Here is a 60948-nt window from a genome sequence, read left to right as displayed (position 1 = left end):
GTTTCGCTCTCCTGACGTTGCGCCTCGCCCGCTGATACTCACAGTGGGTTTGATACAGACATTCGTCTAATGGAGATATGAACACAGCACCGTTTATACTTCGTCTCATTTTGTAATTTTTTTTGTTTTGTAATTTTTGAAAGGAAATCAAATTTTGAAATAAATGGGATACTGTGTTTTTTTCCCTCAAACTGTTTATATTTTGGTTATTCAGCAAAATAAGAAAACAGATTCAACGTGTAAATTTTGTTTTTCCTTCCCATTTTGTATTTTCTATTTCTTCCCTTCCTCTATCTTTTTAATATTTCCATAAATCTTTCTTTCCACCTTTTTTCGATCTCTTTCTCTACATCCCCTCTCTTTTATTTTCACAATTGCTATATTTTACTGTTTCTATTTCTTCTTGTTTGTCTGAATGTATTTCTCTCTATTCTCAACTCTGCAACAATTTCAGTGGGACAAGGATTAGAATCATGAAAGATAATTGCACAGTAATAAATTACCGTATTTTTATTATTAATCTTACTGAATGCCTGTTTATTCAGTAAACCATGTCAGCAATGATATGGTTAAAAGTGTGGCTAGCATGGATAGTTTAGGTGCACGCTATATGAGTGAATAACAAGTCGCAAGCCCGTTTAGGGGTGAATCCGAATGCGATGCGAGTTATTTTTACTACTCTCACTCTGATAATGTTAGTTTATTCGTTAATGCACGAGTGATTATCCTCAGGATTTGGGCACCAGCCCGAAATAAGGTATTATGACCCTCTCTTCTCTGTCTCTTCTTTTCTTTTCACTTCTCTTCTTTTCTTTTCTCTTCTCTTCGCTTCACTTTTCTTCTCTTCTTTTCTCTTCTCTTCTCGTTCTCTTCTTTTATTTTCTCTTCTTTTCTTTTCTCTTTCTCGTCTTTTCTCTTCTCGTTAGCTTCTTTTTTCTTCTCTTCTCTTCTCTTCTCTTCGCTTCTCTTCTTTTCTCTTCTCTTCTCTTCTTTTCTCTTTTCTTCGCTTCTCTTCTCTTCTTTTCTCTTCTTTTCTTTTATTTTCTCTTTTCTTCGCTTCTCTTCTATTCTCTTCTCTTCTTTTATATTTTCTTCTCTTTGCTTATCTTATCCTCTCTTTTCTTCTCTTTCTTGCCTTACATTGTTTTCTCTTCTCGTTCTCGTCTTTTCTCTTCTCCTGTCTTCTTTTATCTTGCATCCTCTTATCTTCTCTCCTCTTCCCCTCTAATGTTTACTCACCCTTTCTGCATAACTTTTTACCCCTCTCCATCTCGTATCCGACCCTCTCCTCATTTTGATTTCAGTGTGGCAATTTGCAATATTTCATTATCACTCTCATTTATTATCATTTATTTCACTCTGTATTATTGTCTTCCCCTTCTCTACATCTTTTTCCTCTTCCACTCACCCCCTCTGTCTCTCTTTCCTCCCCCTTTATTATTTAGTAACACCTCTCCCCTCCGTTCTTACTTATTATTCGGCTTTTCCTTCCTCATCTATACTTTACACTGTCATTTATTAAAAATATTTTAAATGTGTTTCTACCTCCCCCTTTCCAGTTTCTCTTTGCCCCTCATCATGGATGGTGATACCCCCCATCCCTCTCTCTCTCTCTTTTTGGAGGAGGGGGTAGGGGCTTGTTATTTTATGTTGAAAAAGTGCCTTTCTGTTAAATCCTATATTCGCCCCCGCTTTGAGCCCCACCTCTTACCCTTTATCTCCCCTTTCTCTATATAATGAATTATCCCTTTCTTTCCTTTCTCCTTCCATCCCCTCTCCTCCTCCTCCTCATATCTCCATTTGTCTCTCGCCCCCCCCCCCTCTCTCTCTCTCCCTCTTTATAATTATTCATTGTTTACTCATGAATATCGAATGCCAAGGCCGACATTCATGTACATTGTATCCGGCTTGGTTGAATCCATATTACGCCTCTAACATTCTCGTAATCAATAATGCTGTGTTCTAGGTGAAGGCCAACCCTGTATGACGTCATAACGGACTCGAGGGGGAAACTTATGACGTAATCTTCACATTGAGCAGTCCGCCCAGTCTCCGGCAAAAATCGATAGTATGGATATCAGCTCGTATTCTTCAAGGCGTTTTTGTGTGATCATCTTCGTTTAAAGGAATTGTCCAAATTTCAGGAAACTGTCGCATCCGTATTAAGCCCGGAGCATACTATCCATTTATCTGTAATTCGTTATCAATCATAATAAAAGTGAATGAAAGCCAATTCAATTATTGTAGAGATGTCTTACGAATCTTGCATTCGGCAGCCAATCGATAATGTTTTTTTTTATACTTTTCTTATCAAAAGGCTAGGAGTAAATCATTTTTTTCCATTTCATATTCCAAGCATTACTCCGAAAATCAATTGGGATGAATTTCAATGCAAAATGCGATTTGTTATTTTTATTGTTCACATAGAGCCGAGTTTGGTGTACGCGTCCCTGTGAGCTTCGCGAGTTCCAACTCGCGGAAACTCGGGGGGGGGGGGATCGTACATTTTCAGGATTTTTTTCAGAGAAAGCGTATCGCATCGGATCAAAATAATCTGCAGCAGGCTTTACATGAAATACTTTCGGACGGGGCGGGGATGGGGTAATGCTTCCTCAAATATCTATTTACTATGGACCTACCTTCTGTGATTATTCTCTTTATTTGCCTTAACGTTATGTCTTGTGGTCGATTATTTTTTTTTAAATGAATGTATTATTATATCTAATCACTATAGATCCAGATTTAAATATTATTTTGGATACATTTTGTTCTTACCTAACATGATCAATAATACATGATTTTGAGTTTGTTCTAAATCTAAAGCAATCAAAATTAGTCAACCCAAAAAGAAGGAATTTGTTTATTTTTAAACTACCCCTTCACAATAAAACTCCGTCACAAACACAACACAAACAAATTAAATGAAGGTAAACTTAATACAGCTTTCCCTAAATAAGCTGGTGTTTGCCGTGTTTACAAGAAGGCAAACTCCCATCAAGAAACACTATTAAATGTCAACAACAGCTAGAGTGGGAAGGGCGGGGGCGGGGGTCACCACCCCTAGCCAGTGTCCCTCACTAAAATTTATTTGTTTTAAAGCCGATGTATAGTTCCCCGGTGTACGGGACAATCCAACAGTTCATGACGTCATAATGCATTAGTGATTTGAGTAAAGTATCAACAAACACGCTATTTATGAACCGTATTGGTTTTGTTTGGAGATATTCTCTATAGATATAAAAGATGAATCAACGTGCAGTCAGACTTTGATCGCGTTTTATATTGCTACTATTGTCACCTTTGGTGTCAATATTTCATAAAGCTTATCTCCATCAGTCCCCTTTCTCTATTTCCCGTTCTTGCTATATAACTCATAACTCAAACGGACTTTTACTTTAACCTCTCCCTTTTTAAAACCAACATTCGAAAAGAATGTTTTAATCCCCAACCTATTTTCTTTTTTGCTCTTATTTAAATAGTTAAACACATTTCGTTTTGTCTTTATGTTATTAAGCTAGTCAATGCTATAAACGTCGCATATCATTTGCCAGTACAAAATTCACTTGTCAAAAATAAATAGCTCTTAAACATACAAACGCAATCTTATTCGATGAGCAATTGGATATACGAAATAAAATTTACATTTTTAAAAATATTTATGCAGGTGTTTCCAATCTATTCCACAGTTAAAAACCAATCTTCTGCAATCTCAAGTCTGCACTTTTCACACCCCCTCCCTCTACCCTATTCTCTTTCTCACTCACATCTCGTCTACGTCCTCATTTACGCCCCCCTCTCTCTCTCTCCCTCTCCCCTATCTTCTATCAGTATCTCACTCTCTCTTTCCGCATGCTACACCCTATACGTTTATCCCTAATATTTTACAGAACTGAAACTATGTACCCCCAAAGCACTCGGTTATTCGAAATGTTCTTCCGTAGTCAAATCAGTTTTATTTTTGGTACAGTAAAAAGGATGTTTTCTTTACAAAATGTACAGAGACACAAAACAATCAACAATATCACACAAAAACATCATACTGAATCAAAACATATACATTAACAAATTTACTCTATTTTAAAAGACAAACACATAAACATTATTGAGTCACAAGATAACCAATCTCAGACTTCACGTTAAATTTGAATTCAGCTAAAATGGAAAACTATTCAGCTTAACATAACTTTCTCTGAAATTCTCAATTCGTTTGACAATCAAATTTTGATTGAATTGTTTCATTTCCAAGAAGGCTGTATTCAGCCTTTAACTTTATATCCTCTACTGATTATTACACACCTTAAAATGTTGGGCAAAATACTGTCCACTATGTTGGGTAATGTATGTTTGTTAAAAAATATATATTCTGAGTAGTCATTATCCAATTGAGCAAATTTATTTCCAATTATTTAGGTTTTATTGCCCAATTTGGGAAGATTTTAATCAATAATTGTGCAGACAGTTTGTTGCTCAGGGTTGGTTGAAAGTTAGGCATTTTGCCCAACTATGTTAAGAGTGTACATTTTGATTTAATTTCAATGTTATTTTTTTAGATTCGAATTTGGAATTTAAGGAATACCATATCAAGCAAATTAAGAATGAATTCCTTTAATTATAAGTAGAAAAGAAAAAAAACCAGAGATACTATCTTGAGTTATGGATCTGTATCAAAACTCCACCTTGCCCTTAGCATGCATAGATTTTAGAGTGGAAAAATAGCGTTCGAAACAAGAATGACTGAAGGCACTTTGTGTTCCCCGATTATTTGATGAATAGCCCCCTCTACGCTAAGTGTAAGGAAAGGCGAAGTGGACGGTGTTTTCATATTTGGATACGTCATAACCATGATAACCATTGAAGATCAGCGGCCATAGCCAGTCTCAAGTACTATAATATGGCCAGTATTTTTGAAGAGTGAATATAGTGGCTCCGTATTAAATGCATATAGTAAGCAACCATCGCCATTCACGCAGGGCGACTAACTTTAGTCAATTATAAAAGTGACGTCATCAGCTAACTTTTCAATTCCTTATCCACAGAACCTAATGCAGATCTTCGACGTGCTCGAGAGTCCTTACGGCAAAGGATGACTATCGAGGCAATTACTGGTACAACCTTTGTAAAAACGTCATTCAATTAGCTACCCTGATATTGAACTTAGTAGCATCACTTATTAGGTAATGTTTCACTGTAATAATTATTGTGTATCCTAAACATAGTACATTTGACTTGTATTCTCATACATTAACCCAGGGAAATGTACCAAAGTCAATACCATTGACAAATGTTATGTAACAAGTAATTCAGTAGAACTTATGGTATACTCCTTTCATTTTTAAAGTCGTTTAAAAATGGTTTTCTGACACTTTCACGATCAAGCCAATCCGGGGCTTCATAAGCAAAGCTTTGGGAATACTATCCCACATGTTTCGAACTTAATATATTTGATGATTATGCAGCATCGTACTTTGAGCATTTTTAATGCTTTAACGTTGTTTAAAACAAGCCACTTCGGTTAAAGCATGAAAGACATTTTCTATCACTGAAAAATACAAATTTTGAATACATGTTCGCTCAATGCCATTGTATTAAAAACAATATGTACAATATAATAAATATTACATAAATACAAAACCTATCAGTCAAGCAGGTCGATAAGAGTTCAAATATCCAACAGAAATTAAATATAAATGATTCCCTTGATCAAAATGGGGTTAATTTGAGCTAGGAAATTTAGGCACTTGACGACGTTGCTGGTATTTATAGTTCATTGTCATAAAATCTCGTTGTAGGCCTAACTGCGATAAAGATAGCAAATTAATGCACCATGCAGGCCGAAACGCTTCCAATATAAACATTTATTTCATCTGATAATTTGACGATAATTGATCATCTGTGCAAAATAATGACCATCTTTTCAAACTTTCCAACGCTACGCGTAGTGTAGTACTATGAGTTTTGACTCATTTGGAAGCCGTATGAATATAATGATCGTCGATGGAGTCAGAGGAGAAGCATATTCTGATTTATTAATAATCAGTCGATAGATGGCGCTATTCAATGCCGCGAAAAATAAACTTTAACGATCATGACTTGTGACAAGGTAGTCCACTAATGACAGGCCTATACAAGAAGGAATCAGGACGTTTTGGAATTAAAATTAGCATATTTCTTTTAGAAAAAAGAAGAAGACTGACCTAACGTAGGAGAGATTGTTTTGATATACAGGTATGTATAAACACATGGGAAACGTAAGATATAAGGATTAAGTGAGAATGAATAATGCTTGGTCCATCAAACGATTCCTAAACAACTTTAACCCAATTTTATATCCACTGCCAACCATGATGTAAGACGTCAGCATATTTTTTTTTACCAGTGGAAGATCTCCGATGTTACCCTCTTTGAATAACCTTCATAATCATAAGTAAAGATCTTGAGATAACAGTTAAGTTTGGAAACTCGAACCAAACAGAACCGTCTAATTGAGCTTCAAGATATCACGTGACCAGATTGATGATCACCTGACTTCACGCCTATTATGTCATGCGCACATATCAGCACACAGTCTTATGGATTAGTCGCCAAGCATAAGTTTTGCTCCCGCTATCAGCAGTCAGGCGTCTGTCTACACGATCAGGCGCTGCTCGCAAGTCGGCGAACTCACAAAACGACTGGCTCGAATCCTATTTGATCTTTGGTATAAGGAAGTTGAGCGAGATGAATGTTGTTCTATCGCTAGCTCAGAGGCTGAGTAGTATGCTGACATGACTTTCCATGGAATCCTACGGGAAATACACAAAAATATAATAATAATAATAGTTTTGGTATTAAATATGAACAGGTCAGACATTATTTCATTGCATTGCCTAATATCTAATATCCTTTAAAAATCCCTATTTGAAAAAAAAACTCTCATAGAAAATAAAGCCCCTTAATTAGGAGATGAAAAATAAAGAAAAGCATCTTTTAAAATTCATCATACTTTATTATTTTTTGTGCATTAAAAACCTCTCCAATTTCCAATTTTTCTAATTTAGAACCTGATAAAAAACTACCATAGTAAGAAAAAAATGTACGCTTAGAAAAAACGGTTCTTTGAGAACTTTATACACGTCCCGTTTGGAACTTAGGTTCCTTGAAAAATGGTCTAAATTACCTTAAACAGCTACTTTGGAACATTTTTAGGTTCTATAATGTTTCTTGAGCGCGTAAAGAAGCTTACTGGGAACCCTTTATCTCGAGGGTTCGAAAAACGGGACCAGATGGCTTAAATTCACACCTTTTTCTAAGAGTGTACAATATCACGGTATTACGGTGAAATCCTCGATACAATTATAACTACGAATATTAATCATGCTCCTAAAAGATTTGATTGAATGTTTTTAAACAATTACCTTGTTTGCACACGCAGGTAAAGCCATTGAATTCTCGGAGGCACGTCCCACCATGCAAGCAGGGTTCGCTCTCACAATGATCGATAGCGGTCTCGCAGTACTCTCCAGTAAACCCACTGCCGCAGTCACAACTGAACCCATCGACGTGGTTGATACATCGCCCACAGTTCAGACACGGTTCAGAGGAGCAGAAGTCCGCCTCCTGTTCGCAAAGCTTTCCTGGAGATATAGAAGCATAAGAACACATGCACGATTAAGTAGAAGCTATTATTATTACTTATTATTATTACTTATCATTTGTACTGCGCTTTTCCCATTAGGCCCAAAGCGCTTACAATGTAATATTTCAAAAACTACAAAGTATTAAACAGATAAGTTTTTAATGACTTTTTGAAGATTGCTAATGATGGAGACTGTCTAATTATTAGTGGCAGGTTGTTCCAGGATTTTGAAGCCGACACTGTAAAAGTTCTGTCACCAGCTAATGTACGAGTTATTGAATATGTGAGGCGAAGGTGATCACTGGCCTATCTAAGAGCTCTAGTTGGTGTATACAGATTCAAGCAGTTACTTAAATACTGTGGAGCCTGTTTATTCAGTGTTTTGTAGACAATCACGAGTAATTTGAACGTAATTCTCTGTTTGAAAGGAAGCCAGTGAAGAGAGTTAAAGAGTGGTTGGGAAGGATGATCCCGGGAAACCTGTAAAATTAATCGTGCTGCCCAATTTTGTAGTCGTTGAACACGGGCTAATTGATTAGAGGGAATTGTAGAAAGGAGCGACTAGAGAGAGCTAGAGAGAACAAATCTTTTCATTGAAAGTATAGTTGCAGTAAACTCCGATTTCATGAGAAAGTCTGTAAAACCAAGGTTCATTGTCACTTGGATCTTGATCTGCCATCTGGTACAGTTACATAAACTGAACTTTGTTAAATAATGAAATGTATACTGCAAAATAATCACACTGTAGATTGTCAACAAAGATAAGCACATCCTGGGCAGCATATTATTACTGTTTGGGAAAATAACTGACATTTGACTGAACCCTAGACAAAATTAATTCCATAATCATTTGGCGCAGATTTCTTTTTATTCATGGTAACATGCATTTCGATGGTCATTTTATAAGAATCTGAACAAACTCATTTTGACAGAATTACCACAGAGATATAGGTAATCTACCTGGTCTAGAGAGATAGGTCGCTTTGTTTATGGAATATTCTAAGGATACAAGAAAACAGATAAAGAAGCGATAGAGACACACAGACAGGGAAATAGAAAAAAGTGAAAGACGAAGAAGAAAAGATTGGAACCCCGTTTCTTACCTGTCCAACCGATCGGACAGTGGCAGTAGAAGTTGTGATCCACGATCAGATCCGATGCGATGCAGGTACCCCCATGCTGACACGGATCCGAGACACAAGGGTGCTTGGTGTCCCTGCATCCGGGTCCTGTATACCCAAGTGGACATACGCAGACATACCCCATGACCTGATCAACGCACGTCCCTCCATTGAGGCAAGGGCTGTTCGCACAGTCATTTACATTGAGTTCACAATAAGATCCAGTGAAACCCATTCCACAATGACACTTGAATGAGTCCACGCCATCGATACAGTCCCCATAGTAGCAAGGGTTCGATGCGCATTCGTCGATGTTCTGATAACAAGTTCTTCCAGTGAATCCCCGGGGACAGTCACAGAAGAAGGTTCCCTCGTACGATAGGCAAGTAGAACCATGGCTGCAGGGGTTTGATGAGCAGGCGTCAATCCACTGATCGCAGTTTTCCCCCATACGCATCTCTGGACACAAGCACATATACGTGTTCAACAAATCAAGGCAAGTTCCTCCCTCGCCACAAGGTGAGCTTGCGCACTCGTTCGTATTGACATTGCATTGGTCTCCTTGAAACCCTGCAGCACATTCGCATAGGAATCCCCCCACAAGATCAATGCAAGTTGCACCATTGCGACAAGGATCTGATACACATTCATCAATGTCTTCCTGGCACAAGACGCCTGCATGCCCGATATCACAGATGCATATGAACAAGTTCACATCATCTATACACGTTCCACCATTCAAGCATGGTGAGCTGCTGCATTCGTCCACATTTTCCTCACAAAGGTATCCCGAGAACCCGTTTCTGCATTCGCAAAAGAAACCATCAATGAAATCTGCGCATGAGGCACCGTTTTGACAGGGTGCACTGAGACATTCGTTGATATCGACATCGCAAATATCACCGGTGAAGCCGGAAGGACAAGTACAACGGAAATAATCTATTTCGTCGAGGCAAGTTCCATTGTTTGCACAGGGGCTTGAAAGGCACTCATCAATGTCGTACTCGCAAAGCCGCCCTTGAAATCCCCGTGGGCATATGCAGAAGAAATCGTTAACCAAATCTTGACAAACTGCTGAAGGGTGACTGCAAGGATTTTGAGCACATTCATCTGTGTTTGTTTCACAGTTCGCTCCAACGTGTCCCGGTGGGCAAACACAATGGTACATTCCTATGGCATCTACACATCTTCCCCCGTGAAGACAAGGTGTGCTGAGACACTCGTTAATTTCTGTCTCACATCGGGGACCTTCGTAGCCTATCGGACAAGCACACATGAAATCGGGGCCATTCCCCAAACTGCTACATGCGCCGTCGTGTTGACAAGGATCGGAGAGACAAGAATTTACTAGTTGTTCGCAAACAGCACCCTCTGTACCGGTCGGACACTGGCACAAGAAGCCGTCAATCAGATCATGACATTTTCCTCCGTGAAGACAAGGAATGCTGGCACATTCATCGATGTCAAACTCGCATCTTTCTCCAGTGAAACCTGGAAGAAGGAAAAAGGAAGTATGATTTCATTGAATAATAATAATTAATAAATAATAATTTGTATAGCGCTTCTCACAAAACATGTCTCTAACCGCTAGGGAAAAGATTAGAAAGAGAGAAGGAATTTCAGCAAAAAACTAAAGTAATTGCATTGTTCACAGTAGACTGTAGACAGTTGAGGGGCCTCACATGCGAAGAGAAAGACTAACAAAAACGTAGGTTTTTAACATGGATTTGAATTTCTCTGTTGAATCTGCATGTTTTATACTTTGGGGTAGATTGTTCCAGAGATGAAGGGATGCGGAATAAAAAGATCGTGAACCATAAGACTGGGTATTGGTGGCAGGAACTTGGAAGAGTGGATTGTTTCTTGAGCGCAAGTTGTGGGAGGGTGAATATTTTGATATAAACTCTTGAAGATAGACTGGAGCTGATTTCTTCAAACATTAGAATGTCAGCAAGAGGAATGCTAAAAGGAATATTTTTTTAGCTTTTAAAACTATGCGAACTAATAAAGTGAAGGATTAAAAAATTTTGCTTTTCATATTACACTTAAAATATGGTATCTTCTACATTCTATTACGATAATTATACAAAGACTATACTAACATAGTTTTCACGGAATTTTCACCAGCGACAGTTGTTCCTCTCCTGAAATATGAAATACATACACTAAGAAGCTCTGATATTTTATTTTCAGAATCTTAGGTGAATGCCGTTTTCTCGCGGACACAATTACAAAATTCGTTTATTTCTTGATATGTATGATGATTGTTTGAAATTTACCAACCTGGTTTACAGGTGCAGTTATAATCACTGATCCCATCCAGACAGGTTCCGTTGTTTCCGCACGGGTTCGGATTGCAGTCATCGATGTTGACCTCACAATTCGTCCCAGTGTAACCTGCCTCACAAAGGCATCGGTAACCGTTGACCATATCCATGCAAAACCCATCATGCAGACAGGGATTTCCGGCACATTCATCCGTCTCACTTCCACAGGTCGCTCCAACAAATCCCGGCATGCACTCGCACCGGTAAGAATTGACACCGTCAATGCATTTCCCGCCATTTTGGCAATGTACGTCGATGCAATCGTTGATTTCATTCTCGCAGTTGTATCCTGTGAAACCATCACGGCAGAAGCACTGATAGGTGTTGACGTTGTCAACGCAGGTAGCACCGTTCAAGCAAGGCCTGCTCTCACATTCGTTGACGTTCACTTCGCAATTGACGCCGACGTAACCCGGAAGACATTCGCAGATATAGTTGGAAATGTTATCAATGCATAAACCTCCGTGTTGGCAAGGTTCAGATACACATTCATTGATGTTCAAGTGACATGTCTTACCCATGTATCCCGGAGCACAGGCACACCGGAAGTCGTCGATGAGGTCAGTACAGATGCCATTATTTTGACAAGGTCCTGCCCAGCACTCATCGATGTTATGCTCGCAGATGATTCCATGATACCCTGAGGTACAGGCACAATAGAATGTTCCAATCCCGTCGATGCACACACCGTCGTTCAAGCAAGGATTCGTTTCACATTCGTCTACCGTTATCTCGCACTGCATGCCCGTATAACCTACAGGGCAATTACAGGTGTATGCCCCTATCAGGTCAACGCATTCTCCACCATTCTTACAGGGCCCTGAGAGGCACTCACGCACTTCCAGGTTGCAAGTTTTCCCAGTGAAGCCCTTGGGACAGTGGCAAACAAAATCCAGACCAGTGTTTAAGCATATGGCGCCATTATGACAGGGGTCAGGTGTGCAGAAGTTCATGGTGTTCTCACAGTGCCTTCCGGTGAATCCAAGGGGGCATGAACAGAAGAAGCCTTCCATTGTGCTCAAGCATCTTGCATTATTCATGCAAGGTTGGCTGTCGCAGTGATCGACACGAAGCTCACAATTCCTACCTGAAAAACCAGGAAAGCAATCACAAACGTAACTCTCCCCGTTGGTGTCCTCTTGGCAAGTTCCAAACTGACATGGAGCAGATTGGCAAGGTTTCAGTTTCTTGTGACAACGTTTCCCCGAATACCCTGGCAAACAAACACATTCGAAGTCATCTATCAGATCTATACATGTACCACCATTCTTGCACTTCTGTTTCTTGGAACCTTTAAGGCATTCATTGATTTCTGTCTCACAGAATGTCCCTTCGTAGCCACCTTTGCACTTACAAGTAAAATTGTTATGACCATGATCTATGCACTTTCCTTTGTTATAACACGGAGAACTATTGCAAGGATAAACATCCAACCTATCGCAGTTAGCTCCGGTGTAACCCTGAGGACAGACACATTCATATCCCCTAGGTCTATCAAGGCACAGTCCGCCGATCCCACATGGATTGCTTCTGCAGTCATCAACGTCGTGCTCACAAGATTTTCCGAAGAACCCGTCTGCGCAAATGCAGGCGTAATCCGCCACAAGGTCGACGCAAGTCCCGCCGTTGTTACACTTCGGCGGATACATTGCGCATTCGTCAACGTTGATCTGGCATCGCGTCCCTCGAAACCCGATCGGACATATACAGGTGTAGCCATTCAAACCGTCGATGCACATGGCGCTGTTCAGGCAAGGTTCACTGTCACACCATCGATGACCCCTCTCGCAGTTGATCCCACTGTAGCCAGATCTGCAGAGACACCTGTATCCGTAATTGGTAGACACACAGGAACCACCATGTCTGCAAGGGTTGCTTTCACAGTTGCTGACTCTGTCAGAACAGGTACGCCCTGTCCAATCGTCCGTGCACAAACAACTGTAACCAGCGAGCCGAGGTAGATTCTGAGGAAGGAAATGAAAAGAAAACGAGTGTGAAATTCTCGGCTCTCAGTTGTACCAAATCCAACGTTCCAATTACCTACATGAAATAGCACGCTTTCTTTCAAATTACATGTATAATTATGATTTATTGGAGGGTTTCTACTGACCAGTGATTTCAGAAAGTGTGTTTTCTGTGGTTAATGTCCAAAATATATTGTCTGTTGAATCTGCAGTTTCAGGAGACGTCCCTATCTAAATAATAGTAATCGATGAGTAAATTAATAAATGAAGAAGAAGATGCATAGTCAGTCATGGACTTTACATAATACACCTTGCATAAAGATTGAACATGATATGATTACTGTATAAATATTGACAAGTTCAAACTATAAACTTTTGGTTATGATTACAGTGCTAATACTAGGAGATGTAAAGATGAAGCATGTCGTGATTTTCCTTTTTTTTTGGGGGGGGTGAGGGGCCCCAAAGCGATCAGCTTTGAGAAAAATCACGCTTCAGGTTTAACCGGTGTCCCGTAACACAAAGGTTTGTGATTGAATGTACGCTTAATTTTCTTGATTGGTTGTACATTGTAGTCTGTGCAATATATCGTAAAGAATTTCTTCTACGATGATTGCTAAGCTTTGTGTTACGGGCCCCTGGAAAGGCTAAGAAGTGATATTAATTACCAGACAGGTTCCTCCATTTCGACACGGTTGGCTTCCACAGGGTCCGCCATAGGGCATCGATAGTCTGTCTGCTTCCTCCAAATCGTCATGATTCGACTGTAAAAAAAGAAAAAAACACACTTTAAGAACAGGGAACTGTTTCATAAAGGCTTGTTATAATAACAAATGCAAAATTTCTATAACAAATTTACTATCAGCCAATCAGACAGAACGATTTCCGTAGCTTTTAAGTGTTATTGCAAATTTGTTATTATAACAAGTTTAATGAAACGGGTCCCAGGACAATTCACAGTTATTGCAAGGGTGCATCAGGGTATTCTTAGAGGATCAAGTCCCCATAGCGTAGATATTTTGTTTCTTGTAGACTTGGTGACATTCTTTACGTTATATTACTTTCTCTCTTCTAATTATCGTTCTTTGTTCCCTATTCATTAAGAAAGGTCATCATCCCTGCCCTTCGTCTGCTGTGCAAACCTTTTTGACAGATGAAAAGCGGTCTGAATGTGCAACCTAAATATCCTGCCTGAGATTTGTCATGTTTGTGATCAATATTAAAAGTATAACTATTAGCCAAAAAGTGTTTCATTTAGTTAAAATTGGAATAAAATTCTCGATATATCTTTCGGGCCCAAGGCTTATTCTAATCTGTCTTATTTCTCTCAAAAATATCATTTACGTCGGCGCAATCATGCTAAGTTTTATCTAATTCTACCAAAAGTTGACTGCTGTTATTTTTTAAAACTTTGTACATTTAAAACTAATTCTGACATATAACTTTTTAATACAACTATCAACCGAATATTAGAGGAAAGATATGCAAAAACCCTAATATCATTTTTTTACAGGAGCCTATACTCAAATTGTGAGGAAATAAAGAATACGCATATTCAGAGAACACATCACAATTTCATTTTACGCGGCATCTGTTTACCAATCAAATGGAATCACTCGTCAGGGCTATTCCCTCGGGCATCTCCACTCCCTCCTAACTTGACCCTCGCTCTAATCAATTACCAGGTATATCGTGACGGAAAATAAGAGGGAGGGCGTTACGTTTATTAAAGGGGCGGAATATCTCAAAGTCATGCATCTAAATCAAAATAAAATGAAACAAAATATTGATCGGGTTCTTGTTCTGATTATTTACCATTCGACCGATTCAAGATTTAAAGCGGTTCGCGCTTGCTCAAAGGAAATGAAGAAATTAGAGCAGAACTGTAATGTATGGGTCACTAAGCTCATTAATGTCCTTTTTGTTTAACATGTTTAGCTAGATAAAAAAAGACCTCATTTTTATGTCGTCTTGCCCACCCTATCAACATCATGCTTACGTCACACCTATGTATGGATTTCAGTCCATAGTCACTTTTCAAATCATCCACACGCAATGTTTGACTTGTGATGGTTTTTACCATGGAGAAACCATGGACCTAGAGTTGCATGTCCATGGTTTTACCCTTCCATAGATTACTTTTTTTTCTGTAAGGTATTCCATGTCAACACGTTTTATGTATCAAAATGTTGGTCTTGCATATTGTCCTAAATCGATTAACACGATTATACCTACCCTGATGAGATTACGACCATCGGTTTCGGTCGGGAGAGGTCCGGCCAGGGGATAAGGTCTCTCTTCGCTGGTTAGATGATTCTTCTCTCTGCACTCCCTTCCCGGTGGACAGGGCGCGGTGCCATGAGCAGACGATGGAACAGGCGGCCAATTTCTTCCCCCTCTCCTTCCCGCCAATTTTGCCGACTTCTCTGACGGTGAAGAAGTGGGCGGCGTTGTCTCGATGTACTGGGACGTTGGCACATAATCTGGCTCTGTATGAATGTCAATACAAAAATAGATATTGTCTTAATGAGCTGATCGTTAATTATATGTGATATTCAGTACTATTATTTAATTGATCTTGGTACGAACGTAAAACTTTGATAAAGCATGTGTACTGTGTGTTTTCCCTATAAAGGCTACATTGCTCCACTTTTAAATACTGTAACACCAAATTCATTGTAGGACCTAGTTATATTTATGAATAAAATAATGTAATGGAAACTGTCCCTTTTATAACCTATGTTTACCTTAAGCCTAATGAAAATGAAATCGATCAAAACCATGAGACCCTTCAAACTGATAGCCTGTTTATTCATTTTACAAATCTGCAATCCTATTATCACAATGGATGAAAATATGACAATGTCCAGCGGTTAAATCATCTTTTACCATTATTACATTCTGATTTCGTTCTGTCTCTTTATCAAAATGAACATTCTGCAGTGCTGATGCAAAGTGTTTGCTATTTTCCGCATCTTTCCCAGTATAAAAGAAGCTGCAAACGAAATCTAGACTGAATCAATATTTACTAGATTTAAAGCAATGATTACACCACGGTGTCTCTTCTTCATTTCAAAGTTTGACTGATGGTTTAATAATGCTTGTTCCAAATAATGACACAATCATGCTTGATCGTCGGTCTCTTCAAAGTAGCTATTTCGGTCGTAAACAAAGATCTGACGTGACATTATGATCCATTTCACTGAAAAATTAATGGGGTACGAAAATGGAAGCGTTCGGCTCACTAAAAAGGAAAACGAAATTGGGTTTTTCGATTTCCTATAATTCACACTAGAGATAAACGGTATAAGAAACTTATAGCAACAAAATATGAATGAGGCGATAAGTTTACAGTCTGGCTACCTGGTGGTGAAGTGTTAGTGACCTCTATTAATGCATTCATTCAGTCCGACGGAGAGAGCGTAAAGCCGTCGACCCAGTGATCATGGTGATTGGTAAGTTTCTATACAGCTATAATGGGTTTTTCGACTTTCGGGCAAGTGCAACTGTTTTTTGTTGTTGTTGCTAGCAACCAGAATGATCGACGACTTTTGATAAAGTACCTTGAGTTATTTTTAATAAATGGGGTCAAGTCTAAATAGTGACATAGATATCATGGGCACTGATTATCTATTGACCAATGACAGTATTGGTCGGCAGAGGTTGTCTTCGATTCTTAAGGGTCTCTTAGGTAATGTTAGGGGTAGGTCAGTATAATACATGTCCATTGTATTGATATTTTTGGCACACAAAAATCCCCTTTTCATCGGAAAGAGAGAAGCGGAAAGGGATGGCATTATTACACATGTTACATGGGCATAGATGCCCATCCCTTTGATATATTTTTTAAAGAATCGAAATTGAAAATAAAAGCAAGTGGATGAGATGAAATGAGGGGCATGAAAGAGAGAAGAACAGAAATATTGACAAAAATGGTTGAGTTGTTTCGCTAGGTCCTCAATGTATATCATACACCAATCTATTTTATTTAGGAAAAGTCATGTTTAGTGACTTTGTGATTTTGATTGAAGTTCAATCCCCAACACACCCCTATTCCTCTTATATCTATTACCATCACCCCACACCTATAACCTTATAATGGGTGGTTCCAGGATATCCCAAGGGGGGGGGGTTTCTTCCAGCAAAGTTTTGAGCAGCCTACAAAATTCTACACTTCTAAATGATGGACAATTCACTTAACAAAAACTTGACAAGCAATAAAATAAATTCAAACGCGTTATGGCTCTCAAGGGGGGGGGGGCAGGGGCCAGATGTGCCCCACCCCCGGATCCACCACTGCTCACAATGTCATTACCAACTCCTCCATGATTGCCATCGCCTCACAAACATTCGGACACCTCATTTTCCAACCCATTTTTGGGGGCCACCAGTGCTACATTTTACATCAATGGCAATTGCTTTCCATTTAGATTCGTTACCGATAATTCAACGCAATAGATCAACCTCTTAAAATCCCTTTTTGAATGAGAAACATAATGGGGGTGATGGCGATTGCTTTTAATTCTTGTCGACACCATTAAACAACGTCTCTCACGGTACGATTTCTTGATATACAAGGAGCAACATTCTGCACCTATACTGATGCTGCCTACACTGGTATTGCCATTGTTGCACGAGTAGTGCCGTGAGATATGCGTTGTCGGCGCTGTGAACTGTTGCTTAATTTAATGAATAAAACTAACATATAAATACGAAAAAAAAATCATATCTACAACCGACAACAATAAAGCACAGTAATACGACATTGGAGAAGAACATTAATATTAACACTGGCAAATGACATATTTTGACCTCTGTGATACAATATCTTATTTCATAATTTCCTTTCTTTTTCAAAAAATCTCATTTTTTCTTTTATTTGTCGTGAATATGTAGGAAATCCATGGCTTCTACCCCCTGTCTGTCCGCCAGTGAGATGCAGCTGCCGAACCTGAGAAAATTGAAGGGCATTAATATATAATTGTATGACCCCCAGAAGATCAGCCACTACACTCTAAAAAAAATTACCCATTATTGGGTAAAATGAGAACATCCATGTTTATCGGCCGGGGTTAAAAGATCCCAAGTATTTTGTAACTATTTTATGCTATGTTACGTGGAAATTTACCCTTAAAACATGCATTTTGCCCGATATTGGGGAAAAAAGACACAGCAAACATTACCTTTTTGCCCAATATTGGGTAATATTTTACTCAATGTTTTTAAAGTTTATGACCGACTAACCAAGACGTGAAATGTTTCCTATAGGTGATTGGTTATAGACCAGCTTGGCGTTTATCAGCAGAAACTGTTCTACCGAATACCTAAGAGAGTTACTATAAACAGAAACAGAAAAATGGTTGTCATAAGTTGAAACTGTTTGACACTTTTTGTTCACAGCTGGGTTTTGACATATTTGTTCACAAAAGGGATCACTAGATATATATTCTTCTAGAGCATCTGCATCTCATGGTGTCTGTACGCGAACCCAGAGCCCCCAAACACCATAAACACATCGACTATTTAGTGGTCTGATTACTCATGATGGGTCATTAAGTGTGATCGATCGTCCAGTGTATTTGGTATGGCGGTTTATCCAACCGGGTGGCATACGATACAAGCATTTTGAAATTGTAGTCCCATACGTGTTGTTTAGTGTCAGATGAAGTTGGATGCCAATTCGTTTGTGTCAGAATAATCTTTCCGGTGTATTGGGTACACCAGTCATCCTATCTCTCGATCTGACTTAGGTTCCCTTTTTATATTCACTTCAAAACCTGCCCTATTTATTTACTCCTTCATATTTTACTTAAATACACCTTTAATACGTACAAACTCAGTTTAACATAATATGAAAGAAAAGTTTTGAACTATAATGCCCAAATCTCACGCAATAAAAAAGGATAGAGGTCGTAAATGACGAATTGGTAAAATGAAAGATTTAGGCACAACTATCAGAAAAAAATAATTTGTCATAACTTCTTGTTTGACTTCTTACCGTCACGGTCACCATATGATTTTTCGTTCTAATCTTTCCTCATTCTGTTGTATCTCCAAGATTGTGTGCACTCACTTTAAGATGGAGGGAACAAGTAGTACATCGCAGATCAACAAATTACCTGTACATGTTAAATTCATCAGGACTGGACCAAAATGATGGCAGAAGCAATAGGGAACATCTGAAAGCTCCCGAACCCCTAAAAACCATTTATTTTCACATCAAGGGATTACTGGGGATGATTAAGTTCCCAGAGGGGTTATCAACCAAACTTCTCGTCCATATTCTGTGGTTGTCGTTTTTTTTAGGCACATCCTTCCCAAGATTGTTCTTTTCTTAATCACGATGACTGAAAAATACACATCCCTTAAGTGGTTATAAAGTATAGCTACAAACACGCTTGATTTTCCTACGGGTGTTGCCTGATCTACATTTGGCTATACATGTATATATAAACGAAATGCATTTGTAATAATATATCAAACAATCAGTTTGAAAGTTGGCAGAGAGATAAATTAGCCTTGGCTGAAATGGATTATGGTTTGAATGCTTGCCCTTCGAATCCTCACCCTGGACCCTATCACGCTTACTCGAGATTGGTTGACTGAATGGCAGGTCCACAACACTCCCAAATCGCGAACTCAAAGCGAGAATGGATCATAAACTGCATGAGTGCCACACCCTTACTGCCCCTCCCTGTAAGTGACGCCCATCGCAAGGCCGTCAAGATGGTAAAACAGTTACCCAAGCTCTAGCTCGAAGACGGTAATGAACCCTGACAGATCATAACGACCTATCTTCCCATGCGGGCCAACCAGGCATGGTTGCATAGAGAATGACATAAGAATTTCCGAAGAAGAATAGACAGAATGGATGAGGACCAGGTGACCTTGCTGCTTGACCTCTATCCTACCGTTTACCCCCTAAGCATCATCTTAAAGACTTGGCGGACGATGCATAAAATGCATGGTGAGGGTGGATTTTGCAACAGCCACACTGGCAGCACCGGCTTCAGACCGATACAACATACTACGTGATTCCCATGATTCCTAAGACATACCGTCAGTCTGTTTGCAGTCAGTTTCATTTCATTGGTGTGACTCTAGCAACACTGTCCTGTGATTCATTTATGAAAACGTACCCAATGAGATGTTCTGGGTCCCGTAACACAGAGGTTATCGATCAATCGCACACTTTATTTTCCCGATCGATTGTAAATTGTAGTCAATGGAATCAATCGAACATAAATGTTCTACGATCATTGCTAAGCTTTGTGTCACGGGCCCCTGATCTTAACTTTGTCCGTTTTTTTTTCTTTATCACCCATCTTCGCGGCTAAATTATTCATCCTCATTGATTGGACATAACCAGAAATTTTGAAAACTTACACTTTTTTACTGAAAATGTTCTCATAATTCACCAAACGTGTGCACGAAATCCTTTAATTTCATTTCAAAAGTGCAACTACATGTAACTCACCCGAATTACAAGCTCAGTCACTTCGCTTCCTCGCTTTTGAGTTTCTTCGAAAATCATGTTGTACGCGTATTGCCCCCCCCTCCCGGAAAATATACCTGCGTACGGCCTTGTTTGAAATCCACTTCTTGAAAGTTTGTTTGTATCCTCTTACATTCATGAAAATAACTAGGGACCTGTACTAAATTGTTTTATTCAAGGGGATATTTTATTTATCGATTTTATGAAAAACCAATGATGTACGTTCAATGAATATATTTTGTATAAAAAAATATCAAAGCAATCAGTCAACCAATAAATTTAATGTGAATAAACATGAGCTATTCTAAAATTCTAAGTGTTAGTAAGAATTCTTGAAAACTAATTCAGATCGGACGACCGACCCTTTTTTTTCAGGTTGAGAAAAATATTACTTTTCAATACTCGATAAATGATATATCCTCAAGTTCATACACGAAAAAGGCCAGTGGTGTCAATATTTCGTTCCGCTTTCCATGGCACGATGAACAAGGTCAAAGGTCGTACGATATCGGAATAAGAGTGTCGAAAGTAGCTTTAAAAGTCATAGCCGCGTTGATCAAAATTGAATAATCACAAAGGCAGATTGGACAGCCTGTTGACAGACCATAGCATTGCTCTACGCACATTGGCCCGTTATCACTGCTAGCAGAAAGCAAAAATTACGATTTTTTTTGCCCCCTTTTGATATATCTTTTTCTGATGTGGTAATAAAAAAGGGTAGAATGAGATATTCTTTCTCCTTTGATGACAAAGTGTGATAATATCCTTATCTTTTAATTATGATTATGTATTCGTAATAAAAAGCTCATTATTTACATCGGTCGCTTTACTCCCTTGCATATTTCTGTAATAACATACTCAATAGTAAGGTCCTCATTTTTTCGCCATAAATCCTCTGCTCCAACTGACTTTCAGGTTAAAACTTATAAATATTCGTCACTAAAAATATGCATATTTTCTTCAAATAACACGTAATCCATTGAAAATTGTGATAAACATCAAGATAAGTCTGCAAATGACTGTGATTGAAAGGTGTATAGATGAAGCAGTGAAAACGCGCTGTCGATTGCACTTTTGACACTTTTTCTTTCCAAATCTTTGTAAGACACAAACTTACCAATAGGTCAAAAGAGGTTAGTAAATATGTCGTCATAAGTTCTATATCCAGATGTGTCGAAATCGCTCAATAGGAAATTCGAATAATTCGATTTGTTTTATCGGCATCAGATAAACCGCGACACTTAAAATGCAGGCACTGTATCTTATCGTATCCAGCGGATTTCTCGCTTTCATTAACATGAATTTCGTCACCTTGCTTCGAGATGAGATATAATGTATAATCAATGACAGAAAAGATATTTAAATAATGAATCTCAAGACTGTCGTAATTGTCTGAATCTTTGTTGAAGCCAGAAGGTAATATGCCACATGCTGTCCGCTTTTACTTTGCTACTTAAGATCGCCATTGTAATAAATAACACAAATTAGCCATTGTTGGAAAAGGTAACCTCTCTGTGCAATACCTTGCTTATTCAAAATCAGCTCATACTCGTTCTAAATTCATTATGATCATCCATTCGTTCCTTAAGTTCAACATGTTCAAACCAAATAATTGCGGACTTTATCTTGGGAGTATTCTGGATTGCTGACTTAATATAAATTGATCTTACTCATTTTCTACCCCCCCCAAAAAAAAAAAAAAAATCACAATCACACTTTATTTTCATAATAAGCAGATGTCCTTTCAGTGAGTTTTGTTACAATGGAGTGTGTGACCGTTGGTTACAATAATAATGTGGCGTTTACCTTTAACATGTTTCACAATGCATTGACATCAATCTTATTGATTAGTCTAGACGGGAAGGCATGATTTTTCTTTTTACACTTCATGAGAGGATTAAAAGACATTTATTTTCACATTCTGTCAATCTTTTACCCTAATATGGTGAATAATGAGGCAGCATGCGCCAGCTCCTTAAAAATAAAGAAAAAAAAAACATAGCAGGATATATAGTGGAGTACCTAGGCGCTATGCCACAAGTAGATTTTTCATGCCGCCCATTGAGCATGTTGAGCCACCTTCTTAAACATGACAAAGGAAAACGAATCCCTTGAAACTAGATGAATAAAGAGCAAAATAAAAGTTTGATGAAGATTAAATGAATAATAAGGAAGTTAAGTAAGTTATGAACACTTGAATAATGAAATCATTAGGTTGATCTTCCTCATTGGCAATGCGACACACGTACAACACCCCCTCCCTCAGTATTTCACTTAAATCTTTTCTTTATCTATTTATGTCTCTATCTCTCAATTTAAAGAGCAATGAATTACTATTATTATGTTATTTTTAATAACCAAAGTATACGCATTAATAAGCAACCCATAATAGATTTGATATGAAGCCTAAGCAATTCAGATTGTCCTGACTTTGACCTCAGCGTGACTGTTACATCGACAAGCCAAGAACCGGGTCAGGTAGAAGCTATCCATGATGACCTTAGCATCGAGATGTCTTTATCAATTCCCAAGGTCATTCTTAAACACGCCATCCATATGGTTGGGATTGGTGCATCTTCTGATACGTTGATCCTTTAATCCGAGTGCGTCCCCAGAAGGAATCTGAGTGCGTCCCCAGAAGGAATCCTTGTGCGTCCTCAGAAAGAAGTCAATCCATACCATCCTTAAAAGGAGAGCGCCATCCGTAAATAAAATGAAAGGTAAAAACAGTCCTTGCTTGTATGAGCGCCAACGTTAAAATGATGCGCATATATTCCCTTGAATATTCTTATGATATAATAGTGATAGCAGCAAATTAGAGGCAACCAAAAACTGAGAAAAGTGACGTAAATTAGAAGGGGTTAGACATGGCGGGTGGAGCAAAAGTTCTAAAAATATGCGAGCAAAACTTTTGACCTTTTTTTAATACAAGAATAACATTTTTGGATAGATTTTGTCCGCCTCTTTCCCATTCCTACTGTTTCCTCTCCTCCTTTTTTCCCTTGGTCATGTAACATCTGGGGGCGTGACCCCCCAAACCCCTTCATCCGTACATGGTTGAGTGACAGGTGTACTACCCTTGTGATTTCTTGAGGGCCCTGTTTTAAAATCAAGATTCACTAGTCATGTTATTAGTGCTGCTGAAGTTGTCAGGAATTTATCTCAATCACAATGGAAGAGACCCGTCATCCCATCCGTTAACACTGAACAATAATTCTACGAATGCATTATAATATACATAGTTGCAGATATGGACGATGCAGACTACATTTAAAACTAATCACTCACTTATCTCAGATCCATTCTTCTCCTCTTTCATTCTTGATTCCAACCGTTGAATCGAGTAGGTGATGATGGTAGTGACATCAGGCCCCCGTCTTACAAAGATTTATAATTAATCCGATCAATCGTAACTCTATGGAAATCCATCAGTGTCATAATTTTTTTCCTACAGGAATTTGCACAATATCTTTTGTAAACGAAGAGAAGCACAGCAAATTTTCAACAACAAAAAATTGAATATACATCAAAGTTCTAAAATATTTTGAACAAACATACATAATAGATGTTGACGTTGCTGGCCGTCCATAGTTGTGATTGATAAGATCAGTCACAACTCTTTGTAAGACAGGGCCCTGGACCTATGTTACAGTCAGTTTGCCACGCCTGTAAAACGGACTCCAGACCGATCAAATCTTTTACATGTACATTATTTCAAATGACATACAATCAGGGGCCTGTGACACAAAACCTAGCAATGATCGTAGAACAGTTTTCTACGATTGATTCCATTGACTACCATGTACGATCAATCCTAAAATCTAGTGTACGATCAATCGCTAACCTTTGTGTTACGGGACCCTGTGATTGTTGCATAATGATGATACGATAGGCTACAAAAGAATTGAAAAGGACTACATGGGAGAAAGTCTGAAAGTGAGTTCTACGCGACTCGGATCGGGGTGAAAAAATGCGGAAAGTATGCAACCATCACTCCAAAATAGATGCTTCTCAAAAGTCGATGATACTTGAGAATTAAACGATTAGAAAAGAATGGGTCGCTTTCAACATCTGCGTGCCTCCTGTAGGATATATTCCTACTATGTTTTATTATTGAAATATAATCTTAGGAGGATTTAGTATGCTATTACAAAAGAAATATTGAGGATTATGAATTAAGGAAGACAAACGCGTATTCCTTTTATCTTATTTCCATTCTTATTCATTTTCTCCATGAAAGTCATTTAGTATGTTTGAGAATATGCCTTTAAAACATCTGAAAGTTTAAAGAAAAGTCGTTCCTATACTTTTAAACGGGCGAGCGATCTCACAATCCGTGAAATCAAAAATAGTAATATATTTGCTTCACAATCCTATTGAAAAACGGCATATCGTCTCTTCTGTGCTATTTTGAAAACAGATAGAATATTGCCTGCGTGTGAAAATTGCTAACTGACCAATGACCACGCTGGTCAAGACAGCTTCACGCTAAGTTAGTTGGTAAATGAAGGTTATACTGTATAAAACAAATGGTCATCCCATTGTTTTTTTTTCTCTCTTTTCATTTACTTGGCATGCTTGGTACAGTTTAATGATGGGTATTGTGGTCAAAACAGATTGAATTGATTTTTAATTTGAAAAAAATATTTTGATTCGAAGATGCGCAGATAAAGAAGAACAAGAACACTTTTTAATGACAAATCGGAAGGGGGGCATGGATAGATATATAAAAATAAACAGATAGATAGAACGAAAGCTAGATAGATAGATTATCAGAAAGGTACATAGATTACATATAGATTATCACTAAATAAATATACAGTAGATGTAGATAGATAGAATGTATAGATAGATATATAGATAGATAGATAAATAGATAGATAGATAGATAAATAGATAGATAGATAGATTGATAGGTAGGTAGGTAGGTAGATAGATAGATAGATAGATAAATAGATAGATAGATAGATAGATAGATAGACAGACAGACAGACAGACAGACAGACAGACAGACAGACAGACAGATAGATAGATAGGTAGGTAGGTAGGTAGGTAGGTAGATAGATAGATAGATAGATAGATAGAATAGATAAATAGAATAGATAGATAGATAGGTAAATGAATAAATAGAGAATGAGATAATGATAAGAATTTTCAACGCAAGTTTGGTAATGGGCAAACTTAAGAAGAAAGAAACGGAATAAAAAACGGGGTACTGCAAACGATTGGAAAAAAATAAGGAAGATGAAAAAAATAATACTTGACCGCAAATAACCCTGCCACAAATCCCGTTCCAGGCGACATCAGCTTGCGAAATTTCTTTTAACCCGTCAATTAAAAAAAAAAATCCCATGAAGAAGGGATCGAAGAGAATTCATCCCATTCAGACAATTAGCTGTCTCCACTTGGGCCCTCTTGTGCATGAAATTCAAATTTCTTCCTCATAAATCAACATCCGTTCATTTAAAAGTACACAATGCTTTATTTACAGGTTTCTCGGTTTTCGAACGATTTTTTTTATTCAAAAGGATTATGTTGCCATCTCTAGAGTTGATATTATTCATCAAGGTATATCTTCGCTTCTGCAGACAGTGCCTTTTAACTGACATGTTATACTTTGTTGAAATGGTTATTTGGATAGATAATGAAGATCCAGCTTTACGCAAAAGTGTGACAAATTGAATCTGACAGGAAATGATAGATTCTTTTGTGAATGAAAATTGGATGGTAGAATCACAAAGAAAGAGAAAGATAGCATTGAAGAGGATGATAAAAAAAAGATTACAAAAAGGATTCAAAAAGTGTTGTTGATTTTTCAAACTTACACCAAGTTTAATAAAGGTGACGAGTTTATAGACTCTTCGCTATATCTAGATGCAAATTGCAACTGTATCAAAATTGAAACACTGTGATATAGTTAATATTACATTACCCCTCAATCTCATCAAAACGGTTCGTTGTCTACTCGGGTGCCTTTTATTACAATAAATTTAATTTGTTCCAAATGAAATATATTTATAATTCGAATAATAGAAAGAAAAATAGTGAGATAAGTGACATTATTGACTGTCTATTTGCCTATCACTGTATTGTGCATTAACTGTTTTGTGTTGAACATGGGAAAGTTTAAAGAATGTAATAAATTTCATATTTTATATCACATTTTTATGACATTTGGGGGATGGGACTTTCCTTTAAAATATTGTTGATTATTAAGATAATCCTCTATACTTTTGATAGAGTTACTCTCAGCCGAATATCCCTGTTATCGAATTATTCATGCACTCATAATTTTCACTCAATATCCACACGTTTACAAGGGGAAATTATTATCAGGATAGCTGTCATAAAATTCCCAGCTTAATTATTTGCCCACCCTCCACTAATCATTCCATTTTTAAACGACCTCTCGAGCAAGAAATTGGTCAAGGACTCGTGAGAGATTACACCCTTCGAACTTGTCAAAGATCACACCTCGCATTTGATGCCATACTTGGTGTTAAATATTTCAACTTCGGTTTAAAAAAAGACGTCTGAAGAACAACAAACAGCCGACAGCGGCAGGGCAGTCTCGGGTAAAAATGTTCGCATAAAGGATGTTAAAGAACTTCATATTTAAGCATGTCTGGTGTGAAATCAAATATTTACTCAACTTCTCAGGCATGTCAGGAATCTGGCAGTTTTTCCCTTGAACCGAACCGCGATCTTTTCTTATCGTAAATAATTTAGTGACAAAGGTGTATTTTGGTTAAAATCGGTTGATTAACATTTATTTGATTTTTTTTTCTTTTGAAGAATTGAGGTTCAGAAGTATTTTTTTAAATCCGATTTTGAACTTGTGAACCTATGACATATGATATGCCTGTATACTCCTCTCCCTCCCCCCCCCCCCCCCCTCCCTCTGCTCTCCCTCTACCTTCCGCTCTACCACCCCCCTTCCCTCTCTCTCTCTCTCCCATCCCTTTCATTTCATTTATAACATTTACAATGTCGTTAAGAACAGGTTAGATTGATTTAAGATCTGAAGAACAACTTACCGATTTCTTCCATTTCTGTTGATGTTGATTCCCTCGTCACATTATTCAAAACCTATTAAAAAAGTAGGGGAAGGTAAATAAACAAATTGTTATTAAAAGATCAATTCCAGCGATTTAATAAAAAAAAGGAATGCATTTAGAAATTATATTCTACTTGATTGTTTGTGTGGAGGATTTGCCTGTCTACGAAGGATAAATAAGCGAATTTAATCCGAGGATGATTTATTCGAGGGCCTATCACAAATAATACTCTTTTGCGAATCATATTCTATGGGATTTGTTTGGATAACGAATTGATATTTTGTTTGTAGGTCATTTCCATTTCTATAGCGAAATACCAGAACACCGATACGTGTAATGGCGAGAAGTCGGTAAGGAAAATAAATTATTCGCATCAATAAATCTGTTTTGAGAGTTCAAAAGTTGGCATGGATTAGATATCAAGGTTTATTGATCAAACACAGAGATAAAATTATGATTTTATTATTCTTTTTTAATGAATTATAATATAATACTCCTATTCATCAGGTGAATACAAGCCTCTCTTTGACCAAAATCATGGGAATTACAGAGAATTATGAAAATATAACATATATCATAATTATGATACATGTCATCATTATAGGTTTAAAGTCACTTACAGGTTAGTGATGTTTTAATCATTATAGCATAGGGATACTAATGATTACACGAATATTCCAGAGATTATGAGAAAGAATGAACGGAAGAATTCAATAAATAAACAAAATTAGGAACAGAAGGTAATCAGATAAATATATGATTCAATAAATATGTATTGAACTAAAATAAATAAATACAAATGAATGAATAAGTAGATGAAGAAATCAATGAATGAATAAACGCATACATAAATATATAGATCAAAATGAGTATGAAATACAAATAAATGAACAAGAAAATGCATATTGAATATTTAAATTACCCTATATATACTAATATACGACAGATCTTCCCTATTTGGTCACGGGTTGCTCATGTCTGTTTTGAAATGAAGAGTCAACTCAGGTGCTTTTAAGGGTGGTTACCTTTCTTGGTAAACTTTCTGTACCCCCCCCCCCCCCCTCCCCTTATGAAACCCTGTCTCCGCCCACTCTCATGCATGATAAAGAATATATTTTGATATTAATCACCTCTAATACCTCCTTTGTCCTCGAAGCAGAGGCTGATAATCCGTAGCATAAGCACAGGAGGAGAATGATGGAGAACACGAGAGAAGACTTAGGACTGGTTGCCATGGTAACGGGATGATTTAACTCCGGCGAGGATGGTTAGCTTTCCGGCGTCATGATGATGGTGTTGATTATCTAGTTTGGAGGGGAAAAGGAATAGTTTAAGTTTGATTGACAACCATACGAACAACGATATAGTGTACGTCGAATGGAGAGTGTTCACTATGTGGATGGGCAGTCTTCTGGGCAAATCCTTTACTCGAATTGAATGGTCTGAACATGCAGCCTAAGGTCCCTATCAATGACCTGTGTACAGAAGGCCCCAAAACTTATACAGCAAGTTTTAGTTGTGTGGTAGTCTTGTGTGAGGACCAATTGATTGATCAACTGGTTTGTACCGCAAATAGACTTATCACAAACGACCACCGACATATCAACACTTCGAATATTCAGGAGAGACCTTTAGGGGGGGGGGCTAAATGTCAGTCCAGATGATGTCGGCCTATAGTACATAGCGAGAATCGAAAGCTGGGGCCTGTAGGCCGGTATCGTAAATTGTTGCAGTTAAGATATGAAGCGTCGTGGTTCATCATTCATGTGCAAATGGTTGTGGCATATCAAAATTGTATCAATAGAATTTATCGTATCACACTTCAAGTCAACACAGTAGCATGATAAGCCGAGACAGTCATGGCAGAGAATTTTCGCATAATGTGCATTTTTTTCTCTTCACGCAAACACATTTTGAAACAAGACCAGAGAAGACCCCAAGAAATGTCAGCAGAGGAGAGCATACCTTCACGCGTCAAATGAGATTGAACTTGAAAACTTTTTTTTTTGTAGAGAGACCCACGAAGGACACGGAATGATTGTATTTACTACTTGAAAAGGAATGTTTTCCCTTTTCTGTCAATATGTTGTATCATATCGATTTTCGCATGCCTGTCCATCAACCATAATTTTGTGTTTTTCTGGACATGCTGGAACGTGTTCGCCAGACGACAAATGAATTCCGTAGCATCGAGCTGCCATTCTACACAAATATAGGAAAAATATATAATATTGTGTATTCTAAAAGTTCTTTTCTTAATAAAGGGTGTGACCATATGGGTCGAGACAGTAGGATGATGTACAATTGTTGTAGAGACGACAGAGTTATGGGTGTAGCAACTCAAATATTTTTGTCTGTTCCACTGAAAAAGTATCAATATTTATAGTAAAGACGTAAATACTCAATGCTACTCGTGGGCGAAAACAAGCTTCCATACAATACCACAATAGTAATATTTTCATGAATCAGAGGCGACTAAAAACTTTGTGTAAGGGGATAAAAATAGCTTGCTTTCGTGGTATCAATTAAAAATCATGACAAAATAACGCGTCAATCATTTTATATTCATCTAAAGTAAGCTGCATACAGAAATGTGTTGTTGAGATATTGGGAGGCCAGGTTACGGATATGGTGAACTGTTTATATGATTAACCGAAGCGAGTGAGCAACAATTACATCAATGACAGAATATGATCTTTTCTGTAATATATAAGGTAAAACCGACTTTTTTCAATTCTTGAATAAAAAAGACATACAATTGTTTGACAAAAGTAATTCTGGGGATAAAATTGTAAGGAGTTCTACTTAACTCTCCCTTAGTATACCAAAATATATATATATATTTTTAGACAACAGGTAATTTAACAGCACAAATAAGCTAATAACTTATTTTATTTATTTACCACTTGTGGGATGGAACACCCTATCAGCACATGCTATTTTTCGTAGGGGTCCATGAAACGACCATTACTCATTTAAATACAGGGCTCTCTCGAAAAGCAGTTGTTATGTACTGAAGAGACCACCCTGTCTAAAGAAAACAGAAATAACTAATTTTTGTCACTAAATTTAAAGTGGAGCCTATATTTCAAACTATGACGTCAGAGTATGATCATATATCGCATTCAAAGAAAGGTCTAGAGTCATAATTAACCTAATAATATGCGACCAAGATACAGCAAAACATTCACATTGTTTAGAACCCACGAGCATCCATTACAACCTGAAATACGAAACACATTTTCACCTGAAATTGGGTGTCGAATTCGGTGTTAACTCTGATTATCTCATTCCTTATCTATATTCCTATGCCCTTTCCAATTTATCCGAAATCCGGACGGCACACGTGCAACTATTCTTGTGAAAACCGACAGATCTGAGCATCGATCGTCAACAGATAGAAAAGTGCATTTACTAGACTCCGCTGGGCCTGCAATTCGAAACGAAATATTCACTTTTAAAAAGTTTTGATTTAAGGTGTTGATTTGTATCTGTCAGCGAGATACCAAGTGCGAATGTTGCTTCTTTTTATTTCTGTTGTTATCGCTAGTTATGAATGTATTTTTCTTTGTTTCAAGTCTCGGAAATGTGTCCCATTATTCTATTTCGAGCAGAAAGTGACTGGTTGCATTACTGTAAGGACAACGGAAGAAAAGACAGAAATGTAAAGGGAAAAAAAAGGAAACTGATACTTTCCAACATATTTTCGGCAACAGCAAACTGTTTTTAGTGCACAAAAATGTATTCTGAATGGTATTCCTATTCTAAAATCAATTTAAGTGATACATTTGGAACAGAATGGGTGCAGGTGACCATGGCGACAGAACAGAAAAAAAATGAGGTCAAAGAGAGGCGAAGAGAGAAAGAGAAAGAGGGGGAAGGAGACAGAAAGAAGGAGATAAGGAAAAGTAGTAGAGAAATAAAACGTCCTTATACAAATCCAATATTTGATGACTGGGGGTCAGAATCGTCTACAATATTTATAGATGATAAAAAACATCATAAATTATTATTTTTACTCATCTGACGATGTAATAGGTCCCTGCTTTATTCACATATTTCAAGAAGCAGGATTACACATTTGAAGGCCTTTTAGGTGATATTTCCGAAAGCCTTCGCAATCATTTCTGGGCATAAAATCACTTTTATTCGTTAGATGATGGAATCATGATTCCAACTTCTGATTAAGCACTGTGACGAGTTCCCACTGAGGTTATTACGACTGATCAATTTTTAAAAATAAATATTTATAGTCAATTATTGACGTCCTTTTCAGTCTATTGAGGCATAACGCGGAATGAATGACCTTCTGTCTTTCAGCGGTGAGTTGATTAGTAGAAAGACTTAACTTTTTACATGTTTAATTTTTCAGTTTTATTACTACATCCCGTGATAAACACACTAGATTTTTTTTACAAAAAAGAAGGGTCGAAAATGCGAACAAGATCTGTCAATACAAAGCAACGTCTATTTCAAAAGACTAAATACCACCATGGTAAAATAATATACAATTAAAACTGGAGGATATTCGCAACTGAACAGAAAGAAGAAATTAAATGTGTTTATGAATGTTTTAACTGCTTGATATTTTTAGACATGGCAACTTGATATTTGCATAAAATGTCCTCAAAGGAATGTTTTGCTGTATGTACAACGAAACACAAATAACCTGGCGCTTTTTGCGAAACAACAATAACAGCAGCAACAACAACAACCCGAAAAAAAAAACCAAAATGGAAAATGTTTCATAAGATTAGCCTAGAAAACTTTAACGGAGATCTGAAAGCGGACTCCCACGTACATGATAGTTCATAATTGAAATCCTAAGGGTCAAATTTTGAGCACAACGAAAAATATTGTTGCTTTTCTGATACCATCGAATAATAAATTAAGTTTCGATCGATAAAAGGAAGAAGGATATTTCAATAAGAAGAAATCTTTATAAAGAGATTGATTTTTCAAAACGATTATCGCTCATACTCTATTGATGTTTGTCGGTGCCTTATCTCATGCCCGTTAGCATTAGGGGTCGGTGAAATAGTAAAGACGGAATTGGTCAATACTTGTGCTTGTTGCTTGTAAAATCGACAATTTTTTTTTAGTTTGAAGCAAAAAAAAAGCCTCGATCACATTGGCGATTTCAATCATATTATATATTTCAGATGTACTGTATACATTTCTTTCATTGAAGGACCGCTTTATATCCCCAAAAATGCTTCCCATACGTTTTCTTGGGGGGGGGTGCATGGATCAAGGATTTTGACAAAGTGACGCGCAGAAGAATGGCCGAATGCTTTACTTTGAAAAGCGAACGAAAGGAACCCCCCATAAAAAAGCCAGCAAGTGAAAAATACAGTGAAAATGTGAAAATGGGCACCTGCCCCAAGAACATGAAGAATGAATCAAGGGGGGGGGGTAGAATAAAAATGGGTGAAAAACAACCAAAGACGCTATGAAGTTGGAAGGTTTGCAATTCAATGCTAAATCTCGACATCAGATGGCTGGCAGGAGCGAAATTTCAGGGTGTGCCCCCGGTTTCAGATGGTGGCAAGGGTGTAAGTCTTGAAAGGGACCTCCATGTGATTCGTACCTAGTCGGAATGCAATATATAAAGACAAACCATTTGGTCTATATACCGTGCAAACACGCTTTCTCTACCCTAAAGTTTTAGAGGTGAGGATACATTCTGTTGTTGACCCTCTATAGCGGTTCCAGTCATACTGTCTCTGAGTCATTCATTAAACTGAATCGTGATATTCATTCAACTATTCAAATAATTTTCCACACGAATAACAACAAAGCGGCGGCTTCATCACTCAATGGTAACAATAGTTCGTGGTTTTGTTTTTGTGTGCACGTGTAATAATGGTCTAAACAGTTCAACAATGATTTGAGTGACGTCATAAATCTCATATCGGCAGGCATCTTTCACTCTAAATTGGGGGGGGGGGTCAAATTCTTAAAGTGTTGAAACGGTGAACATTGGGTTACAAATATCATAAGATATGATCATGATGTGAACGGCTAGTGACCTCTGATTACACACTGTAAAATTGAAGTGCTAATTTAGCACTTGCGGTGCTTGTATAGTGACTATACTACAAGTGTTGATTTTCTAGTTTAAATTTGAACTAGAAAATCAACACTTGTAGTGCAGTCACTATACAAGCACCGAAAGTGCTAAATTAGCACTTCATTTTTTACAGTGTACATGTACTTATCAAAGGGAAATAGATTTCCGTTTCTTTTTTATTCTTTTTAAACACCCGTCGTAAAACTTTATTTTTAAAAAAATCTAGGGTCCGCAAAATTCGAACTATCACATCTAATTTCATGTTAAGTTTAAGTGGACACCAAATCAGAGTATATTAAAGCTCTGTCGATATTTAAAGAAAAAAACTAAGACAAAATGAACGAGCCCTCAAATGTCATAATTTATAGTGCTTTTAAAATTCATAAATTGTCTCCCTTGGCAGTAAACGTCTGCATCAACTGCTTAATAACAGTTTATCAAGTGTTTTAAGATAGACCAACTCAGCATGCTTAGTTAACGGAAAACAGCATGCAGTCTGTTTACGACTCCTGAACGAAATTTGTCGTAAAAAGTGCGAAACCAACGCTATTCTCCCTCGATAAGAGCTAATTTGATTATGAACGAAAATCATTTAAAGGAGGATAAACCCTCGAAACAGAATAAGCAAAGAATGATGTCAATATAATTTTTGGAACAATGGGACAAAATAATAACGTTGATGTCCTTTTCATCAGTGATCTCAACAGTAATGCACTTAAATTTCTTATTATTTGCTAAATTTTTCTCAAAATTTCTTGATTTGTTTGATAATATATCATTCACTAAAGTTACCTGAATTTTTCACAGGGTTTTATTGTCCTTCGAAGACAGACTCAAGTATACCCGGCCCAGGCAGCCCGAATTAAGGACGTTAAAGAGCGCTATAATTTTTGTTTAAAATGTTTAACATCCGATAATTTAAAAAAAAAAGTAGGAAGGTGATCATATATCTACTTCCTATAATCTTATGCTATACAGTCTCATCAGTGAAACCGACTCCAAAACGACCGATTGTATGACATTGGTAATAACGTTATACTATTTGATCGGACTTGAGTTAGTTGGCCATTGTGACTATCACCTCAGTTTGATTCATATTCGTACTTTATTAAAATGTCCAACAAAATTGGGCTACCATTGATTGCTTTTTGTATTGCAACCATTCAAATAAAAAGTTTTTCGGCCTCCACAGGACCGAGATGAACAGGGTTTGCTATTACTCCGTCACTTACTGATCTTTACTTTATTTTTTTTATTCGCTACCGATCATTCTTATTGTGGTAATTGTATTTGGTTGGCAAATATACATGTTCCCATGCAGACGATGGTTGCAATAATTTTTTGCATTGATTTTAAAAAATCAATCGTTAAATTTTCACCAGATCCTAAAATTGGCAATTCAAAATAAAAGTGTCAGATTTTAACTTCTATATTGACAATCCTATAAGCACAAATCACATGAAACTAACGTTTCCCTTAAGTCTGACACTAAGGATACTATAATGTCACTCATGTCTGCACGCTTTGTATCAATTTTATAACCTTCAAACATGGAAACGATTTAATGAAACACGCATTCAGCTCAACATTTATCGTGTTCCAGTTGCTAAATGTTTGTTCTTGAAAAAAAAAACAGAAGAATTGCAATGGTAGTAATGCAAACCGGAATATTGCAAGCGTACTGCGAGAAAGAAGTCACTTTTAAAGACGAGCTAAAAATACATCAACGATAAAAACACAGACCCGGCCGGGAAACAGCTGTGGTCTAGTTTTACGTGAATTTTAGGGTTCTTGTGTGATAAATAGGGCTTTAACACAGTTTTATGAGTGGTAATGAATTATAAAAACTTAAGAGTAGAAATCATGCCGAGAAATCACCCCTTATATTTGAAATCACCAAATTATTGAACATGAAATGTATGGATAGTTATACCGAGGGACAGGGGAAGTACCTCCAATATTTCGGATTTAGTAAGTGGCGTTGGCATGATGTCTCCCCCCCCCCAAAAAAAAAAGAGAGAGGGAGCAACATTTTTTTTATTTCATTTCTTTTCCTTTTATTTCTGGTTGGTCGTGAAACTTTGTGGTCAGGGAGGAGGGGGCAAGGGCCCATGGCCCCCAAGCCTCCACCCCCATCTGTACGCCAGTATATTTAGTACAACAGCCGATTGGATAGGGTAGACGCCCCCTTTCCCAACCGTGACAACAAATATAAAGAAGTCACCGCCCCTGTATGTACATGTATGTAAAAATTAATTCTCTCAAAACAGGTACCTGGATATATAGCTTGTAAAGTGCAGAAGAAACAGCAAAAAATATATAACCCTGCTGACACAAAATTCAGTGTCACTGATCACATCGTTGCATCATCTTATGACAGAGCATAGTCGATTTACTTTCATAGTTTAATATAAAACAGAAAACCGTTTTGGTGTCCATTCAAAGAATAATCCATCTTTTGCATAGATCGTTAAAAGTATCGTCACAAAACTCAAGAAAATTCGGAAGCCCCTAGATGATCTGATTTATAGCGATATCAATTATCGACATGTCTGGAAAGCAAGCCGGGTGCCGATCAGGATGAGGGTTGTTTCAAAACCTTTGAACAATTTTACGCGTCATCATCATCTAGAATAATGACGATTGGGGATCTGTTGACTGGCTTCTGTATGTTCCTAATCACCACTCCACAGGGAAATAATTATTTTAGGCACACATTGTAGATCCCATGTAAAGTGAAAATGGTACTAGTAAATTAAAGTTGGTGCTCTTCATATAGTTCTGATTGGGCATGTTGGGAGGGATGTGGTATAAAAGCTCTGTGTGGGAATGGTGTTTCTGTGGTCTGTCTGTTATCATGGTTATGTCACAGAATCTGCTCTTTACAAATTGACATACAATACAATGGGCATAATTATACCTGAACAATAAAGATTGTAAGTTAACTTTCTCCATGGTTTATCCATATTTCTTCTTCATTTATCCATGTCATTAGGCCCCAAACCACATGCGACCGGTACTTGATTTATACGATTTCATAACCATTAAAAAATCAATTACATACAGATATTGACTGGGCGTTGTGGCGTGCGCCTGTAATCCAAGCTGTGGGGAAGTTACAAATTGATGCAGAGGTTCGAGGTTCGAGCCATGGTCACGTCTTTCAAAAGGGTATGAAAAGGGTATGATACCCTTTTCATAAACCTATCCTCCAATTAGCCGCCTACCCTTTCATAAACCCCATTAAAATGAATTAGGCGGCTAATAGCAGCATAATTTGGTCGTAAAATTGGAGGAGGACAAGAGTTATCCGCATTACTCTGATGCTGCTATTATCCGCATAATAGCAGCATCGGGACAAGATTTTGAGTTTATGAACGCATTTCCAAATTATGCGGATAATTGCCATGGTGCGGTCACAAGGTCACCCTTTTCCAACACAACCGCATCGGAGGGGGCGTGTCCAGTTTTCATGGCGATTATTCCCCTTTTTCAGGACGGGCGCTCGTAAAAATAATGCGGCTTATAATACCCTTTTCATAAACCTATCCTCCAATTAGCCGCCTAAGAGTAATGCGGATAATTCAATAAAAATTGCGTTCATAAACTCCGAAAATAAGCCGCATTATTTTTACGAGCGCCCGTCCTGAAAAAGGGGATAATCGCCATGACAACTGGACACGCCCCCTCCGATGCGGTTGTGTTGGAAAAGGGTGACCTTGTGACCGCACCATGGCAATTATCCGCATAATTTGGAAATGCGTTCATAAACTCAAAATCTTGTCCCGATGCTGCTATTATGCGGATAATAGCAGCATCAGAGTAATGCGGATAACTCTTGTCCTCCTCCAATTTTACGACCAAATTATGCTGCTATTAGCCGCCTAATTCATTTTAATGGGGTTTATGAAAGGGGTATCAGATAGTGACGTTAAAGGTCGGTCCCAGACGTAAATAATCATTTTTTATTGATACACGTCTGACAAAACACACACACACACAACAAAAAAAAATTATCTTCCAATAGTACTTTAATTTTATATTATTACTGTTGATCGTGTGCATAAAATATCATTTGGTTAGGATTATTATCATTGTCAGGAATTTTTTCCAGTGGTGATTTAAGGAAAAGCATTTCGACGTATTTTAATATGATACACGAATGTCTTCGTGACTCTTGATACAGAATGCAAATATACTTGCAAATACTTACAATCCTAAACTCCAGGTCAGCTCTTCGATGTAAGCGTGGGCACTTATATCCAAAATGATAAATCAATTCCACCACTATGTGAAGAGCAAATGAACACTGAATCCTGAAAACGTTGCAAAGCTCAAACCCTCTGATCAACGAAATATATTATTTACCATTCATGTTCATAATGAAGCATTGATACACATTTATATCAATACACAACAGATGATCAATGCATTCACAGTCACACCTAGCGGCGTCGGAACTCTAAAACCGAATTAACAAGGCGAATTACCAAGTTGAAACGCGTCCAAACCTATAATCGATCCGAACCTTAACAAAGTCGAAAAATAAAAAAAACTTTGTACACACCGCTTGGGAAAACGGGTATAGGGAACAGGTAGGCGGGGCTGAAATTAGCAAAGGGGATCCGGGACAGGAGCCACCAACGATGTTACTTGATCACTTGTAGAGTTCCGTTTAACCCCCCTCTTCGAAGATGCTTAACCCTTAGGTATAGGGTCGGTGAACTATAAACATACCAACCAGGTATCACACGAGCTGAGACATCACTTATACCTGTATGTTACCAAGATGCGATTGGATGATCGTGGCAAGTAATTTCGATTATTGCACTTTCCAAAACTGAAGTAGGAGTTAAAAGTTATGGTATTTTTCTTCACAACGCAGATTGTGTAAGCTTGATCTGTCGAAGAGAATGACAATCGCAGTAACAAATAATGTGTTTGATATTTATAATTCAGATCTTAGCAGCGTAGACCTGGTGAAAATGCCGGGTATTCGCCATCTAGCATTTAAATTGACAGTATAACGTAAGTCACATCACTCATTTATTCCAAGCATAGAGCTAAGTCTTGATATACTGCAATTTAAAATGAACGAAAAAAGGAGGACTGTCGATGGAATATTATTCATTCACGCCGTATATTATGTGTTGATAAATCGATTTGAACAGAGATCCAACAATAGTTGTATAACACATTTGCACAATTTGTTGATTCCAGTTCGAACAACATTAAAACAATCCACACGATATACTCTGATCCATGATTAAGGAGATGAATGAAAAGCAATATAGCACCTGGCCGATCTCGGCGTTGTCTGTCCAAAAGATCTCGTCAAAGTAATGAATTTATGCGTCAAAATTATTCCTTTATTGGGAATGTTATCCACAATCATCAAGTTGAACGAGTTGCCAAGATCTTTCTGCGGTAGACATGTAACTGATGCGTGTTATGGTGCTGAGTCGAGCACGCGCAGAAAGTGCGAGCAAGTCGGAAGAACTTGTCAATCACTTGACGCCGAACGCTGCGGATGAGAGCGGGAGAGAAAGCAGACGATATGGAGCAAAAAAAGTTTTGTGGCTTGCATCGTATTGACGAGCATGCGCAGTGAGCTCAGACTCTCGCAGCATCGCGACTGGCCGAATCCTGGAAAGACCCAAGGTCAGTATTGGAGATTGGACCAATGAATGAACTTGCATGATGAAGCCGGGTTGACCTCTTGGCCAAAGAGCGTACGCCAGGATCTTGGGAAGAATTTCCTCCCAAATTATTGGCCTCTAATTCAATCATTTTCAAACCACTCCACCTCTCCCGTCACTGTCTTGTAGTGTCCCCTTCATATTCTGTTAGTAACCCTTCTCACATTCGTCCTCGAATAGTTTCTGTAACCCTGATCCATTTTCCTTTCGCCCTCCCCCCCCCCCCTTCTTGTTCAAATTCTACCAGTCTCCCTATCTAATTCTTTGTCTCGTCGTATCTAACAAGATTCTCATGAAAACTCCTTTATCGTCTCCTCCGTCCACATGTTATTATTCTTTTTTCCCATCTTTCTACCAGTCTACCTTTATCCCCTTCCATTAATTAAAACCTCCATCCTCTTGCCATTGCCCGCTTTTTGCATTTCTCCTCACTCTCTCTATTTTTCCTTTTTTCATGATCTCTTTTTCAAATTCCCCTTTCCTCTTCTTGTTGTAAATAGAGATTTTGTTTTTCTTTTTATATATCTCAGCCACGGCGTGTTTTCCTTCAGCAAGAAATTTATCCACACTGTGCTGCACTCAACCCAGGTGCATGGGTACCCGGCAGGATTAATTCCTTGAGTGCATCAAGCGCCTTTAGCAGCTGGAGATATACAGCTGGGATATAGTGCGCCATTGAATAGGAAACTAGATAAATCGGCGCCTAATGAATTCTATATAATTATTATTTCATTGTTATCATTATTACTATTATTATCATTATCATCATTATCATTATTATTATTTTCGTTATTATTACTATTATTATTAAATCATTATTATTGCTACCCTCTGCCTGTCTTTGTCTGTCGATTCTTTGCCTCCCTATACCAATCATCGTCACCCCGCTCCTCCACCTGCCTTGCCTCTTATCATGCATGGCGTCGTTTGATTACCCCCAAATCTTCTCCTCTCCTCGGAACTTGTCGGAACCTATTTGCGATATGAATTGATGCACCATGATAAGACACACTGCGCTACAAATTGCACATTATGCCCTATCAATTTTTGAAAAAATGTTCACACCACGCTCAGTCACTCTGCAAAAATGTTACCCCCGAGGGTCCAATTATTCCATCCTGGTCTTACCCCCCCCCCTTTAGAAATGTCTAGGACTGTGTGTTGGGAAATAAACTTGAAAAAAAAAATAACGATAACATTTTGCTTGCTTATTGTACTGCATTACTGTGATTATAACAGACATGTATATGGAATGCGTCATTGCTGTTTCTAATGTTATAAATCGTATAGCGATCATACGATAATTCAGAAATGGGCCAAGATGTATAAATTTAACATATACATTATACTGAAAGGCCTTTTTTAAAAAAAGAAACAGAAGCTAGGGCAAACTGGCAATCTTTCTGTTGCCCATTCGAAAATAGATCCCCATGATTACAGCGGTTTTTAGTGAGTTAAAATGAGCGGAAGGTCTCTCCGCGCTTAAACTTGGAAATAGCCATCAGATAAAATTATATGACTACTGTTACCTTTTCAAACATGAAAATATTACCGGCCATAAAGCTTATCCTATTTCCAATATCGCACTGCCATCAGCGAAACTGTGTTCCGGTTCAATTTACTTTTAATCTAATTTACAATGTATGATCAGGTGTACAGGCAGAGTATGATTAATTTACTTACTTGAAAAGAAGTGATTGCAAATTAAAATAAAACGAAGATTGAATTAACATTTTCGGGATTATAGGCAAAAGCATATCTATACTGAATAAGTGATGTTTCGATTGATTTAATGTACATGTATCTAGATTAGATTACAGACTGGATGACAGAAACAGTTTCAACTTCATCAGTTCAAAAACATAAATGCATCGTCTATGAAAACAATGTTACTTACCTTTCCTGTTACCTTTCCATCAAGTGCAAGCCACTATATGCGATATTCCTCATAAAATAATATTTCAGACAAGTAGACTCCAATGTTACTGAATTCTGAAAGGCAGTCAGCCAGTCAGGTTTTCCCAACCAACACCGATCGATTCATTATTGTTAGTGACTGAGAAAGTTCATCAAGAATATCTACCGCGAGTATGAAATAATAAAGTTGCGGTTGTTTGACGGACGCACTTGACTGGGCTTCGAACAGAAGCAGTACCCCCATGGTTTCCCCGATGAAAAATTGTCGCTCCTGATCAGAATAAAGAAGGGTTTTAATTCAAGCAGATCCCCTTTTTCATCTATATATAGTTAAGAATTATGATAAATCTGCGGTTGATATTTTAATGGTTTTGTTCCATTATTCATGAGTGACCCTAGAGTTTGTGTTGCAGAAGAATAGGACGAGAGGGAGATAAAGAGAGAGAGGTTGAATGAGATGGTGTCGTTTTTTAACCCCGTTTTGTATCGATAAAATAACATTGAAGCTTTAAATGACGAGACCATTATTATCCACACACATTGTACATGTTGTATAAAATGATAAGACGACCATTAAGGTTTTATGCGAGTCCTGTCATGACAGTGATACAAAATACTTGAAAATGTCACAATTTTATCATAATGGATTGATTACCATGTTACAATAATGACAAGGTAGCTTACTGGCTTCACTCGAAAAAATAAAAGAGAAAGACGGAGCCACAACGGAACTCGAATATATACCTTGTAGTAAATTGTGAAAATTGCACATTGTCATGCCTTTATCAAAATGCTTGTTTTTTTGTTTGCGTATTTTTCATGCAATTGATCTTTTTCTTGATTTTCTATTGATACTGAAAAGAATCCACACAGTATTTCATTTATTCATTTCGCATTATGAACCCAAGTAATACAAAGGAATGCAATCAGTTGATGATTGGTGGTGATATAATCAATGATGACAATGATGATTAAGATTTAGCTGATAATGATAATGACAGAGACGATATTGATGATCGTGGTGATGATGATTTCTATTGTATGTTGTTGATTCTTTGCTCTTCATTTGGCGGAACTTTAAAATTTTAGGTGATGATGATTTTGATGATGCAGTTGTTGTTGTTAGGTGATCATGATTATGACGATGATGATGAAGTTGTTGATGATGGTGCTGCTGCTGCTATTGGTGATGATGATGATGGTAATGATGATTATGATGCCGATGATGGTGATGATGATGATGATGCTGCTACTAATGATAATGAGGAAGAGGAGGAGAAGGAAGATGATAATGACGACGATGATGACAAATATGATGATGATGATGATGATAATGATGATATTGATGATGATGATGATGATGATGATGATGATATTGATGATGATAATGACGGTGACAACATTGGTGAAGATGATCGTGGTGATGATGATTTCTACATGTATTGTATGTTGTTATTTTTTTTTGCTCTCTAGATTGTATTATATTCATTTGATGATGATGTTGATGTTAATGATGCAATTGTTGTTAGATGATCATGATTATGACGACGGATGAAGTTGATGGTGGTGCTGCTGCTGCTATTGATGATGATGATGATAATGATGATGCCGATGATGATGGTAATGATCACGATGATGATCATGATCATGAATAATAATGACGATTGCACTATCGTAGAAGGAAACTGGTATTAAACTTTCCACGAACCGCTTGCATGACAAACCAAACCATAAAAATGAAAAAAAAATATCTGCGCATATTTCTGTTTAATTATCCGCAAAGATGTATTGTTTCCGAACCATTATGAACATTAAAACCGAGGGCAGTTCAAGTTTCCATCTGATTGTATTTGCACTGGTTCTCTGGTCTCATTTCGAACAATTTTTCAAAACATGTTCTTTCAAATCCACCCAGGCGAATATTCCTAATGTTTGGGCTTTTCACACCGTGTTGACATGTTGACAGTGACACTGCACTTGAATGTACACCGCTTTAAAGCTCGGATATACCTATATCATCTGTGATGTAGATCTCATTATTACATACAACAAAAGCAAAAAAAAATAATATACCCTGTATTCTATTTTTCCTTAAAATTGATACAGGTGCACACTTAGTTACAAAAAATCCCATTTATGTGAACGTAGGATAAAAGAGTTTGATCACGCTGAGGAACGATTGCGTTTGTCCACATTCAACCACGTTATGGATGCAGAAGTAATATTTATGCGACAGCGCTGACAAACATGACGAAGATAAATATGATTATTGTTCAAATAAGCATTATCACCTTTACATATGACTTTACCAATAACCTTAGAATTATCAATACCGTCAGCGATTTGCACCTGGATCGGGAGTGTGAAAAATAAATTAGTGCTTAATGCTGAAAGCCAAGCCAAAGCCAAACATAGAGGGATCTCACAAGAGTCACGTTATCCCCCCCCCCCGGGGGGCCACTTCAGAAATGGACGGGGGTGGGGTCTCCCCCTGATATTTGGTTTTAATCAGGGCCGTGGAACGGTTTTGAAAGGGGGGGCTGACTTTGCAAAAATCTCAATCAGATGGTTATTTTTTACGTTTTCGTACACGGTTGTAGGTTAAAGGTGGGGGGGGGGAGCTTCAGCGGCCCCTGTTATTTTATCTTTCCTCCTAACTGGACTATATTCCCAGCACTATTAACGCTTTTCGGCGTATTCTGTAGGCGCGTTACTCCGTGTAAACAAACCCGACGGGTTGCAGAAGACGGTGTTCACAGCCCAACACCCAAACAAAAAACACCCTAGTTTAACACCTCAAAAGCACTTTCTCACCTCATCCGAATTCCTGCAATACCACAGCTAATAACAGATCTGCCGAATCCATTATTCCCGCTTTGCGCCGTAATTATGAAATTTGTCAGCTGTGATTATCAATAAAATTATGATAGGGGTAAATAGACCCCCGCGGTGTCGCATAACTCGTATTGTTAGCTTGAAATTTATTGATTTTATTTGCACAACTATCTTTAACCACATTGAAGGTGAAGAAGAGTTCATATCTTCCCTGTATCTCAATAAAAATGACAAAAAATGAAAGCCTCCTTTAACAATAATTACAACATATTGAAAGACCTAATCCATGCTTGAGTATATTTGAACATGTTAATGGATGGCATAAAAACGTCAAAAATAATTATTATGTATTTATCAATACAAATCAATGCAATAAAAGAAAACAATTTATGTCCATGGCCGTATGCAGAATTTTTTTCCGGGAGGCAAAACGCATACAAAATTTCGAAGAAACTCAAAAGCGAGGGAGCGAAGCCACCAACCTTTTCATGGGTGCACTTCTGCATTTTCTAAAATGGAAATTAATGATTTCGTGGACACTTATGGTGAAATTCATGAAAATGCCAGTCAAAAATGTACCCCAAATCCCCCGCCACGGCTTACTTTATTCTTGACTTCTCTTCATTAACGTCTTTGTAATGTCATTGAAACGGTTCGAATGTCAATGCTATGGTCTTTACAACTAAAATGTATTTTTTTTTACTATTCGATCCGGAGAGGGAGATGGTTTCTAGACTCGTTGCCATAGGAACGCATGCTGATAGCTATCAAGCAGCTGAGATGTAAACACGAGGTCGAATGTTTCAATAAATATCAATCAACACACGGTTATTATGAGACCATCTCGGCGGCTTCCGAATCAGATATTATTCTATTTTACCTGTTGCTTTCTACGCCGAGACAATGGACCATAATTTGGTGATACGGCCAAAACAAGTTTACCTCTTTCCCCTGGTATCATGATTATTCGAACGCATTGGGAGGGAGATGGGAGATAGCCCCCTCCCCTCACCCCCCCCCTCTCTCCCAATAAATTCTCAAAACCTATATATACTTTTTTCATTCCAATTTCTTTGAAAAAAATCACGAAGAGTGTTCACAAGATCCTTCGCTTCAACAATAAATTGACCCCCAAAAAACTTTGTGTTTCGCTCGACCGCTTCGCTTCGCTCACTAACATACATTTCGATCATTTTACGTACTCCTACGCCTGGCCTCCTAAGGGGGGGGGGGACTGCATGCCAGACCCCACCCCCCTTATCCTCTGTACCCCCACCCCCACAAAATTAAGGCAATAGGGGCTGGAGGCCTGCATGCAAAGAAGACCGAGTAAGATGGATAGGAGATCATGATCATAGTAACTTTTCCACATTGTTTTGTATTTATTTTCCGTCAATTAAAAATAATAACAATGATAGATATATTTACAATGACAAATAAATGATCATTAAACAGACGGAGGGATTGCCCTACTCAGCATTGATAACATATCAACGCTGTTTTACAGAGGGGTCTCTTACATAGATATACATGTAAATATACAGGAAAAGGAAAACTTAGTTGACTTACGATAAACACGTTGACAAAATGTGAACAAGTGAGAAGAAACGTATCTACAATATATATACAAGATAACAAAGTAAGAATGAGGGATCTGAACTAAAAATTACAAAAAGTCTGGAAAATGTTTTTAAGGCCTTTTTTGAATGCATCAATATTTTCCAATAATTTCATGTGATGGGGGAAGAGTATTATAATGAGATGCTCCTCTGTATTGGATAGTGCGACGAGAGTATTCTGTTTTGAGTTTGGGTAAAGCAAAGTTGTGAGAATTACGTAGTGAATAATGACGAGGAGGTGGTTGAAACATATCGGACATGATTGGAGACAACATGTCATGGACTGATTTATAAACAAATATGTTAAGATTTTTCTTACGTCTACATTCAAGAGAAGACCATTTTAAAACTGAATGAATTTGTACATTAGGGATATGGGTTGACTTTCCTTATTATTCTGCTTACACGATTCTTGAGGGTTTGCAACTGTTTGGTAAGTTTTTTTTATTAGAGGAATCGATTAAAATATTTTTTTTTTTCATTTTCTTTTTCCCTTCAATATCTATCTTGTTACTATGACTACGGAATATAGGCGGCCATTATCCAGTTATAACTATCGTCTGCGTTATATCCAGGAGTGAAGCCATTGGGAGGGGGTAGGGGCGGTCACCCCGTGATTTTTTTACTCACGGTGAGGGATATATAGAGGAAAGAAAACAAATAAGAGAGGTGAGCATAGAAGTAGAGTTTTGAGGTTCATTCTACAACGTCGTTATCATTCATTTGAGACCTCCACCCCCATCACATTCATGTCGTCTCGCCCCCCCCCTCCTCTAAATAGGACTACGGCGCCCTATAGTTCAATGACACACTGGCGATTCAGGAATCACATTCAGAGACAAATATTCTACATGTTTGTTCTCAAGAATCATGCCTTGTCATTATCAATATGGTTCCATGAAAACCAAGCTCAAGTTATGATTGAGGGGGAGAACACAGATGTCAAACACGTTGGTAGGTCATCTGCAGGTAGAGTAATATTGGTAGCACCTGGATACATTTTTATTCCCTTCGGTGTGTTTTATAGCTAGAAACATGAGTATGTTGCAAGATAACATGTCGTAAACGACACTAACATATGCGTGCATGTTACTTTGACCTGCTCAATCGCATTGGAGGCAACTAATTATCACTTCCAAATTATTCCTCTAATTAAAAAAAAACACGAATCTGATTGATAGTTTGACGAGGTTTGCATGACCACGGTTTTAAAGTTCAACTTATTAATAATACTAATAATTGTAAATTTATATTGCGCAGTTTCTATTTGGATACACTCAACTGCGCATTGCAATACATAACAGATAAGCAGAAAAACAATTATTAACAGGATATGCAAAAAGTTCGCTGAATAAATCGAAAGAAACTTAACACCTAATGTACAAGCAGGTGTCACACGGTGAGCGACTTTAATAAACCGGTGTCTTTGAACACCTTTATAAGTGCATCCTTGCACCTTTCCGACCAGAAGCGGGTGCAGTAGTGCACCTGTAAATCAGTATGGCATTTCTATAAAGGCATTTTTTTTCTACAGACAGTGCATTACATTATGAATACACACTAAGGTGTGATGTGCTAAATATTAAGGAAATACGAGGAAGAAATTATTACTCCACCCACCCCTTCTCTCATTTCACCACGAACATTCCCTTACACTCCTTCCAAAATAAGAAGCAAGAAACATTTTCACCCCCACCCATTGCAAAGCGAGTTTCTAAAGGAGAGATTTGAAAGATTCCCCTTCGTGAAACAACGCTGATTTTTGTCACGCCAATTGCCAAGTGTCCATTGCTTTGTAAGATTATACGTTTGTTAAATACAAATCTTTGAATTCATTATCTACACTACCAATACATAAAGTATTCAAGATGGTTAGAATAAACATGTTCACTTTTTTAATCGGGAAAATAGTTGTGTCACGTATGCGATTTTTGCCATCTCACGATCCTTGCTCTCGGATAACTTGTAATAACTATCATCCCAAGTTGGACAAGTGTACCAAAGATTATCCAGAAGTGTAGGTATGTAAACCTGCGGTCAATTAATATGTAATGACGTGCTCGGGAAGGAGTTCGCTCGGCCAGATATTTTGTTTTAATTGGGAGAGTCCGTTTTGCAACGCCTGAAAAACACGAAAGATGCGCCGAGTTATCTGTCATCGACATACCTAGTACCCGGATTCGTCGCACCGCCAAATAATTTACTCTGAAGCAATATATCAACTGTAACTGAATAAGTATCATAAGTTCGTCATCGGAAATTGACATAAGATTGATAAGTTATGACTCTGGTACACATTTGAAAATGTCATCAACAATTCAGATAAATATATAAATAAGATGACGAGTTATTCATGTGATAGGGGACAATTCAAAGAATCAACTAAAATAGATCTATTTTTTTTTCATTATTTTTTCCGGAGGGGGGGGGGGGGTGGTGATGAAGGGGGTAAGATTAAAACCGAAAAGTTCATGATTTCCCAGTTGCATCCCGAAATCATGCAAGAAACCAATTCCGGCCACTTAAAGTGTTTGTTTTCCAACCCATCGGCAACTTCTGAAATGTGACCGAGACCTCACTGCCCTGCACTGTCCGGTAGCAGACGACATCGCGAAGTGGTTAGCTCGATATTAGAGCTTCCGTAAAATGGCGGGAAACAGCAATGTCCCGATGAAATAACGAAACTTCCTGCGAATAACCTGTTATTTGGTTTGGTTTCACTACCTTGGTTTATGGTTTGACATTTGTTTTTGTTTTGCTTAATTATTTAACCCTCCTATCCACCAACTTCCGCTTTCTTTTCAACATGTTCAACGTTTCAAATGTTAATTATGATTTTCCCGTCCTGTTTTTCATGCACCTGTATCATATTTCTGTCATTGCTGATTGCTTTTCTTACAGTTCCCCCTTTTTTTTAATTTTACGATTGTCACCTGTCGATTGCATTGACATTCTTGATTTATTTTTTTTAATTTGGTTATCTCCATAGGCTTAAATTGTTTAATTACAAACGAGATCTTGTCAACAAACCAACGATGTAGCAATCTTTATATTATGTCAAGAAAAAAATGTGTACCTTGTATTAAAATCAACCCACCAACCCCCCCCCCCCAAAAAAAAAGAGAGGTAAGAATATCTTGTTTTGATCATTCCGAAATCTCGACTCAAATCCACCTCTAATCCTCTACACTGAAAATCCTTTGTTTCAACGCTTCCCATAACCACAGTGACGACAATCTTAACCATGATATACGCATCCATAATTTAGATTTTACTTTGTAGAAAATATGAAAAACAAAATTATAAAACACCTTGGTCGTCACAAAGGATTTGTACCACCTCGATGATGTCATGTTAATAGGGATCCCCAAAAGGTGTCGGACGTCATTGGACTAATGTCATAATTATACTCGGTTCGACGCTATGCAGTTATTTATGAAGTTTGAGAGTAACCTCGTAGAGTGGTCAGCTAATAATTGATGCAACTTAGGCCGAATTGAATTGCGGAGCTGATTGATGACGACACACACTCACTATTATTTCGTATTTTACTCTATGAAATATGGCCGTTAGATGGCCTCTTTATAATCAACACGAACCCCAGGTAAACAGGCACCATTATTACAAAAAAAAAACGATGTGCATGTTTTACAAATTAATCGAAACTTGTAGTCTCACAAATTTTTCATTTTACATTTTACATTACAGTCCAAGTGTTTGAATCAAGCTTAACATAGGCATGGACAATATTTTTAATAATTATCCGCTTTTATATAGCGCTTAATCCATCGGAACGACGTTTCTAAGCGCTTTACAGATATATTATTACCCCGGTCATCGGATTCAATCAGTCATTCCCGCACACAATGTGTGCACATCCTCCACTCCCTGGGGAGTATTCCAGTCAGTCGCCTGTGAGGCGCACACAATACTGGACAAGCTACAATGACTTTCACATCCTACCGGGTACCCATTTAGCACCTGGGTCGAGAGTGGCAAAGTGTGGATTAACACTTTGCCAAAGGACGCCAGACCGCGGTGGGATTCGAACACACGACCCTATGTTTACAAGGCGAGAGTCAGAACCACTACACCACCGCTCCTCCACCAAAATATTTTCAGTTACACCCAACATTTTAGAGCTTATGTGCTCACATCTTTTAAAACAATTTGAAATGAAGAAAATAATGTGCCATATGCTGATAAATTTCATTCTTATTACATTCATATATTTCGTGTGTTTTCTTATTAACATGATTGTATGTTCGAAGATAAGATGTTCCTTATGGGCTGATTTACATCATCCTATTCATAGAAGTTTTATTTAAGATTCACAGTATTTTAAAGATGGGAATAGTTAGGATATATGATTGTACATCAAGCAATAATAGTACAGGATTTACTTTTGGAACAAACGATCCGCTGTCTATTGTTAACATGGTTACGGAGCACTAGTCCAGGGGAGATTTCCGATGTTTTCTCGAAATCCCGAGATAGATTGCAAACCGTGCATGAAAACCAACCACTCCTATAAATGCTTTTGGGGTCGTAATTCCACCAAAAGCAACACAAACTGATATTCGTCAATCATAAGCGAATGAATGAGACATATAAAATTCGAAATAAAGAGTTAGGAAAAAATAAAGAAATTGAAAAAAGAACATATAGAAAGGAACAAAGACAACATGAAAGAGAGAACAAAAAAGAAAAGAAAGGAAAGGAAAGGAAGAAAATTAGAAACATACACGTTAACCACGTAATTTCGGTCTACCCCTTTCATTCAAAGTTAGCCTACTGTTCAAATGGCATGTGGCTTTTTATAATCATTATATCAACAGAATCAATAAGGAAGATGAATCCTATTTCTCACATCCAAAATGATTGACGAGTTACAATGATATAAAATGCCGCTTAAACAAGCGGGAATTCGCATCGTTGCCAATTTAGCTGCTGGACTGTAACAAAGGAACTTGAACTTCATCAACAGGACGAGGGGAATATACCACTCAGGATGAAGCTAGGAGACGAATTGTCTACAATTCATTTAATGTAGATCTAATTAAAAGCGACATCGTTGCCGATTTGATGAATAGACTGTCTTTATCAAAATAAAGAATTCTGTTCTCTCTCGACCTAGTGTCAGTGAACCCAAATGAGAAGGTTGATAATCATTTTTTTCTTCAGTTTAATACAGATTCTCTTTTAGTTGCTCCCTGGCTCTTTCTGCTTATTTTTAAATCGCGTCGTGTGGTCCAGTGGTTAGAGCATTGGTCTCATAATCGCAAGGATGTGAGTTCGAATCCACACTATGCAATTGTCTCCACTTTGATATAAAAAAAACCAGGAAATAATATCTGACGTCTATATTACGTCAGCCACTATCTGACTTTGACTGATTGACCTGACGTAAAATGTTTCATAGGTAATTGGTTATATACCAGCTTGACGTTTACCAGCAAGAAAAGCTGTCTGTCCTGCCGAGTTCGGAGGAGAGTTACCATAACAGAAATACTCTGTGTATCACCTTAAATGCTTCAGAGGGACTGATCGATGAAAAAGTATAAAGGCCAAAATATCAAAATTCGGATAGTGTGGTGTAGAGTCTGAGAAAAATTCCGTTCTATCAGCGACCTATTCCATTCTATCACGGACCTATTCCTATCAGGGACCTATTAAAATAGACAACATTGTAGTTTTCTCATTTGCATCAAACATTGCCATCTTGTTTCAATCACATGTGCGACTAGGTCTATAGAGTCTGAATACATATATACACGATATGTCTACAGCTTTACAATTGATGAAGGTCCTACTAAGAAAAAAAGAATCAATCAATATTATGATCGATAAGGTTTTCAAAGTGTAATATCATCTATTCATCGATACCATAATCTTATAGAGATTTCACCTTTACCTTGTTTACGACCCCCACAATTTGACGGACGATCGATAATTTCATTTCATAATCTAATTTCTCCATTCAGTCTCGAACACTGTATCAACCTATGACCTCACCTTTGGTAACCTAATACCCTTTTATATGCCCTTATTCCATCCGTCATTACATCTGTCATTACAATATCATCCAGATTCCGAAAAAAGGGGTTATCTAATTATCATCAAAGAAGTAGAATACACTCTTCATATAAGGGATGTTGATCCTGGATGTATTATTACGCTCAAGGAAGGATACATTTTCAAAATATATTATGGATGATATTTTAATCGGATGCCGCAATTAATTGGGAAACCTGTTCAAAAGGTAGCGACAAAGAGACAAACAGGAATTGAAATTTAGGGTGTTTCGTTTCGCTTGAGATCATCAGTCATTGTATATAGTTACCTTTTTTTTTATTAAATAGGCCTGTATTATTTCTTGGTATCTATGAACCAAAGATAATCGATAATACATTTATTTTCTTATTAAAATATTTGTCTGCTTCAGTAACCATCAGTCAAATCGTTTTGCTATAAGTATGTTATATCTTAGATCTACTGCGATATACTGGTTTAATAAAATCATGTTCATAACGAAATGTTGTATATTCCCTCATTGACATTTGATCATCGCTTCATTGCTCACAACTTCACTATACCATTCCATTCTCTCTTCCTAGAGATCATTTCATAAAACTTGACATCACAGATGAAAAAAATATCTAAAAAAAATAAATCATCATTAATGTTCGTGAGGTAAGCTTTATTTAAGGAGAATATGGACACCGTTTAAACAGCAAGTAAAACATGTGAAACATGCAAGTATAACATGTGTACCTTAATCAGAACAAAATGCTCATATAAACACAAAAAGGATAAAAGAATATTTTTAAAAATCAAAAGTCACTTGAGGTCATGTTGCAGATACCGTATCAAATAATCCAAAAGACAATCATCTGTATTAACTTTATTCACCTGAACGTGGGTTAAGAACGGAATCCAAAGTCTGACAATTGTCAAATTCATTCCAACTTCAAATTATCGAATTTAAGGGAATTTCCCCTACGGCATACGACGATGACATGACATCGTAACTTTTATGGAATGCGGCTCTAATTCATCTCCATATTTTTGCAGGTAATAACGTTATTAGATTTCTATTCATAGTGGGTAACTTATCAAATTGTCTCGAACATTTTCACCGCGTGCCACTGCCAATTTCTAAATGAACAGTTTATGTTGAAGGATGGGCTGGGCGACGGGTTCGTTTCTTTATGTGTACACGTGTTTTGTCTGTCCGAATCATTTTCTAATTCTCAAAATAGAAATCCCCATCCCCTTTAAGAGATAATAAAACCAGTGCGGCGAAGGTTGGAAAATAACTATTAAATCAAAAGAGATCATCATATTCGCATTATGGATTTAATATGTGATTAAATTGTGACGTCAAACTTCAAAGTGTTGATATGATTTTGTAAGCACAGGCTGAGAAAGTAACCATAAATTCTTTACTTTCCACATTTCCTCCAGTTCACGTAGGGGGGGGGGGTGATATGATGGTATTTGTGCAATGTTCCAACAATAGATGCAGCCGTGGTCGAGTGCGCCAAGGTAGCATGGTCCCGACCCAAAAGACCGGGGTTCGATCCCTTTGAGCAAGGGGTATTCATTTTTTATACTTTATTTCCACATCCCGACTGACAAAACTATTTTATCCTACATTGAAATAAATGTAAATGCTACAGGCATTGCAGAGATGTGCACACTTTTTTACCCATAACAATGACCAGTGATTTCATAACTCAATAAAATTATTAAAGTATAAGGATACAAGGTAGCATCAATAAACTGTTAAAAAACAACAGCAACATGTGCTTTAATCAGACTATGACAATACAAAAGTATGTGAATTTTGATAAGGCGCTGACATGCAGACCATAAGAACTCCCCCCTCCCCCCAAATAGAAACTATTGTTAATAAAGGAATCTGATCTGAAAAACATAAATGTTTCACTCTAAATGATGGTGGAGATAATTAAATCAGTTGAGAAATATATCGTTATATTGGCGATCAAGGTGTTTATTATTAAGTAAAGTTTGGCTAAATATTGCATATCTCATCACAATTCAACACGGTATAAAATGAAAGGAGGAAAGGTAATCGATTTAACATCCTTTGTTTGCATGGGATAATATGTCTAACTTTACTTTAGTGTCATTTGATTCACTGGATTTAAGAATTTGTTTACCAGAAATTTTGCCTGTATGATTATGAAATATCATGGACCTATCAATTTGAATATACATTTTATGAAAAAGAATCGTTTCACGTCATTGTATATAAAAAGTCAAATAAATTGGGTCTATGGTTGAATTAACTCGTTTTTCATCATCAATTAAAAAAAGAAATCATCAACACAAAGTGTTCGACAAATTAGATTCTATTTTTAAGAGAAATCTGTTAAATGTAATTATATTCATGATGATAAGATTATTCTAAGAGGGAAAAACATGAATAAATTTTGACAAAAGTTTGATACAAATTTGCAAAAATTTCACTCCACTTGTGCAATAAAAATGATAGACTGATATGATTTATCCTCTTCGATCTTCTTCTACACCTAAACCTACATAAAACTTAGCCATATGAATAAAATGTAGCCAAGGGGAAAGACATGTATCCTTATGATGGGTAAGAAGTGGATACTTATTTTATACATTTCCCATGCGAAATGGCATGACTGGCGCAAAATCAACAAAGGCGTAAATTGGAAACATGTTTTACAAGGAGGTATATATTGACGCGTCTTCACTGCCAAGATTGGTGTTCTATCAGACTGTAGTATCATAAAAAAAATCGCAGGGCAGGGCGACACCCCCACTTTTTCTTATATTTTAAAAATGGTGACAAAATAAAATAATATGCGAAAATGTGAAAAAAGGCAGGAAAGGAGAGGGGAAAATAGCATGAAAAGAGTATTTGGGGGTTGTTTAACTCTATAATCCTTTATTCGATTGTGAAAAACGACCTTTAAGTCATGTAGCCCCCCCCAAAAAAAAGGCGGCCCATGTAAAATACCATTGTAACACCCCCTTCGGAATAAACATCCAAAACTCCCAACTTCTTGGTTGCAGAAAGCATCACACAAAAAAGAGAAAAAAATCATTTAAAAGAAATAACAGAATTATAATTGCACTGAATACAGAATGCTTTCAGCGTCAATTCGGGCAACGATCTTTATCTCTGATGTTGGAATCTGCTCAAAATACACTGAAAAAAAGTGAAAAGAATAGTCAAGGATAGAGGGAATTACATCATGTACATGTATGAAAAAGAAACATACCTGTATTATTGGATGAGAAAGGGAGAAGGAATGCGATTTTGGGACAGATTTTTAGAGGCAGGATTGGTAGTTCAGAAATTGAATTATGTCTAACATTCCGAACTTACTTGCATAGGAATGAAGTATGCTTTTTGTTTATGATATTTTGTTGAAAGAACAATGATCGGCATTGTAGCTCCAAAGAAACATCATATTATATAGATCTCTCTGAGACATATAGAAACATAAAGATGGATAGATAGATAGATAAATAGATAGATAGATAGATAAATAGATAGATAGATAGATAGATAGGTAGGTAGATAGATAGATAGATAGATAAATAGATAGATAGATATGTAGGTAGGTAGGTAGGTAGGTAGATAGATAGATAGATAGATAGACAGACAGACGGATAGATAGATAGATAGATAGACAGATAGACAGACAGACAGACAGACAGATAGATAGATAGATAGATCATGTAGATAGATAGATAGATAGATATGAAGTCTATACATCACCGCCATCACTACTTCTTCAACAACAAATACTACCAATACTTCTAGTACTTCTAGAAGTTCTACTGCTGCTGCTGCTACTTCATGCATACTTTACGTGCTATAGCTATTACTTACAATTTTTGCTAAAAAAATGCTCATTATTTTTTTATCTATATTTAACGAAAAAAAGAGGACAGTTTGCCATATACACTATAAGTCTATCCCAAGTCTGAAAAAGAAAATCCATGTCAAAGTCACTCATAAAATCTCAAAAGGGTAGGGCTATAGTTATCAACACTTTAAAACAGTCGACCATGCAAGCACCCCTCATTCTCCGTAATCTTATATCCGACTGCGGTATTTCAATATTTCCTACCGGTATTACCTTGCATATTATACAACGCTTTAATACCTATATTCATCTACCTGGCTATGCTGATGTTAGCTAGTTTAGTAAGAGGAAAGTAGGCATGTTTTATACAGAACAATATGCCTAATAATGTGAGGGGGTTTTTTATACAAATTTCAACTTTAAAAAAAAAATACTTAAACAAATACATTCGGTTTACGTATCAGTAGCGGCATGAGCCAGATTAAACATAAATTTGTGAAAGATTTTCACAAACTATTCGAAGAATGTTCTCATATTTTACACTTTTCCCTTTTCCTTTTCTCTCTTTCCTTTTCTTGGCCGTGAATCTATTGAGGGCCATGGTCCCTAGCCCCCCCCCTCCACCTCACCATACATACGCCAGGAATGATATATATAGACGGAAATTGTATTTTTATATAGGCCTTATCAGTAGCATTAATAATAAACCAATCATTAAACCAATAAAAGTTGCAATTAGCATAATAGAGAATACAAATTTTACCCAACAAACATGCATGTTCCTTTTTACACAATATTGGGTAAATTTTTACTCAATCTTTTTAGAGTGTATTAGGCTAATGTTTATTAATATTTTTTCTAATACAAAAGATAGATTTATCTGCGCCAAACCCTTTCAGCAGTAATGTATATATATTCTTCATGTTCTTAAAAATGTTTTCCAATCTGGAAGCATATCAATGTTTTTTTAATGACATTATGTGGTTATTCAATTATGATAAGCTCGATATCAGTTACATTATACCTCACATTAAAAACGCCGTTCAATTTTATTTATGCAACGCTGTTTGCTAAAGTTGTTTATCATGTTTATACAGTTTAAACAACTGTTTAAAATCTTAGTTTTATCTTTGATATTTAATTCTCAATAATGGCTCTTTGAACTGTTAAATAACTTCTGCAATCTCAGTTCAATATAGTAAAGAGTGTTGTATAAATTTCAAAACTACGATTTTACTGTGTCGTATTAAGGATTTCAGAAGCATGCATGGTTAAAATTTACACAATTTCATTTGTACTAAAAAAATGATAGCTATTCGTTAAGACAGACAGACAGAAATATACAGGGATAGAGTTCGAGAGCGACAGAGACAAAGTATAATAAAACTATATTTAAAAAATATAGAGAGAAGAAGAAAGAGAGAGAGAGAGAGGGAGCAATACAAAATGGTGATGGATAGATGGGAAGAAGAGGGAGAGGGGAATGGGAGAAAATGATGACTGCATAAAATATTCCCAATAGGTGTGGAGGTGGGTTTGTATCAATATTAATATAAGACCAGGTGAGATTTGAGAAAGCCTATATCATAATCTCTATTTCCGGCCGATATCTCGATAAATTACGTTCGTATTCCTAGGTAAGGTGTAAAGTATTAAATCGATATGATTTCATATTTTTAACTAAACATTGCAAGACTTGTAGACATATGGCGTTATGTATAATCAATTGTTAATTTATAATCATCAAATACAAACTCTCTCTATATTTTTTTTTCTCAAAAGGTTTGGCATTAAGGTGAGATTTTTTGGCATGCTTAGGCAACGTCTCTTTCTCTACCCAACAATGACACGTCGAAAGGTGCGAAGGGATATAATTTGCATTTACTTTTAACGTCAATTACTATTTATTTACGTTACTTATAATTATGATATGCATTCTACAATATCATCTGATCATTTTCGGTTTGTTTATGTTAGATGATATTAGAAAAAATATACATGGAAGATGATATATCATAGAATGACGTTTTTACAGAAAACGTGGTCGTCCTACGTAGAATATTATGATGAAATTTTTATAGATTTAGTAATCAATTATCTAGTGGCAGTTAGGTATGGACAAACTCGAATTATGATATTTCAATAGAGAAATAATTTATCGGAACAGTTCTTTATTTACGAAAAACCCGCCAATCGTCATACTGACTCAAGCCTAGATATAATCTAGCTATTATCTGTTAGTATCCACCATTTTCACACATCGAGATAATAAAATGTCTTTCGGTCGAAATGTTACACTGTTACTCGATCCCAAATTTAGATTTGGTTATTTTCGGCAGTACAAAACGGAACAAAGTGGAGAAAAAAGGAAATTCAGCTCAAAATGTTTTGATTCAGTCTAAACCATGAAATCTGATGACTGTTCCGAAAAGGGGATATTTTGAAGTATTAAAATAAGAGGAAATATTTTCATAAGACAGCTGGAGACGAAGACTATTCCCAGGAGAGTGTGGTATCGATAGGTGGAAGCGGTTATCCGGACTTGTACAAGTCAATTATAATCGGAGAGAGCGTTGCCCCGTGTCAAAAGTATCGCACGCACCAGTAACATATACAAGTCAGGTAAAACTAGTTTTGAGAACGACGACCAGTGGTATTCAGATGGGGGCTTGGGGCTCTTGCCCCCCCCAAAAAAAAACAATCACGACCGAGAAAAAAAAGGGAAAGGAAAGAAAGAAGGGTAAAATATTATATCATTCTCTGAAAATTATGTCAAAATATACAACAAAATTGGATATTTGTGAATAAATATGTTGAAATTTTTGCTCGCTCGCAACCTTTTATATCATTTTTTTGCGAAATGCTAAATCAAACCTCTCAAAATTTTAGGCTCATTACGCCACTAACAATAAAGATTATGATGACGTTGATGGTGACCATATTGATGACATTGATGATGCATGGTAATAATAAAATCAAAATTAAAACTGAAAGAAATCATATCGATGATGAAAATCATCACTATCAGCAGCATCATCATCACCCTCCCCTTCTTTACCTGTGAAATTCTGAGGAGGTGGTCATTCCTATACCCCCATCTGTGCCCAGTAACGTCCTTATGCCTCTCACTGCTTTTAATTCCCTCTCAACTGCTCAAAATCCACTCTACGAGATTAAAGACAGATAAAAAAGAGCTACAAATTAGAAAAGGAAAGTTGATGGTTTTGTACGTACACGACCGATTCTTGTCACCTGCGAAATTGAGCGAGGAAAATCAAATCGTGTACAAATTAAAATCGCACGGTATGAGGACTCAATCAACGCTTTAACCTGAGAGCTTGTTCTATCAAATTACCAACCTTTATCATAAACTAAAATCATTTCAAACCTTCCGTTGTTCGTATCTGATTTTTCGTGCGAACCTAAACCGCATCCCCGTCCCCTTCTCAATTTGAAAATGTCTTGTTCAAGACTCAACGTATTCCTATGATTAGTTTTGTGTTCCTTCTTGGATAACTATTTTGGGACAAAAGTAATAAAAATACCTAAATTTCAATGGTCATTCTTATGTCTGGAAACAAAGCAAGCCAAATAACTTCCGGTTTGGTACAAATAACGAACACTTACCAAAAACTACATCTGAGCAGCAGGTATTGATGAATTTCAAGATCGGAGGTATATCATGTAGGCCTATGTTTGAAATGAGCTGTCTTAGAACTGTAGAAACGTTATTTTGATGCAAAATCATTGCATTTTGTATTTGTTTTGTCATTGAATACTGATCGATGCAATTCAAGCAATGTATGGTTAAGAATGCATTACACTTTATATTATACTACAATAATGTTTAAATAAGGGAGTTAATAAAGTTATTTTGTGAATACCACATCCTCACATGACATTTCTTAATGAAATATTTTACTCATAATTTAGGCCTAACTCGTAAAAAACAAGAAACCATTTCAACAAATAAATCTCCCAGGTACCTAAACTGGCTAACATGACAGAATTGGGCAAGATATCAAGAAAATATGTCTTGTTTACGCTGAAAACGAGGATTGTGCAACGTAAGATTAGCGTGTTAGCATAATTATCACAGGAATGGATTTCCTGGTCTGGAAAGCCGAGCTTGAAAATCTATAGTGGAGATTAGTAGCCCGGTCACACTTTCAACTGCAATGCAGGGCAAGCTTATTACATGTACTTGATCATTGCTATGGCGCTCCGTCTCGACGCGTCGCCACCGCGTTCACCCTAGTCTGCTGTGCAAAAGCTGCGCTCGAGAAAAGGGTCTGAATTGCAGCCTAATACAGCCTTGTATTGCAGCCTTGTGTACTCAAAGCCCTCTCGCTGCCTAGTCTACAACTGTAGACCCACATCTGCAGTGTGTGTAGCACAGCTGATTCAAGGAGTCTGCATAGCAGACTAGGTCTACCTGAGCTGCAAATGGCTCGCTACGCTCGCCCTTTTGGGCTGGTTAGCTTTGCAAACCAGCAGCAGCGCGCTTCGCGCGCTGAGTTCCCACCTCACGAGCCATTCAGAGTCTGCATAGCAGACTACTCGCTGCCAGCAAGTTTTGTATGTGCTAGTCTTTGCGTGGAGACACACTTGTTGATCAAATTTTTTTGGGGGGCGGGTGGGGACGAGTGGGAGAGGGGGGTGACTAAACGGTATTTAATTTATCCTTTTCCATGTATCTACAAGATAGCGACCCTTTTCGACAAACCTTCAAGGTATCAAGGTATATAACAGAATTAATCCCAGAGACCATGCCATTTTTCAAAACATATACGTAGGAAGAACTGAATGCTTTATTTAAAAAAAAAAACGTTTCGTGTGTTTTGATATTGCCCATATCGCAAAACTGCCCCCCCCCATTGCTTCAGAATTCATATTATGGCAATTCAAGCCGGGGTTGACGAAACTTTCAGAAGGAACGTCCTCTGCTTAACATGAAAGTATGATCGACCCCAATAGTTAAACAACGGGAAACGGCAGGGACACGTGCAACAGCGGGTGGCAAGGACTATTTGCAATGAAATGATTATTTTTCTTTATTTCAAGAATTCAAGTTTATCTAATGCATTCACATCATTTTCAGAAAGAAGAAGAAGAAAAAAATCATGCATTATCAATATTGATCACGTGTGTACTGAAGGTTTGTTTACGTCATGTGAAATATGATTTCGTTTTTCCTGGGATGGACAGAAAATAGCATAACAAATAATAAGGATTAACGGACATTCGTATAATCTCTGCTATCCTAAGCCAATGCAACATCCTTTTGACCAAAATTGGTAAAGTTCTGGCAACCCGCACCGCGAGAAGAAAAAAAATGGAATTCATGTTT

At 37.3% G+C, this 60948-nt stretch overlaps 1 protein-coding gene across 2 annotated transcripts; it reads right to left on the bottom strand.

Moving 5' to 3' along the window:
• Window positions 1–3914: 3914 nt before the first annotated feature.
• Window positions 3915–29062, bottom strand: LOC121428757 (fibropellin-1-like). 2 transcript variants are annotated; one of them, XM_041625575.1, is made up of 8 exons: window positions 28711–29062; window positions 27560–27611; window positions 15263–15516; window positions 13696–13791; window positions 11020–13027; window positions 8719–10227; window positions 7395–7613; window positions 3915–6782 (listed from the first exon to the last, which is right to left on the bottom strand). In XM_041625575.1, exons 1-8 carry the CDS (start codon window positions 28813–28815, stop codon window positions 6736–6738), a joined length of 4290 nt encoding a protein of 1429 aa, XP_041481509.1. In that variant the 5' UTR covers window positions 28816–29062; the 3' UTR covers window positions 3915–6735. The 2 variants fall into 2 exon arrangements, with proteins under 2 accessions (XP_041481509.1, XP_041481510.1); XM_041625576.1 differs by having other exon boundaries at window positions 28720–29062.
• Window positions 29063–60948: the final 31886 nt, after the last annotated feature.

The sequence above is a fragment of the Lytechinus variegatus genome, chromosome 15 (assembly GCF_018143015.1).
Source record: "Lytechinus variegatus isolate NC3 chromosome 15, Lvar_3.0, whole genome shotgun sequence".
NCBI classification, from domain to species: domain Eukaryota; kingdom Metazoa; phylum Echinodermata; class Echinoidea; order Temnopleuroida; family Toxopneustidae; genus Lytechinus; species Lytechinus variegatus.
This window is presented reverse-complemented; position numbering and strand designations above follow the sequence as displayed.

Bases quoted from the DNA above. Each gene is read 5' to 3' on its own strand.
- LOC121428757 (XM_041625575.1), bottom strand. From the start codon at position 28,815: ATGGCAACCAGTCCTAAGTCTTCTCTCGTGTTCTCCATCATTCTCCTC. The intron at 15,517-27,559 runs GTAAGTTGTTCT...ACATTCATACAG, and splicing joins AACAGAAATGGAAGAAATCG to AGCCAGATTATGTGCCAACG. The intron at 6,783-7,394 runs GTAATTGTTTAA...TATTTCCCGTAG, and splicing joins TACCTGCGTGTGCAAACAAG to GATTCCATGGAAAGTCATGT.